The sequence below is a fragment of the Silene latifolia genome, chromosome 10 (assembly GCF_048544455.1).
Source record: "Silene latifolia isolate original U9 population chromosome 10, ASM4854445v1, whole genome shotgun sequence".
Lineage (NCBI taxonomy): Eukaryota > Viridiplantae > Streptophyta > Magnoliopsida > Caryophyllales > Caryophyllaceae > Silene > Silene latifolia.
Window position 1 is genome coordinate 48,831,558 of NC_133535.1, and position 72,089 is coordinate 48,903,646.

General features: G+C 38.4%; 1 protein-coding gene and 1 long non-coding RNA gene across 2 annotated transcripts; both read right to left on the reverse strand.

Annotated features, from left to right (window-relative positions):
• Window positions 1-11,799: 11,799 nt before the first annotated feature.
• Window positions 11,800-15,864, reverse strand: LOC141608977 (uncharacterized). The gene is made up of 4 exons (XR_012527105.1): window positions 15,622-15,864; window positions 15,016-15,101; window positions 13,447-13,526; window positions 11,800-12,203 (listed from the first exon to the last, which is right to left on the reverse strand). It is a non-coding gene; the product is annotated as an uncharacterized LOC141608977 (long non-coding RNA).
• A 30,087-nt stretch (window positions 15,865-45,951) lies between these two features.
• Window positions 45,952-47,258, reverse strand: LOC141608979 (uncharacterized). The gene has a single exon (XM_074428268.1). It carries the CDS (start codon window positions 46,985-46,987, stop codon window positions 46,385-46,387), a length of 603 nt encoding a protein of 200 aa, XP_074284369.1. The 5' UTR covers window positions 46,988-47,258; the 3' UTR covers window positions 45,952-46,384.
• Window positions 47,259-72,089: the final 24,831 nt, after the last annotated feature.

Genomic DNA, 72,089 nt, shown 5'->3' on the forward strand with positions numbered 1-72,089 from the left:
CGAGACCGTGGTGTAGGAATTAGGAAGTCGAATTTATCAAAAGCCTTTTTAGTTACTTCAAATTGCTGATATAAGAATATATGAGGATGTAGAGGATTTTCATTCTCACGGCCGAAAACAATATTATTGCGCCACCGCCATATCCACCAACACGTAACTGTAAAATAAACGGGCCAATCAGGGGCACTAACCTCTACGTCATTGCTTGCATTTCTTAGGAGCCAATCATTGAAAGATGAATTGTAGATGAGGACCCTATTTTATTTGTCGAGAAGGGGCCCACAACAATTACGAAAAACTTATTAGGTGAGATCATGGAGTTTTGTCCTACGTTGATGAGGACCCTATTTTATTTGTCGAGAAGGGGCCCACAACAATTACGAAAAACTTATTAGGTGAGATCATGGAGTTTTGGGTTTTGGGTTTTATGGTGGCGCTGGTGGTGGTACCGTGCGTAGTGGTGGTGTTGAATAGGGCAATGTTAAGTGGGTGGGTTGATAGGTTGAGTGTGGAAGGGTATAGTCTATAAAATTATGGTTATTGAAAATAGGAAATAAAGGGGATAATTGGCTGACATTAGTGTTTCATAAGTAGTTAATGTGTTAGTATTTGACGGCGTTATGACAGAGGTTAGAAAAAGTCAAATTTTGGGCATTTTCGGGAAACAATTAAAACTTTAGGGGTATTACGTGCATAAACTTAAAAATTTGGATACCATGGGAAAAGTGATAAAGTTGAAGGGCACCATGTGAATTTTCCGAAAAAAAAGTGCCCCCTCTGCCTCAAACATTGCCTTTATCTGGTTTCTGGTTGGTTTTTTTATGCTTGAATATTCAAGTAGTCAAAAAGTTGTACAATATAATTTACTCGATAATATGTAAACTACTAGATTTCATGTAAAAAATGTTGTTTGTTTGAAGTGAGTTAGCAACTATGTATCAAAAAATATTATAATGTACTCTGTAATATGTAAAGGCATAGTGAATATAATGATTCTCAAAGGCAATTAGGAGAGCAAACCTCCAACTTCAAAACTAAATTTTACATAATCACTTTTGAAATAAGGAGAAAAAAAATAAGTTAAGGCTAATCTTTGGAGTTAGAACACATGTATGTGTGTATATATGTACATACAGCAAGTCTCAAATCCGTCACAAGCTTGTGATGGGTCAAGTAATACCCATGTGGGTAGATAAGACAAAATAGATTGTTAATCCCTAGTCATTCTCTTTTTGTCTTATTTATCTCACCTGAATAATACTTGACCCATCGCAAGCTTGCGACGGATATGTAAGAATTATCATATTAATTCTCTATTATGTGGACCTAATTACTGACGTCAGTCACTCTAATAGATAATAGCTAAATATGATGTTTCGGGTTTTTAGTCGGAGTAATAGACTAAGTGGATTACGGTTAATGTTTACAGGCCATTAACATATTAGACCCGCTTATCTAATTATGCCCCTCCTGCCACCTATATAATAAAAGCTACACCTGTTTGTGGTTTTAACCTAATTCATATTCATTAAGAGAAACACACAAGAAGAGAATTAGAGAATAAGGGAGGCAGGAGAAGGCAAAAGATTGGAGTTTATCTTCTTGTTGATTTCAAGAAATCTCCTTATCAGATCTAATGACTACAACACGTAAGTACTCATCTGTAATTATCACTGCAATCAAGATCCTCTAAATTTATGTTTACATGTGGTATCAGAGCAGGATTGTGATTGCAGTTATAGTTCTGATTAATGTTTCAATTATGTCTTTTGAATGAAATTAATGTTTAATTATGATTGTTTCCGCTGCCCTAATTGAATTATTTCAATTCTTATGATGCCCTAATTGAATTATTTCAATTCTTATGATGCCCTAATTGAATTATTTCAATTTTTATGATGTCCTAATCGAATTATTTCAATTCGTATGATGTTTGTATTTTATTGTTTATGGTTCTTAATCGCACATCTACACTGTTCACCGACAGCACTATTCACGCAGAAAGTTACCGTTCATCAGTGTTGAGTGTCGGATTTTGATGTTATAATAATGTTTTTCGAGTGTAAATGGCGTTCTAAACCAGACTGCATAGCAGCGTTAGCGTTTTTAAGCCTAATTCTGACGTCTTCATTGAGTTTCAGGACGTTTTTGGTTAAAAATTATGTTTTTTTTGTTTTATTCATAATAGTTCTCGATCGAGCTAATGTTTCACTCGATCGAAGCTCTTAAGCATGAATAAGTACCTTCTCGCATTATAGTTTACGATACCTTATGTTTGATTATGTATGCTCGTGTGATATTTATATTATTAAGTACATAAGTTAATATAATTATCATATTATTGTTGTAAGCCTACATATTATTTGTGTAAATATATCATTTGATATAGAATGTAAGAGACTTTCGCATTATGACAAGTTGAAATTCACCACAGTGATTTCATCTCGTACGCGATCAAATCTCATAATGGAATCATATTGAACATTCACATTAGGTTGAGGTTCGCCACAGTGGACTCAAATTATGTAGTGAATTTCCGACTAAGCATCTGATAGGGTAAAGTAACTTGTATTAAGGTTTTACCCACAGGTAACCTGACATTAAAGTAAAACACCCATTAAGGAGAGTAAAGTAACTTGTATTAAGGTTTTACCCACAGGTAACCTGACATTAAAGTGAAACACTCATTAAGGAGAGTAAACTCTATTATGTAATTAAGCATGTGTAGGTTGTCCACAGATACTATACTTGCCTGATGAATGTTTATGAGTTACTCATTTAAGTTTCAAGTCTTAGTCATAATTGCTATTGTGTGTTAAACTCAAAGCCTAATGTTTTGAGCATTGTTCATAATGCGATGCGTTGCAAAGCTCTCTTAATAATCGTGTCCAAGCTTTGTTCCACAACTTGATGGTACTAATTACTCAGAATGGAAAGAGCATCTCGAGTTCTATTTAGGGATCCTTGAACTCGATCAAGTGCTTACTGGGCCAGCTCCAGCTGAACCAGCTTCTGATGCGAGTAAAGAAGTACTTGAAGAGTATAACTGGTGGAAGAAATCTGATAATCTTTGCCTAAAGTTTTTGCGTCTTACCACCGCACCAAACATTAAGTCCTCCATTTCGGAGACAGTGTAACACGACCCGGTAAGTACATGGAAATCATTAAGGAATGCTTTCGGACTACCGATAAAGCGGTAGGCTGGAAGGCTTATGTCCGAACTTACCACTTTGCTAAGTATAATGAGAGTGTAACCACCATGCGGCACATGTGTTACACATGACGAATCTGGCAGCTAAGTTGGGAAACTGGGCATGAAAGTTGAGGATCCGTTCCTCGCCCAGTTTATCATCAACTCTTTGCCTGATAAGTTTGATGCTTTCCATCTTCATTACAACACTGTTAAGGAAATTTGGAGTGTTAATGAATTGACCAATAAACTGGTTCGAGAAGCGTGAAGAATCAAATGAAAGATGAGGCTGATACCTCAAGTAAGAGTACTGGCTTATCCCAGGCACACCATGTGCATCATGTAAGCGGGAAATCTAAGGGTAAGTTTGGAAATAGAAAGGGCATGAAGTCTGGCCCTTCTGATAAGCTGTCTGGATCTGGCATAAAGAAGGATATTAAGAAGCGGGAAAGTTGTTTTTTCTGTAAGAAAACTGGGCACTTTCAGAATGACTGCATAAAGCGTAAGAATTGGTTCGAAAAAAAGGCTAAGCCTTTGGCTTTAGTATGTTTCGAATCAAATTATGTTGAAGTTCCTTCTAATACATGGTGGCTAGATTCAGGCTCTAATGTACATGTTTCGAATTCCTTGCAGGGATTCCTTACGACAAGAACCATAAATCCAAATGAGGCCTCCTTATACAGGGGGAATAAAGATAAAGCCTCCGTAGAAGCCATTGGAAGGTTTAGCTTGGAATTAAGCACTGGATTTAAGTTGAAGTTGGAGGATACCCTTTATGTTCCCTCCTTCAGACGTAATTTAATTTCAGTTTCTAAGTTAGATAATGATGGTTTTAAATTAAGTTTTGGACAAGGTTGTTTCAGTATGTTTCGAGACAATATTTTTGTTGGTTCTGGAATTTTGGAAAACGGATTGTATCGTATTTATTTAGATAAATTGTTTTCAGAATCTCTTTGTGTTTCTCATAATATTTCCCTGCATAATAATGTTAGTTCGAAACGTGGAAGGTCTAATGAAAGTTCCTCTTTCTTGTGGCATAAACGTTTGGCCCGTATTTCAAGAGAAAGAATGAGCATATTGGTTAAATACAATATACTACCTTCTCTTGATTTTACGGATTTTGGGACGTGTGTGGAATGCATTAAGGGTAAGCAAACCAAACACACCAAGAAAGGGTCCACAAGAAGCACTGCTCTTTTAGAAATTATACATACAGACATATGTGGTCCATTTGATGTTCCCTCCATGAGCGGAGAGAAATATTTCATCACCTTTATTGATGATTATTCACGTTATTGTTATCTTTATCTTTTGCATGAAAAATCTCAATCAGTAAACGCTTTAGAGGTTTACATTAAGGAGGTGGAAAGGCAATTGGGAAAGAAAGTGAAAATCGTAAGGTCAGATAGGGGTGGTGAATATTATGGCAAATATGATGAATCAGGACAACATCCTGGTCCTTTTGCAAAACTCCTTGAAAGTTTGGGTATTGTCCCTCAGTACACAACTCCTGGTTCTCCATGGATGAATGGTGTTGTTCTTTGAGAGGCGTAATCGAACCCTATTAGAGGCTGTGAGGACAATGATGAGTAATACCAATCTACCCATGAAGTTGTGGATGCATGCCCTTATGACTGCTGTGTATGTTGGAAATCGGGTTCCCAGTAAAGCAGTTTCAAAGATACCATTTGAACTGTGGAAAGGATGGAAACCGAGTCTTCAACACTTACATGTATGGGGATGCCCAGCAGAGGCACGCATTTATAATCCACATGAAAGGAAGCTTGATCCTAGAACCATTAGTGGTTTCTTTATCGGCTATCCAGAAAAGTCCAAAGGGTATAGGTTTTACTGTCCTACACATAAGACAAGAATTGTTGAAACCGGAAATGCCAAATTCCTTGAGAATGGCGAAGTTAGTGGGAGTGATCAGGTAAGGGATGTTGTCGTCAATGAGGTTAGGGTGGCAATTCCAGTTCCTTTGCCCCCAATTTCTATTGATGAAGTTCCACATAATGATAATGTTGACTCAGTCAATATTGTGGAAGCTAATGTTGATGATCCTCCACTCCCGAATGATAACATCGCCACTGAGGTTGTTGATATAGCACTTGAAATAACATTAAGAAGGTCCACAAGACCTAGAAGGCCAGCTATTTCAGATGACTATGAAGTATATCAATGTGAATTTGACATTAGTGTGGATAATGATCCGGTTACGTTTTCACAAGCTATGAATAGTGATGATTCCGATAAATGGATTAATGTCATGAAAGAAGAGATGGAGTCTATGGCTAAGAATGAGGTCCGGAGTTGGTCAATTTACCGATGAGGTCATAAGGTCTGTCGGCTGCAAGTGGGTCTTTAAGACCAAGCGCGACTCCTTAGGTAATATTGAACGACATAAAGCCAGACCCGGTAGCTAAAGGCTTTAATCGAAAAGAAGGCATTGATTATAATGAAACCTTATCTCCAGTTTCTAAGAAGGATTCTTTACGGATCATTTTAGCTTTAGTAGCTCATTTTGACTTAGAGCTACATCAAATGGATGTGAAAACGGCATTCTTGAATGGGAGTTTGGAAGAAGAAGTCTATATGGCTCAGCCTGAAGGCTTCATTATTGATGACAAAGAGGACAAAGTCTGTATATTAAAGAAGTCCATTTATGGGCTTAAGCAAGCTTCTCGGCAATGGTATATTAAGTTCCATAATACCATCACCTCCTTTGGGTTTCAAGAAAACACTGTTGATCAGTGTATATACCTGAAGATCAGTGGGAGTAAGTTTGCATTTTTGGTCTTATATGTCGATGATATACTCATCGCAAGCAGTGATTTGGGACTATTACATCAAACTAAAGATTTCCTATCAAGCAACTTTGAGATGAAAGATATGGGAGAGGCGTCCTATGTGATCGGGGTGGAAATATCTCGAGACAGATCACAAAGGACATTAGGGTTGTCTCAGAAAGCCTATATCATGAAGGTCTTAGAAATATTTAACATGGTAAAATGTAATCCCAATGATGTTCCTATTCATAAAGGGGATAAGTTCAGCTTAAGTATGTGTCCTAAGACTGAACTAGAACGAAATGTCATGAAAAACTTTCCTTATGCATCTCTAGTTGGAAGCTTAATGTATGCGCAGGTCTGTACAAGACCTGACATAAGTTTTGCAGTGGGTATGTTGGGTCGATATCAGTCCAATCCTGGAATGGGTCATTGGAGTGCGGCTAAGAAAGTTTTAAGGTACTTAAAGGGAACAAGGGACAAAATGCTCACTTATAGACATACTGATCAGCTTGAGGTTATTGGATATGCTGACTCAGATTTTGGAGGATGTATGGACTCAAGGAAAAGCACCTTTGGTTATGTGTTTGCTTTAGCTGGGGGGGCAATCTCCTGGAAGAGTGCTAAACAGACAATTATTGCCTCATCCACTATGGAAGCTGAATTTGTAGCGTGCTTTGAGGCTACTATTCAAGCTTTATGGTTGCGGAACTTTCTTTCAGGGATTAGCATTATGAATTCTGTTGCAAGGCCGCTGAAAATTTACTGTGATAATGCCGCAACTGTCTTCTTTTCGAAGAATGATAGGTATTCTAAAGGTATAAAACACATGGAAATGAAATACCTATCAGTTAAGGAGGAAGTTCGGAAAAACACTGTGTCAATTGAGCACATCACGACTAGTGCCAATATAGCAGATCCTTTAACTAAGGGGTTACCTCCAAAGACATTTTTAAAGCATGCTACTGATATGGGTCTGGAGGATAATCATTAAGGCTTTTCGTTTGTGTTTGGATCATGCTAGTGTTTTGTAATGATGACACTTATGTTTTGATTAATCAACTTATGTTTTCTTATGATGATGGTTTCCGAACGATTTTCTGTATCGTATTATTGTTATTGTATACATTATTATTGCACGATTAACAGAACCAGTCCTTTTCCTCAAGGATATTATCGGGGATTATGTTTGCTCCTTGTACAGACTGATTATTCTAAATGATTGGTCCGTAGTACATGGAAGGACCACTTCTCTTGTATAGTAGTGTTTCCGCCATGACTCAACCAGTTATTCGGAATGATCAGGGTAATTAAGATAAACCCATTATGTATTCATTTAGTTTTCTGCGCGACTTATGACTTTGTTTACACGTGACATTATGTTTAGGTCAGTAATATGGTCCAAGTGGGAGAATGTAAGAATTATCATATTAATTCTCTATTATGTGGACCTAATTACTGACGTCAGTCACTCTAATAGATAATAGCTAAATATGATGTTTCGGGTTTTTAGTCAGAGTAATAGACTAAGTGGATTACGGTTAATGTTTACAGGCCATTAACATATTAGGCCCACTTATCTAATTATGCCCTTCCTGCCACCTATATAATAAAAGCTACACCTGTTTGTGGTTTTAACCTAATTCATATTCATTAAGAGAAACACACAAGAAGAGAATTAGAGAATAAGGGAGGCAGGAAAAGGCAAAAGATTGGAGTTTATCTTCTTGTTGATTTCAAGAAATCTCCTTATCAGATCTAATGACTACTCCACGTAAGTACTCATCTGTAATTATCACTGCAATCAAGATCCTCTAAATTTATGTTTACAGGATATGCCCGTCCAAATGAGAATTTATGATTTAAATATCACAAATTCTCATTTGTAACATGCAATATCCGTCACTTTGGAGTGACGGATACCATTTTAGCTCACAAAGTACCCACTTTTTCTCTCTCTGCAACACTGTTCATGTGGTCCTCTTTCTCCACTAACCCATTTTGATACCATTTTTACTCACAAATTATCCGCCACAAATGGTAACCCGTCACAAGGGAGACCAATTGTTTAAATATAGAGTGTGCTATATTTTATTTGTAAGCAAACTCTGATCTCAACTATTGTATATGGACTATCTTGATAAGTTTAACATCTATTCAAATATTTATCCAATAGAGGAACGTATTAGAGTTTTAGTCTGTGAAACTTTGACCATAACTACTCTGTTTTATATTGAATTTTTAATACATAAAATTACGTGTAGAGGAAACTATTTTTTTTTTTTAAAAAAAAAACAACAATAAAAACACTCATTTTAACTAATCTTTACCAAATTCTATCTTAAATGGAGTAGTGTTTATCTTTTCTCCGTCTTTCTATAGCATGAACATTCAGCAATTCAATATAATTACAAAAAGTGTAGCATCATTTTAGCTCTTGCTTTATGAGAAGAGATAGAATTGTTTTGGAAGCCATGATCAATTCATTTTTCAATACACCTCGACTTTATTATTATTATTATTATTATTATTATTATTATTATTATTATTATTATTATTATTATTATTATTATTATTATTATTATTATTATTATTATTATTATTATTATTATTATTATTATTATTATTATTATTATTATTATTATTATTATTATTATTATTATTATTATTATTATTATTATTATTATTATTATTATTATTATTATTATTATTATTATTATTATTATTATTATTATTATTATTATTATTATTATTATTATTATTATTATTATTATTATTATTATTATTATTATTATTATTATTATTATTATTATTATTATTATTATTATTATTATTATTATTATTATTATTATTATTATTATTATTATTATTATTATTATTATTATTATTATTATTCAATAGGTAATCTTTTTTTTTTGTTCCACCCAAGATAAAAACTAATATTTATCAACAAATATCAAATTTGTGATCGCTTACTTCGTAAATCAGGAGCATGAGAATCCTCCCCACATACAACGTACTATATGATCACCTAGGTTGCACGAAAACGGACACGGACACAGACACGACACGGACACGCGACACGGCACTTCAAAATTTTTAGGACACGGACACGGCAAAAAAAAATCAATATACATATTAAAATAAAGGGAATTTAAGAACATTATAACCAATATCTAAACCTTGGTCATTTAAAGGCCACAAAATCATAAAATGACAACCAATATTAATGTCTTATATGTTAAAATCTACATGACTTAAAAACTACTGTACAAATTTCCAAATTACAAACCCAAATTTAAATAAGCATTCAAGTCTTACAAAATTAAATAAAAAGTATCAAAGATTCCAAATTACAAACCCAAATTCGAGTTACAATACTATTCGCCATAGTTATCAAACCGAATATTTTTCGCAAAATTAAATATATTAACATTAAAAGGCACCAGAAATAAGTTGGACAAACAATGCACACCAAAAGCTAAAAAAAAGGGAGTTTACGGATCATCCTTTGCACCATTGTAATTATTCATTAAACTTCTTTCGGTAAGTAGGGATAACAACTCAGTTATTCGCTTCCGAAAATTACCCCTAAATCAAACAAACCCTATCTTCCGAAAAATCAACAATCTCCAAATTTAAAACCCCAAAATTTAATAACAACAACAATAATAATCATTTTAACGATTGATTTTGATTATTTAGAAACTTATTATTATGTATAATATATATAGAGATTAATATAGAAATAAAAGATGGATTGAGAAATTAGGGTAAAATGAAAAAGCAAGATACGTGGCGAGCAGAGGTTGTCGGCGGCAAAGGGGAGGCTGACGGCGGCCGGACTAAGGCGAGGGGAGGCTGGAAGGCATCGCAATGCAAGAGAAAAAAGGGGAGAAGTGAGATGTAAGGGGAAAATAGAAAAGTGAGATGTCGTGATAACTGATAAAGTGAGATTTTGATTTCAAAACTGCTTATTTGGTGTGTCCAGCGGACACGGGCCGTGTCCAACCATGTTGGACCGTGCCCGACACGTTTTCTTTTAACATAAAAATCGGGGACACGGTTCAAGGCGTGTCCAGAACGTTTTTAGGCGTGTCCTACGAGTGTCGGTGTCCGACACGATGTCCGACACGGGAACGCTCAAAACTAGGCGTGTCCGTGCAACCTAGATGATCACTCGTGCATTAAAGAAAAAAACTAGTGTGTAACCCGTGCATAAATGCACGGGTATAATATGAGTTTATGTATAATAGGTGACATTAACAACAAAAATATAAATATTTTATAGAAATGTGTAGATATTTAAATAAGTGAATAATTAAATTGGAAAATTTTATACTTCCTCCATTTTTATATGATGTACACATTTGTTGAATATATGAATGGAATATTTTAATCCAATGGGAACATTATATGAAAATGGAGGAAGTAATATTTTAGCAAATACAATCATTTTACATCTCTCTTTTGTGAAATCCAATAAATTCACATACTGAGATACGTAATTCATTGATTTTTTTTTGTTTCAAACCAATATTCGGATTATAAAAAGTGCCATTGAAATCTAAACTACGGAGTAACAAAGTTAATATACAAATAGCATAAAATATATAGATAAATGTCGTGTATTATTTAAAACAATTACTCCCTCTTTTTTTTTTTTTATATATGACTTTGTCATATTTTGAGACACTCCCTTCTCTCTTCAATATCTCTTAAAATATAAGACTAAATATTATGATATGTATACTCATATGAAAGAGTTTTTCGTAAGAAATTTAATGGTACCATTTTTATATTTTTTGAAAAATATATTTTTGTAAATATTAAAGTCAAGGGCTTACCTCGTAAATGTAAAACGTCATATATAAAAAAAAATGGAGGGAGTACAATGTATAACCTATAGTCCAATATACCACGACATTCAAAAAATCGGAAAACAATTTCAAACTTTTATGACTGTAGTTGAATTCCGTAACCATTATCCTTATCCCATAATAAGAATTTTCAAACAATATGAAATACATAAGAATTAGACATTTGATATACTTTTACCTGTGTATATAAGCTTTTATTTTTATGATAAATTTCATCCAACTTTGTTAAAAAAACTTTACCTTCGGAAAACTAACAAAGCATTTTTATATTTTTTATGATTTAGTTAACGTCAAATAAATGCATTGCTTGTGTAATTCCACATCAACACAATTAAAGTGAACTATCAACCTACTTAAGTTGCGAAGAAATGTATTGATAAAATTTAAAAGTGCGGAGTATAAAATTGGTACCCTTCACAATTAACATAAAATATTTTAAATCCATCATAACTCACAAAATTGTATTTGAAATTACGGTTAATCACTCACAACTTTAAATAATACTCATTAGAATCAATCTTTAAACAACAAACTAAAATTAAACAATAAGGACAAATAATATATAGGGAAAGCATAATGCCACTCCAAAATTACTAATGTCACTCATGTTTGTGAGAGATTATATAGTACTGTAACATGCCTTTGACGTAGCTTGTATTGTTGTGGCATTAACAAAAAGTATAACGACATTATCGTTTCCCTAAATATATGAACCCTACGTTAGGAAACTATTTGAGAGGTCAATTCTTATACGAAGTATATCGAATCAATAGTTATCCGAAATCATATTTTTTGTTTGGTATGTATTGATTAAAAATTAATCGGAAGTTGTTTAACATGAGCACTAAGTTAAAAGAAATCTAAAACAAAGAGAATTCTAGCTATAAATCTGGTTATTGGTAGGCAATTAGGCATATCACATACGGAGTATATACCTATTAGCCTAGTATTTTTTTTCACTATGGTGGGATAATTTGTTCTTTAATGATGAGTTGTTTGACTTGTTTCCTAAAGCAACACGAATACATAATTCTTTTACACTTTGATTTTGATAAATGAGCTAAAAGAAAGACTAAAATAATACGTATAATTTTCTAACGTAACAATGCAAGAGGTAAAACTAAGAGTGATTATTGGACCTCGTGACCCTGAGTGTGTCGATGAATCTCTGCCTAGTCTTCATGTCAACCATTAGTCGTACTTATCTGCCAAGTTGTCGTCATATCGTATTTGGGATTACGGCTTGGTTTAGCACTTAGCAGACATAGTGACTTCAGTAGACGATGGCAAAATGGTTCTCAAGAGGGCGTAATGATCGTTCAATAATCATTATCCATCCCAATCCTAAACAGAAAGAGAATTAGTAAGGAGGTTAAAAAAATATGTGTTAAATTCAACAACGGGCTTGGGCCGCACCCAAACGGAGGAGAAAGAGTCCACAACGTAGGCCCAAGAGGGTTCCACTCTAAAACCAATTGACAATAGAGGGAGTAGCCCCTTGCCTTATAAAGTGATAATTCTTCTCCTCTTTTATCAATGTGGAACAACCCTCACATGTGGAACTTTGGGTTTCTTTAATATGCATTGAATATGGAAGCACGACAAACAAAACGCATAGTGTAGCTTTGACTTCATTATATGATAATTACGCCATAAATCATTTTCTTATCACATAGGCAAGAAAGTAGTGTAACAAATGGTCCGTACAAATTAGAATATAGGGAGCATCTCAAATGAACAACACATTTTCCACGCTCCTATAGTGACGGATTTTATACTGAATTATCGGATAACAAAATCTCATAAAGCATTGTCAAACTACATGAGTAAATAATAAATTGTCAACAACGCAACATATAAATGCAGTGTCACCACTCAAAGGATCAAGTCATCAAACACATTATTACTCATAAATTATTAAGCTAAAACCCTGCATAAATCTTCTATAGATAATACATAAATCAATAAAATTAAGTTAACTTAATGTTGAAATTATATAAAAATAACCAAGCTAGAATACTTGTTATGTTGAATAAATAATTGATAATTTTTTCAGAAAAAGGTGCATACAAAAAAAAAATCTAGATAAAAATAGTTTCGCTTAATAAAATAGGAAAGTTGTAGCTGTGGTGTCCATATCCTAATTCGTGGCGAGCCCAAATTGAGCCCATTTCCTTTCAACGGTCACGGTCGCATTTTGGCAACAACTAACAGTTCGAAACTTGCACATAAAAATAAAGGGAAAATGAACGCTAGAAGAAAAAATATTGTTAAATGAGTTTGGGAGAGGAAATGGACTCTCCCAAAAATGAAGAGGATCCTAATTCGTAGTTGTGAGTAGCAAAATTCACACGACTATAGTAAACTTCTTGGTTCCGGCACGTTCTTTGAAATTACTTTCCTCATCATTTGGTGGCTCGTATCAACCTGTAATCCTCCCTAATCCTTCCATTGGAGAAAGCTACGTTTGAGAAATATAATAGCAAAAAAGTGGTAACATATACCCTTTTTACTGGTTCCAAAAAAATGATTGGAGAAAACCACAATCATGTAGAGTCCAATTTACTGACACTTTAAGAAGTTATACCTTTGTACCATAATTTCCAAGCCGAAACAAACCGTGGTATTTGTGTGACGCTCTTCCGGGTATGACAGGCTCACAAATATCTGTCAAGCGAAAATTGATATACTCGTATGAATTAATGAAACAAAAGAGAGATAAAGAGTACCTTAACAACATTTGTATTAATTTGAGGATGATGAAGATTCATAAATAATAATGTCCACAGATAGTAAAGGTTCTCATAATTAATACACAGCTTCCAAACTTCGGATCTCAACACCGTGAAGTCTAAAATTCATAAATATGCCCATATGCCGACTAAATCAATCAATCACTGTGAAAAATAAGAAAATAACAATTGAAAGTGTGGATGTCAGGCCTATGGTGGCTATGGCTAGCCATCACAGAATTAACATCTCATTCACCCCCAATTGGATAATTTTCATAATCTATACCGAGAAGTGAGACAACAACAACAACAAAGCCTTAGTCCCAACATAGGCTGGGATCGGCTAACATAAATCGTCAAATTTTGATAAAAAGAGAGTATCAAGTTTGACCAAAAGTCATATACTCATATCCCTTGAAATTCTTAAAAATAACAAAAAGAAACTATCAAATATCAAGTATAACCATGTAAGTCATATACTCATATTCCTTGGGATATTACTCCCCGATTAATTGAGTGTGTAATAGAAAGAACATAAATATATATGCACAAAAAACTTATGACAAAAGTGCTCATAGTAATAATGCATATGTTGAAACGATTAGAAGTTGATCGTCAAACATAAGAACATAGCTATAAAAGCGGTCATCGAATGCTAGAACGGTCGAGCATGTTAGGAACACCAAGAAAGAACTGTGCCAAGATACGACATCAAATGGATCAAATTTGACAGCTTTTTTATTCGGTCTTAAAAAAAAACATTAGCAATACTGCGTCAGAATCAAGTTTCAGTTTAATCATAAAATAAAAAAGGACGGAATTTCGGAGTAGTTAATTACCCAAATTAGATACTAACTTCAAATATAGTTTCTTATTAACTTGTAACTTATAGAATTGTTTGTACTAAAATCAAAATCAAAATTGATAAGAAAGATAAAAGTACCATTTCTCAAACAATGAAATTGGGAGGGAGTAGGAACAAAGAGATTGGCTGATAGTGTCCCCTCTAGAATTTGATAAGACCTTAGAATTGAGAAACGATGGAGAGGTTGAGGTGGACTACCGACTCTATGATGACAATTTAAAAATGACACGTGGACAGGTAGTATGCGGTGATGATACAATGAATTAACCATAGGGCAACACTTCAAAAGCTTCCTACTGGGTAGTTGGCAAATTATACAGTGAATTAATCGTTTGGGTAGTCTAGAGGTCGAAGAGAATATATAACTAAATCAGAAAAATAATTATGGTGGAGAGAGCTAATGATGAGAGTAGGTAATGAGACTATAAATGTGAGATAACCAAAACTGCCAGAGAGTATAAATAAGTTAAAAGGTTTTCCCTGATTCTGAAAGAGTTGCGTAATTGATAGTATCAACAAATATACAAACAATATGTACAGTAACATAAAAATTACGTACTTATTTATCATTGGAGAACAACGTTGTTCACGGCTATGTAACTTCTTATAAAACACTTGCTCGTCTATTACAGTAGATAGGTATTTCTGCAAGGTGAAACAAAATGTAAAAAATTACCACTATAGGATTGTGAAAATGTCATTTTCTTTGAATTAGAAATGGAGTATAAAAGAAGAACACGGACGGAGCAAAGAAGAACTATCACACAAAACCTTAATCAGACTATTAATTTGAGCATTGATAGTTCCATAATGCTACGACTATCACCAGCATTAATTTGGGTTCAATCAGACTATTAATTTGAGGATTACAAATCAATCAAGATCCCCTATTATTTCCGGCCAATAATTCCATAATCAGCTAAATTAAGGGTCCTTAAATTACCCTAAAACCACACTATCACGCAAAATCTTATAGTAGCAAGACTTAAGACAATCGAAAACAATACCAAGCAATGTTGACACCATCCTAAAGTTTGAAAAATCACCATTCTAGGGTTTCAATATCACCAAGAAATATATTGACTTTAAAATTAATACCCAATTTATGTCACATCTAGCAAACGTAACAAACTAAAATGAATTAAGAAAAAAATAAGGGAATTACCGGATAAGTAACCCACGGTGACCAATTCGCCGTTAATTGTAATCTAAAGGTATCAACGACTTTAAATAAACCGGGTTTTACCGCTGCTGTTAAGTAATCTGGCCGGAGATAAATGTTGCTAATAATCTTATTTTTGATTAAAAAAAATGGGGGCGGGACTCAGGAGATTGGGTTGGTTAAAGGTTGAAGACGGGATACAACCAAAGAGGAGAATGAGGTGTTGAGGTAGTGGGTAATTCCCCGCAAAAAAAAAAAAGGTAGTGCGTAGTTTTTTAATGTTGTCAGTTCTGTTATACTCCATTCTGTACGTATTCATATATGCGTATAAATACGGTAAAACGACCACAGCTTGACACGTAATCATTTGATTGTATAGTGGCTTTTGCTTTAATATATTAAATGATGATGATGATGATACGAAGTAATTGGCGATCCCAACAATTTCATAGACAAAATGTTAGATTTGCTATCACTCTCGAGTAAAATAAAAAGGTAAACAAAAGACGGTTAGATTCACTATCACTCTTGCGTAATATAAAAATGATAAATAAATAGTTGAGACGGAGGACTATTTTACAGAAACATAAAATTAGTAGCTATTACTCCAACGTGTATGTTATTCACGCAAATCCCGTAGTTTACACCAATTTTGAACATCTGCAATAGAAAAATAGAAACTTGTAAGATTTTTCATTAAGAAAAGTGAAATCAGATTTCACCTATTACATTATTGAAATCAGACGAAAATTAATGTTAGATCAAAACAATATAACGCCTAGAATGAATACCTAAAATTAACTGACATATCCAAATTTAGAGACCCAAGATATATTAACGTAGAAAACAATCAAACTCATCGTTTATGCTAATCAAAGTAGACAAGAATTAAATGTTACAAATATACAATCTACCTACGTACAGCCACTCTGTGTTACACATATTTGGCTATTATAAAACAAATTATACAAAAAAACAGTATACGACACCGACATAGAAATTCATAAAGGGCTTGGTGGAGGTTTAGACCTTTTATACACATAGATGATAGACTCATAGCCAACGTCCAATTCTTTTGCTTAGAGCTAGTCTAGCTGTCAAACCGGCATAATCAATAAAAAAAAATATTATATTGAATATATTTCTTTATCTTCTAATGGACGCAATTTTGTATTATCTTATGATAAATTTATCTTATTTTATTTTTAGTGTTTGAAAAAATTTGGAGACTACCACGTGTTCTGAAAAAAGCCATTTCTTTATCTTCTAATGGACGCAATTTTGTATTATCTTATGATAAATTTATCTTATTTTGGACGCAATTTTGTATTATCTTATGATAAATTTATCTTATTTTATTTTTAGTGTTTGAAAAAATTTGGAGACTGGCCGTTTGGTGGAGTCTTTTTTAATAATTTTAATTATATATATTTCTTAATATACCACTTACATTATCATGAAATATGTAGTCATATAAAAACTCTTTCCGCGAGAGATTTACCGCTATAGTGTGATTTTATGCACCTGCAATGCACGAGATATGTAGTGTTCTATTGTCTATAATATACTCCCTCCGTACCATACAAATCGTAACGTGGTAAGAAATGAGGTTTTTAAGAAAAGAGGGTAAAAGAAGGGGTAAAGAGGGAGGAAAATAGGTGGGGTATGTAATTGTGAGTTTAATTGTAAGTTGGTAGGTGGGTATGTGTAGACACCTCGTTTCTGCACCTCTCGCAAACCACCCGGTGATGATTGGGCCGCATGTTTGGTACGAGGAACGATTTGTGACAGTTCGTAAGTTTATCGTCAAGTGATCGCTCAAATATTAATGTCTACCTCATAATTGTCATCTATGTACCGTTACGGTCGTATTGGTAGTAATTAGAGTACATTTGGAGTCCGGGTCAAAAACCGTCTTCATTTCCTAAAACCGTCAAATCCCGAGTCAAAGCAATGTGCTTGTCTACCTAAGGTTAGGATGTCATAAATATTAAGATTATATCTCATTTTGAGTCTCATGTCACTTCTTTGGGCTAAACTTAAGGTTTACATTACAAAATGTGCATTTCATTTAGTTAAAATGACAACCCGACCTTTAGGCCCGTTTTACGAGGTCATGACGACTTTTTTGGGTCAGGACTATTTAACATAAAGTTCTAGATCTCTTTCTTAGCTTTCCAACGCCACCGAAATCACCTTAATCCGAGTCTTGTAGAGAAAGTTATGCCTAAAATACGACAGGCTGTCAAACGCGTTTTCTACGCGCAGAGGAACCTACCCGGGAAAGGACGCAGCAAGTGCTGCGCCTCTTCCAAGAGACGCAGCACCTGCTGCGCCTTTTCCCATGGCTTTCTTTTTGTCCAAGTTTCCGTGTTTTAACCTAAGTCGGTTATTTCCGAATCTTTCCTTCCGTATCCTAGTCTTACCATAATTCCTTCACGTGATTAGTATAAATAGGAGCCTTCGTTCCTCATATTTCTCACGCGAGTGTCCGCCCTTCTCTTCTCCCTTTGCATTCTAGACCTTTGTTCTTACTTTTTGGCGTCTACGTGCTTGAACTTTCGACCACGTAAGCTCGGATCCTTATGAGTACCAGCCTCGTTTGCATGACCGACCAATTTGACCAACTCCACATCAATCAACTTAATTAACTTATCGTTTTCCTCTTACGAGGGCACTTTCATATTTGCATTATAGTTCGAGTCGAGCATCGCTAATCGATATCTTAGTTCATCTCGTTTCGTCAAACATGTAAGTCTGAGGGTGTAAATCTCTCTTTTATTTATTGTTATTTATCTTTTTGTATCATCTATTGTAAGGTTTACGTCGAAAATACCTCTTAAAACCGATTTATAAAACCGTGCTTTAAAACCTCTTTTTACGGATTTCCAGAAGAGAGACCGTCGAGAAAGGACGCAGCAACTGCTGCGCCTCTTCGAAGGAGCGCAGTTCCTGCTGCGCCTCTTCGTGAGGCTGCCGCAGTTCCTGCTTCCTTTCTTCTTTCTTCGTCCTCTGTAATTCGTTCAATTTTTGTTTGTTCCGTTTGTTTCTTGTTAATTCTTTGACATAATAGTATAATAATCTCACATGTATATTAATCATCATCTTTAACACGTTAAATCCGACTTAAATCCCTTATAGTCTCATATTTGCGGGTTTTTGTCATTAAATTCAATCCGGGTTGTAGAAATTCGATTTGTCCATATCGGGTTTCTGTAATTCGATTCTTTGATATATTTTCATCTGTCTATTGTCATATGCATCGCATATTCGTCGCATGTTCATCATTAATTCGTCATGTTTAATCTATTTCATTCACCCATGTCACTAATTAATCATTCGTTCATGTAAATAATTCGTTTAACCCCGTCTCGTCCATGTTTATCGCTTTTATGACCATTTATCACATGTAAATAACCTGATAATCACTTCCATCCGAGTAAATATCGTAATCAACCATTAAATTCACCAATTAACATTAACGATTTGCAGTTCCGGCTTCACAGCCAGAACTCGCCCTTGGAACAGACGCAGCAACTGCTGCGCCTCTTCCAAAGGGCGCAGTCCTGCTGCGCCTTTTCCAGGTTGGGTTCTGTCTCTGAACTCCGTTGTTGCTTGACCTAGTTTAATTAGCTTACGTATAATTGACTATTATTCGTATTATCACCTTCTGTTTTGTTCGTTGATTCTTTCTTTTATTCGTTTTCTCAAATTATCCGTTTTAAAGGTATTTTCGACATAAATCGCCTAATCCATTGTAATTATTGTAATTTTCTTTATTATTGCAATTTTCTTCATTGTATTTGTCATATTTATTGTATCATTTGTATGTTTTCACATGTAATTGAACATTAAATCCTACTTCGACCCAATTGCATGCTAAATTAATTGTCTACCGACTTAGTTAATTCTCACATGTTAGGATTAAAACTTGGATGTTGCATTGCATGCATATAGTCGACGATATATCAAGTACGAATAACTTCCCTAATCATTAGTAGAGGCCGCTATCGAGGCGGGCGGGATTAGGTGTTCGATCAAAAGAGCTTCCTAATACGTACCCTCACCCCTTACTCCAGATCTCCGTGAACACCCGTGTTCATTGGCATCCACGAGAGTCATTCTAGACATAGAATGCTAAGGGTAACGATTGCTTAGTGTTCATGTCTTTACTTTGTGTCTTGACATGGCACGAGGTATTCGAACGGTTCCAATTTCCCATAAAAATTGGTGGCGACTCCAACAAAAATGCAAACGCTTGTTTCTCTTTCCTCCCAAGCGCCCCCGTGGGCGCCCGCTGTCCACAGTTTGGCGACTCCGCTGGGGTTAATACACTTACGTGTAGCCAAGGGTGAAACTTGAACAAGGTTAGGGAATAGTTTGTACAAGACAATTGTCGGCTTTCATAACTCGGTCTTCCTAGATCGTTTTACTCGGCCTTCCTAGGCCCAACCCAACCGATTCGACCAATCGTCCCGTCTAAACGGTCCTAATTCTTATTTGGGCCTAAGGATGGATAGCGATTGACGTCATCCAAACCATGGTGCTTACTCTTGTTTGTATCAAGGACTTTCACTACTTGAGGAAATGGACTAGGAATCGGCCTTACTCTTGTTTGGTACGAGCCTCTCCACAGACCCCGGGTTTGATTGTTCGGTATGACAACCCCCCTTTAAACCAAAACCCTTTTAAATGCACTCAGCATCCCGTTATAATGCATGTATATATGTTTGTATCATATGTGATCACCATTTTATAAACAAAACCATTTTGTAAAATAAAATCCTTTTCAAAATATAAATATTTTCAAAATAGCGCAAAATAAGCCTAAACTCTGTCCATATGTCGAGTCAAACTTCAGGCCTAAAACCCATTTCGAAACAAAAAAAAAAACGAAAAAAACAAAAACGTAAAAACAAAAAAGAAACCAAAAAAAAAAAAATCCAAAAAAAAAACAAAATATTTTCCGACATATAAATGTAAATGTGTAAATTCAATTGGGCCAAGTTAGAGTCAAAATTCAAAACGACTATGTCCTAGTCGGAACTCTGTCGAGTCATAAACTCGTCTTCCTTTACATTTTGGGTCTTTTCAAAATTCAAGTCAAGTCCTAAGGCGTCACGACGTCATTTTGGACCCCCTACCCCAATTCAGTTAGGATCTAAACACTCGAGTCACAGGTTCCGAGGCTCAACACACGAGTCTCAATGGGCCTCATATTTCAGTCTAAACTACAACAGTCTTCTTAACACCTATAAGCAAACCTCGAGTCCAGAATCAACACGTGTCTTCAATCCCGTCAATAAGGTCAACTGTATAAATGTCACTCCGTCAAAGTTAACACTCGAGTCTAAAATTAAAGTCAAGCACCATGAATTCGAACACGAGATGTTGCTCACGACATTTCATGAATTCACAAGTCAAGTCTAGATTTGTCATCCTATCCCTTCCTTTGTTTGTTGCCTTAGTATGCGTGATCCCATGTCAAATCAAGTTGTAATGCGCGTCATTTCTGTCGAGTAGGAATCCGGCAAGTTCCGTCAGTCAGCAAGGTCACGAAGGAGTTCAAGCCACAATCACCGTGTCTCTTCAAGACGTTTATGCCATGGTCCTACGAGTTCAAGCTACAATGGAAAATTTGAGCATTCGCGTCCTCACCCTTGAAAATGGAATGGTGGAAAAGAACATACCACCTAGGGAAACCTCTAGTCTAGGTCATCCAAAGCTTACCTCTTGTAATAACAATCATCCTAGAAAGCCGAAAATAGCTGAAAGGAAACCGGGGAGGCATCAAAGGGTGCTTACCGATTTAGGCATGTCTTATGCCGATGCTTTGAAGAGACTTTCTGCCCAAGGCAAGCTACATCCAATAGGACCGACTCCGGATCCACCTTTAGAGAAACAGGTGAACCTCTGGAAGGGCAACAAATATTGCTTATATCACCAAGGTAGAGGCCATGATATTGAAGAGTGTTTTCTCTTGAAACACACTATCCAAGATATGATCGAAGAGGGCAAGCTTCCTAAGCCACCTTCTGTCGGGAAATCCAAGAAGATCGACCCTCTTGGGTCTAATATTATTAATCATGACGAAGAATCATTCCTAGACTGTTCTCACCTCCTCGATCCTCGTGACGATGGAGAGATCAACGTGCTTGAAGACGACAATATCCAAAATGGAATGCTCATGCTTTCCATTGCCTTCAACAACAAATTCTCCAAGATAGAAGGAGCTATTGATAGTCTAAAATCTCGGCTTTCCAACGTAGAGAACCAGTTTGCTGAAATGGGTAAGAAGCTTGATGCCCAACATCTCAAGATGAAAAGTGTCCAGACAAACCCTCAATTTGACAGTCTTAAGGAGAAAGTAACTAGTGAACGATCTATTCCTAACAACTCTCCAAGGTCATTTACAAAGACTACCGAAAAGAAGGGCACGCCTCCAAGGAAATTTACCAACATTGGTATTAGATACGCCGATGCCCTTCAGAGACTCATGGAACAACGAATGTTGAAGCCTATAGGACCTACGCCTAACCCAGAGAGGAAATCCAAGTTTTGGGATGAGAATGCCTACTGCAAATATCATAGGGGCAAAGGGCATGATACAGATAAATGCTACAAATTAAAAAATGTCATTCAGGATATGATCGAAGACGGGAAGTTGTCCCTCTCAACTTTTAACCCACAAGGCAACTTCGGCAATCCTCATGGATATACCACTTATCAAGAAACTTTTCTTGACTATTATCCTTTCAATGTTCCCAATGATGAGGACGAGGTGCTCAAATGGGTGAATGCTCAAAGTCAGATGCCGAAGCCAGTTGCTGGAAGAGTAAACGTTCAAGCGTGGGCCGATGATTACGAGTCTAGATCTAAAATCGCGTCAAAGTCCGAGTCCGAGTCCGAGTCTTAGGCTTTCTATCTCATATTTATTCTAGTATCTTTCTTTGTGTCCATTTTTATTCCTAGTGACAACCTGGGGGCTGTCCCACAAGTCACATGTCTTCTCAAGTCTATGTTAAATACATTCATTAATCATTTCAATAAAAGTACAATTTTCAATCCACATATTCTATCATATCTCTTCTTTTATCCATTTCATGTGACAACAAGAATTGGTTTGAGACATTTTAAATGAATAACGACAACGCATGACAGTCAATGTGAGTGCACTTATATGATGTTCCGTTCAAAGTTGTAGAGGACCTGAAACTCCGTGTTCTTTTCTTACCTATTCCATGTCTGGCAATAGAAACCTCAATATACCCCAGTTTAGGACGAGCCTATCTCAAGAGATTCTAGGACGAATCCAGACCATCTCCCTTGTTAGCGATTCATGACGGAAGGCAAGCCCATTCCCCACAATAAACAACCCGTGTTACTAAAGACCAACCCTATTTCACACCAAAGGCTCTAGTCTAACCCAAATCCATGGTACCAATCAAATCCAAGATGATACGAGCCATGATTAAAGACAAAGGCTCAATCAAGAGAAACTGAGGCCAATATCCAAGGCCACAATTATGACCATAATCCAAGGTAAAAAAGTCAAAATAAGAATAAGGCTCAATCAAGCAAGTCAATACCCAAAGTTAAAGTCATCCTCAAAAACCTGAATCAAGAATCTGAGCAAAAATCTGAGATATATTCTAGACCAGGAATCTGAGTCCAGATCAAGATCAAGCCTCAAATACTGAACGGAATGTTATTGAAGTCTGTATAGAATCAGGACACCAATGAAGATGGTCAGCTAGCACCCTCACTAAGCCTTTCACACATCACACACCCTAAGTCCTTCTTGAGACCGTTACCGGAAGATAGTTAAGAATTTTGAGAATCCTCTCAAGCTCGTCAAGTATACCCATCCTTTAGGGCCAAAACATGGAAACTTGAACCCACGTCATTTTAACCTACCCTTTATGTGCTCGGGCTACATCAAACCAAGAGACCCCATTTCCAAGCCACATTACAAGCCTTAATCCCATTAAGCCTTAACTCTACAAAATCAAGCTCCAGAGATTTGTTCATCAAAGCCTCTTATTACCAAGCTCCACATTCCAAATATCCAATCCAGTTTCACCTTGACCCAGACACGGAGTCTTCAAATACTTTGCTACCAGAACGGGACATACCCATATTCATCCTTAGGGTCCACTAAGTGTGCTCACATGACAAGGAATTTTTTACCTAATTAGTTACACCTCTTTGGTCTATGATCAGAGGGAGTTATCTCAAATCGATTCTTCGAGTCACCAAAGGAATATTGCCCTTGTGACCCCTGCACTTTAAGGCCCTAACAACATAGCTTAGGCACACACTTGAACTACGAGCATGGTTTGATTTCACCTTTTCACGTGAATACGTAGGCAGTCCTTTCTTACACAAGAAGGATACAACCGCAACACCCAAATAAAATTAACCAAGCCTCAGAACTACGATCTGGTTTGATTTCACTTCACGTGAATACGTAGGCAGTCCTCAAGGACACAACCATTCCCACTTCCAACTTTCAATCTCAATTATCAACCATCTCAACCATCACAATTTTCAACCTTCTAACCTCAATTAACTTCCATTCCACAAACAACACCTCTATACTGGGGGCTCCTTATTGTCGCCCAGTCTCTTTTTTACCAAATTCCAGAGTCATATTCTCATCCTGGGGGCTTCTCTTCCAAGATGCCACCCTTCCTTTATTCCTTTAAGTCTAGCCAGTACTCGGTCTGGACAACGACAAGGATCTTAGATCAATTATCCAAGTCATCGTGCCTCAAGAGGGGTCTCTTTTACAGCAAACGGTGGTCAAAAGATGTCTAAGTAGACAGCTGATCCATGGCTCATGCCTTGCCTTTATATGCCTTCATCTTTCTTGTAATTCTTATACCTTTGGAACTGATACACATTGTCACCCACACTTGGCTAGGGGTTGCGCATACTTAAGCGAAGTCTGTCAAAGTCATCTCTGTGTCGCGTCAAATCTAAGTTAGTGTCGCGTCAGTCAAACCTAAGTCTATATTTCGCGTCCATGTAAGGTCTGTGTCATGTCAAGTCCTATGTCTAAAGCCCATTGAATATGCATAATGCATTACAAACGACAAAATTTTTTTGAGTAAGTTTTAAACGACTTTTAAAAAGAAACAACTTTTGTGTTTCCTCATTCGAGGTCCATGTGATAATTGCTTACGTGCATATATTAGATTGCATTCTTGTGTGGCTACTAACCATGCAGGTAAGTATTAGAAGCAGTACTTTACCAAGACCTCGCTTGTCACGACGAGCGAGTACTTCCCGACAGGTGTTTCGACACGCCTTCATTATATTTCCCCAAGCGAGAGTAAGCAGATAGACAATCTCTCTCAAGACATGGAAATAAATTCCCGATTACGAGAGTTCACGACCGACAGTCACTTCCTCTCGAGACATGGAGATCACCATCGCCCCAACATTCTTCTGAAGTTTGTTTGAAGACTACCCAAGCAGTTTTCTCTCAGCAGTTCCCGCCTGTGTCCTGCTACTTACAATATTTCTTGTTTACCCCAACATTCTTCTGAAGTTTGTTTGAAGACTACCCAAGCAGTTTTCTCTCAGCAGTTCCCGCCTGTGTCCTGCTACTCGCAATATTTCTTGTTTACCCCAACATTCTTCTGAAGTTTGTTTGAAGACTACCCAAGCAGTTTTCTCTCAGCAGTTCCCGCCTGTGTCCTGCTACTCGCAATATTTCTTGTTTACCCCAACATTCTTCTGAAGTTTGTTTGAAGACTACCTGCAGCGATTTTCTCTCGCGCCGCCACTTTTTGTGTCCTGCTACTCGCAATATTTCTTGTTTCCCTACATTCTTATCGAAGTTTGTTTGAAGACGACCCAAGCAGCTTCCCCAGCAGTTCCCGCCTGTGTCCTGCTACCCTTGACATTCTTGTTTCCTCACAGAGCGGCAAAGGTGTCGTTCTCCAGAAGTTCCCAAACTAGACCCTCCTTCCTTAGGTTCGTAAACCCAAAGTAAGGATTCTTATCCCTAGATTCTTAGATCTCAAAGTGGCTTCCTTTAGGTTCATAAACCTTTAAGCTCCCACACCAACGATCTTAGGTTCATAAACTCATAAATCCTTTTGGAGTTCTCATACCTCAGAAAGCTTAAGCGCACGCGTTTAAAACAAGAATTAGTAACCCAGTAGTTCCTAAACTTAACCCTAGGATCCCATTCCTCTTAGGTTCATAAGCCTTTAAGTTCCCATAAAGTCGTCCTTTTAGGTTCATATACCCAGGTTCATACACCTAGATCTTTAAGTTCCCAAACTCCCTAGAGTTCATACACTTTTCCTCTTAGGATCACATTCCTTTGAGATCACCTTTACCCCTTAGGATCATATTCCTTTAGGATCACCTTTTCCTTTTAGGATCATCACTTCCTTAGAATTCCTACACTCAAACCTTGATTACCCCTTAAGTTGAACTTATATTTGACCTCCTTCCCGACGATGCTTTCCTTTAGGGTCCCACACCCTAGCACAATCCTTATATATCTTTTAGGTCTTACCCTTAGCTCCTACGCAACTCCCGGAAATATCTCGAGAAGAAGTCTCAGGTATGGTCTCTTCTTATGGCTGGCGAGCCTCCTTACGTAGTCTAATGGACTTTAAACGACCCTCCTCGATAGTCGACAGACTCTAAAATGTTCCCGACGACAGGTCCTTGGCTCAGACCCCTTGAGCCGCCTCGCGTCGCCATAGTCGTCAGGTTGTGTGGACAAGGCCCTCGGGAACTGCGTCCGCGGGATCCACACCAGGCATAATCGACTCGAGGTTCTTTCGAATCGAATTAAGACAAATTAGAGTCGCCACCAAGTTTTTTGGGAACTTGGAACCGTTCAAGTCAACTTTACACCTTTCATCGAAAAGCATAAAGCCAATCGACTACGAGTGATTAAAGATAAAGACTTGTACCCTATATCACTCGATTTGAATGACTCTCGTAATCCAATGGTATTTAGACGGATCCACAAACCATAGATCTTGAGTAAGGGGTGAGGGTACGTGTTGGGAAGCCCATAAGGACACCCAACCCCGCCCGTCAATAACGGCCTCTACTAAGTCAAGTGTCGGATTTCAAACAAGGTCATAGCTACTACGATGTATGATATGCAAACGTTGTTTTAACCCTATCATGTGACAACAATTTCTATGTCGTTTTAGATGCAACTAAACTAACTTTGTCAAAGTTGTAATTTAGCATGTGGGTTGATTGATCTAACAACATACAAACGAAAGCAAACAAGGCTTAGGGGGAATGGGGGAGCCGTTGGGATCTACCTATTACAAACCAGGCATTTCATGCCGACACAACAACAAATTAAAGATACAACTCGATCTAAATACAAAGCTATACACACGACGCAATACATGGCCGTTTGGCCTAGAAAACCGTGCACAAGGGGGGGGGGGAGTGACTCACGGCCTACATGACACACGGCCTTGGGTCACTCCTCGTAATGCGTGCTTTCACTTAATCTCATCGAATTAGACATAGGGCTACGCACCAAAGCATGCATTAGCATAAACCGGGCCATGTTGCTTTAAACAACACGCGGTTTACTACGCTCCTACAAGCATTGGGGAACAACCGTCTAACCAAACAAGACTAAGGTTTTTAGAAAAGGTTTTGACTCAATAAAAGTAAAACAAACTTGAAAGATTACAACTCGATAAACAAACTGTAAATTACAAGCTACAAAACAACAAAGAACAAATGATAAACAAAGAAAGAGAAACGAAATAAGAAAGCCAAAACCCACGACCCACTCACGGCCCAAACCGACGGCCACCCTCACGGCCAAGACAAGGCCAACCTAGTTCCTAAGTTAGGTTCATTAGTTAGATCGAATGATTGCAAAACGGATTAGAAAACGATGATAAAAAAGGGTCAGAAAGCTTCGCTTAAGATCGAGTGTTCCACACGGCCCAAAGGGGTTGAATTAGGTCAAGTTTGCAAATTAGATTAACTCATCGAGTGTTGATAAGAAGGTGCTAATCACGCACTCTTATGCTAGCGAGAGATTAGGTGAAAGAGAAAGATGCGTTCAATTATTTACAGAATTGTTAGTTGATTTTTAAAACTATGTCGATGTACCCTAAAGTGTCTAATTAGGTTATTAAATTAATTTAATGTCATCTAAATACGTCATAGGTTAACAATCAGAGGTTAAACTAACATGCAACGGGTCCTAGGGTATGTCGAATTGGCCGAGAAAACAAAAGAGTCAAAAGCGAAGAGCGAAGTTAGACAATTGTTTTATTTATGCCCTACCTTGAACACGAGGATATGTAAGTGAGACGGGGGTGTACGACCGACTGATGTAGCGGTTTCTTTTCCCATCTCAAGTCAACGCGGGTGTTCATGGTGGTACTTTAACTCATACTCGGACTAACTAGTTTCATAGTTAATTTAAAACAATCGATAAACAAACGAAAAAACAAACAAAAACAAGACAATAAAAACGAGCATAAAACAAACGAAATAAAAGGGAGAAGAGGAGGATTTGATGCACCCTCAACCTACATGTATCGTTGACACCGTCTTGGGTCGTAATCGATGGAAGATTTTATCTCGAGAGGCCGTCGTCGACGAAGAATAAAGCAAACGCGCGTTTTGGAAACTTTCTGGACAGCGATTTTCAAACGATGATATCTCCCTCGTTTCACGACGAAAATTCGATTTAAAAGATGTTTTGAAAACTAGAAAGAGAGAAGAACAGGGATCTTAAAGCAACCCCTGCTCGTTTTGGGTTATTGGGCACGAAAAACGAGCACAAACAGAACTGGACAGACAAGAAGAAACCGCGAAAACAGAGTGTTATTTCACTCTGTTTTTCGAGGGATTTCGTGTACTCTCAAGGGCAATTTGGCTCGTAATTCTTTGTCTAATGTGTAGATGGATGTTATGTGGTTAATTAGGAACAAGAAACTCGAGTTTTTATGGAGGTTTGACGGAGGAACGAGTGGGTTTTCGAAGAGGACACACAAACAGTTTCAGTTTGTGTGTCGGTTTTGTTTAGGGTTTTTGGGAGGCAATTAGGGTTTGTTTCTGAGGTGTAAAGCTTATGGGTGATGGTAGGATGTATGGAGAACTTAGAGGAATGAATGTATGGTGAAGGGGTGGTATTTATAAGGAGTTAAAGTAGGGTAAAAGGGAGGGAGAGGCAATCGGGCCTGTTGAGCATAGCTGCTGTCCAGCAGCTTTTGGGGGGCTTTCTAGGGTTCGTTTGGGGGGTTTTCTTGGTGGTTAAGGTAAGGTAATATGGGTAGGATATTAGGGTATGGGTTAGGGTTAATGGGCACGGGTTTTGGTGGTATTTGGAGCGGGTTTTGGGCTCGGGATTCATCGCGCAAAACAGGGGGGCTGTTTTCTTGCGGGCTGTTTGGGGGGTGTGTTTGGGATGGAATTTGGGCCGTGGATAGGGGGTTCGAACTGGAATGGATGGGTAGAGGCTTAGGTTGGTTAGTGTACTCGAGATTCGTGCCAATTCGTAAAGGAAACGGGCTCAAAAACCGAGCTATAATCGAGCTCAAAAACGCATGTTCAAAACGAGTTTTTCTCGATTTTTAAATCGATTTTTCAAATCAATTAACACATTAAAATAAATGATTTTTCAAATCAAATATACTCATAAAATGATTTTTCAAATCAAATATTTATTTTATTTTCAATAAAATAAACTTAAGAAAATAAATTCAAAATAAAATAAAATAAATTGAAATCACCTTAAAAAGGCTTTAATTTAAATATCATTTAAATTAAAATACTCCGTCGACAATGCTCATTCTACATCGTAAAACGAACCCAAATAATGACAATGACAACTAAATAAATACATGTGTCCTATCATCATCGGGTGTTTGTCGGGTTCTCTATAAATTCCAATATCGACGGATACGGGTATCTACAGAGCCCCCACTTTGACTGAGGCTTGGACAAGGCGAAAGTCAAAGTATACCCCAGGTCCCTCTTGACCCGAGGATTCTCGGGTCGTTTATAGTCCAGTAGACTTGCGTATATAAGCTCGCCACCATAAGAAGAGATCATACCCAAACTTCGTTGGGGATTGACTCTTTCTTCATTGTGTCAAATTATCATCGTTGGTCGTCGACCCATAAAATTGCATATATGGTGGATTGAGCCTTATCCTTAGGGGCCTACGTATCCGTTTCGACGGAATCAAACCCGCGTCGTAGTTCGGCAAATAGCCGACACATGCCCAAAGTTTATCATCTGCGGCATTTGTCCGAAATTCATCAACCGCTGACACTTGCCCAAAGTTTATCATCTGTGGCAGGTGCCAAAATGGGACGGGACTTTCCGAGGAAGTTGCCGCCACTTTCATCATTTGCTTTCAGCTACGGAATTCTTCCATTTCATACTCTTGTATTGAATTGAATTCTCGAGGGATGTCATCCTTTTCATCTTGATAATGGTCTCTCGAAGCCAACGACTTGAGCCCCGATTCTGCAATGGCTCTAAAGTCGAAGGCTTTAGAGCCCCCAGTTGAAGCATATCCTGCTATATTTGAAACATAGAAAACGTACTAGCAATAATCATCACATAAGCACATTTGGATCATCGATCCTAAAATTAGATCATTTGAAAGATTGGGTCATCGACCCGAAAATTGAATTTGAAAATTTTGAATAATTGGGTCATCGACCCGAATTTTGAATTTGACATCACTTGGAATGTTGGGTCATCGACCCGAATTTTGAGTTTGAAAGACTGGGTCATCGACCCGAAATTTGAACATGTTGAAAATTTTAAATAATTGGGCTATCGACCCAAATTTTGAATTTGAAATGAATCACTTGGATGTTGGGTCGTCGACCCAAAATTTGATTTTGAACTTTGAGATTTGAACCTTGACTTGAAATGTACCACTACTTGGATCATCTATCCCATAATTTGCAAAAAGTTTTTGAAATTTCAGAATTCTGAAAAATTTGGCATTTTGAAATCGAACCTTGACGGGTGAGCACGAAATACGACTCAGACACTCTGTATGACCCGTAAATAACGTGGGCGTAGCCCGCTACCGTAAAACAAAAAAAGGAAAATAAAACCGTAAGTGTGCACGAGTTTAAATTCAATTATTGACTTGTTGGGGGTAGAAATGTAAATTGGCCATTCTGGCGCCAAAAGATGGCAAACGGGAATCACAAGGCCATCGGACTTGGGATGAAGATTTCGTAAGGCATGGGCGTGCTCCCGAGGGCACATGGAAATCAAGATCACTTGGCATTGACAAGGTGGATTAAACTCACGGAGCAACAACGTTGGCTTCGCCCAGACACTAAACACAGACTGATTTTATGAGAACAGTTGGACATCACACATCACTCTTGTTGGGAACATTCTGTCACTCTTCATCTCGCCTCCTTTCTTTTCAGCGAGTTTTCATCATTTTTTGCCACCGCCTTCTTTCTTTTCAGCGGGCTTTTATTATTTTTCTTCCACGCCTTCTTTCTTTTCAGCGGGTTTTTCATATTTTCTGTTCCCAACACAAACCCACATCTATGTGACTCAGCATCTTTGCCTAAACCATTAGATAAAGCTCATTCTGAGACTCGATATTATTCATCCGAACCTATATCCTCATCCTAGCCTACATCGAGTGCTAAGACCGACTCAAACAAAGGTGGCTTCATTTGGACTTGGTTAAGACCCGTAAGAAACCGACAAGACGACAACTTGGTTGATGAGTGGATTGAATCCCTTATTCTGAAGGACTGCCTACGTATTCGCGTGGAGCGAAATCAAATCCGACGTAGTTCGATCATGGTGCATAAACATGGCATTTTGATTGTGTGTACACACTCGAAGGTTTCACCTAAGGTATCATGTCGTATCCCATTCTAGCCTGTAAGGTACCGTTAAATCCCGTGTTTGGGGTTAGGTGTAAAAGGCTTGGATCTTTTGGGATGTGGAGCTTGGTAATAAGAAGTTGGAATGGTTAACCATCATTCTGAAGGTTTGTTTTGTGGTGCTAAGGCCAAGGGCTATGGCTGCTGATGTGGTTGGAATGAGGTGTCTCGGGTTTGATGAAACCCGAGTGCAAATGGGTTGAAAAACAATGTGGGTTCAAATTTCCATGTCTGGACCCTAAAGGCTGGGTGTAACAACACAAGCGGAATGATTCTCAAAATTCTCGACTATCCCCTTGTAACTGTCTCAGGAAGGACTTAGGGGTAAAGAGGTTACTACTTAAGCTTTTGGGCTTCGCCCATTGAACTTCAACTATGGGTACTTGACTTGACTTCTGGCTTCCGTAACTTCGACATTCAACCAAAAGCGTTCCGCAATGACTTCAACATCTTTTTTCCTTTTTTCTTTTTCTTTCATCTTTTTTTTCATTTTTCTTTTCTTTTTCATTTTTTTTTCATTTTTCCAATTTTTCTCTTTTTCTCAATTTTCATTCTTTTTCATCTTTTTTCTCTCTTTGAAAATGATCTTCTATTCATTCTCTTAGTCATAAATGGATACACCTTGAAAACTGGGCTTCGCCAACTAATTTGGGTAGGAACTAACAATTCCTTGTTAGAACGGGTTGATTTCCTCTCTCTTCGAGATGGGATGATTTTGTGGGAAAAAGGCTTGCCTTCCGTCATCGATATGGAAAACAAGGAGCTAGTCCGGGTTCGTCCTAGAATCATCTAAAAGCTTGTCAAAAGCACTGGTTCTGATGGAGGTTTTCTACCGCCAGACATGGGATAGGTAAAGGAATCAAACACGGGATCCTAGTGTACCTTGCATTTTGAAACAGGACATATTTCTACCCCAGGGATTCCTTTGAGTGTGTTGTGCATTTTATCATACTTTCAGAATGATTGAGGATTGGAAACAAGATATATTTGGAAACGAAACTGCAACTTTTTTATTGGAAAGGCAATGCTTAACAGACTCGAAGGAACGATTCCTAGGACACACCCTAGGTCATCGTGGAACAAACGACTCAACTTCAAGAAAAGAAAGTCCTAGACTCGACTCGACTAAGATAAGAAAACAGATCCCGACTCATAATTTTCAAATCTGGTCTTGAGCTTTCCCTTGTTCAGTTGTCAACTTAGATGCTCGGCCCTTGTCCTTGATCCCTTTGATGGTCTTCCCGAGGTAGTCCTCTGAGGATCTACGTCAATGATGAAGGTTGGTGAATCGAATTGTCCTTTATTAACTTCGTTAACGAGAGGAGTACATTCTAGAGCAAGACTCCCGACTTGAATTTCATTCTTCGGGTTTGGCAAGAATTCAAAGCAATCCAAAAATATTTTCCCGATAAACACCCCTTTCAAGTGACATGGGCGGATAAGATGGGAATAATCGACATTGTCTTCGACAGAAACAAAGTTGGCGTGATCGCCAAATGGATTGGTGATGTTATTGGGTTTAACAGTTGGGATCGGGAGTGTTCCATTCTCGATCATGTCTTGTATTTCGTGCTTCAGTCGATAGCACCTTTCAGTATCATGGCCTTTCCCTTGATGAAAGGCGCAGTAGGCATTTGGTTTATACCATTTACCTTGTTGATCAGCGGGAGGGTCCGGAGTTGGACCAATAGGCTTCAGCTTTCCTTGGGCTATGAGCCTTTGGAGAGCGTATGTATAAGTGCATCCGATATCGGTGAATGCCCTAGGTGTTTGGCGCTGCAACTTCTTCGATTGCCCTTCTAAGAGATTGATGGCTTCATCAATATGGGCCGTTGCCGGGGCTTTGCCCTTAGACGATGAGGCCCCTTGGTACCCTTTCGACTTTTCAGCCTCAGCAATTCGGACATCGTCCTCTACCTTTATCCCGATCCTTATCAATTCTTTGAAAGAACCAAAATTTTGGTATTTTAGAGCATTACGGTAAACAGGTCGTAAATTCTTCACGAACTTATCTACCATTTCAACTTCATCAGGCTTCTTAGCTAACTTCACGCTTTCAAATAGCCATCTTGCGAGGAATTCAATAAAGCCCTCTTTCTCCTTTTGTGTCATAACCTCCAAAGTTCTTATGTTGGTTTGAATCTCAACATTGTCGATAGTGCTTGCGAACTCCACCGTAATATCTTCGAAAGTGGGGAAGTTCTTAAGGTCAAGATTGTAGAACCACGCCTTCGGTGTTCTCCCGGAGATTGGGCGAAAATTTCGAGAGCATATCGGCGGTACTCCCTTCGATGCTAAGTACCCTTTATAGGCCTTAACATGGTGGATCGGATCTTGGTGCCCTTGAACTTTGGGATGTCAGTGAGTACCATGTTCGTGGGCAACTTATCCTGAATCGGGGCATAGGCCCTAGCATTCTCATAGTGAATGTTCTTCCCCTGGGAGAGCTTCAAACGGTCTTCGATGAACTTGAACCGTTTTTCCAGATCAGTCAGTGGTGGAGGGGAATCTTCACACAGCTTGGATTCGATTGCATCCATTCGGGTCATCATGAGGTTCACGGCCTTAGTAAGCTTGTTAACAGCATCTTCCATTGCTTGACGTCGGGTTTTTGGCGGCCTTTCTACAAGAAAACCCCGTACTGAGTCAATATTTAAAGTAAGAGCCCCTGCACACTTAAGGACTCGACCCCAACCTGACTCAAACAAAGACTCGACTTGAGATTGATTAAACAAGGGTTCGACTCACGGTTTGATTTAGACATTGGTTCATTTTAGACTCGACAAAACGACATGACTCAAACTGTCACAACTCGATTCTAAACTGGACTTGGTGTGACTAAACCCGTGATTGGGCTAACACAGCCCATGGGTTCGAGTGAAAACGTCCTAAAGGGCCTAGCTTGGACGTTTTTTGTGGACTTTCCTGGACCAAAAGGTCGACCAACATGACTCGAAGCCCAAGAGGTGAGCTTGGGTGACCCAACAAGGTCGTGTTCTAGACTCTTAGCACGAAACACACCCGGCCTAACACGGCCATGACCCGGACACGACTCGACGCATTTCATGCTTGGTTGAGGTTCGAGAAACATTTTGGATTGATTTTGAAAAGATGAAGGATTGATTTGAAAATGAGATTTGAAATGGGCGAAGATGCCGGCTATAAAAGCTCATTTTGGGCCGAAAATTCTAGTCCTATTTGGGAAGCATTCCGCGTTTTTAAAACCATGCTATTTTGAAAGTAAGTTGTTCAAAAGTTCGGTTTTGAAAAGGACATGGGAATTTTCGAAAAACAAGACTCGGGAAAACACATTGCACATTGTCATTCTCATGTTATAAGGATGTATGCTCCTAGACATCTCTAAGTCTCGGCAAGTCTTCTATAAGAAGGTCTATGCCCTCCATCCTTTTGCGGTCTTATAGAGCAAGGTGTCTTAAGGTAAAGTACCTAGAAGATCGTCCCCACCCTCAAGAACCACGCGAGGCGAAGTGGAAGCGAGCAATGTGCGGCTTCCGGCATAGTGGGACGTCGCCCCCACGCATCACGAAGAAACGCCGGGGACGGCCCGGCAAGTCCTTAGGGGTTTATGCATGAATCGTAGCACTATGAGTAATGTTTTACTTTCCAACACTTTCTTTTCAAGTTTCACCTCGGAGGAAAAGACCCTAGAAACACAATGTAACTAGTCCTCTTTTCCCAGTGAGTCGCCAAAATCAGGACAAGGCCCTCGGGAACTGCGTCCGCGGGATCCACACCTGGCATAATCGACTCGAGGTTCTTTCGAATCGAATTAAGACAAATTAGAGTCGCCACCAAGTTTTTGGGAACTTGGAACCGTTCAAGTCAACTTTACACCTTTCATCGAAAAGCATAAAGCCAATCGACTACGAGTGATTAAAGATAAAGACTTGTACCCTATATCACTCGATTTGAATGACTCTCGTAATCCAATGGTATTTAGACGGATCCACAAACCATAGATCTTGAGTAAGGGGTGAGGGTACGTGTTGGGAAGCCCATAAGGACACCCAACCCCGCCCGTCAATAACGGCCTCTACTAAGTCAAGTGTCGGATTTCAAACAAGGTCATAGCTACTACGATGTATGATATGCAAACGTTGTTTTAACCCTATCATGTGACAACAATTTCTATGTCGTTTTAGATGCAACTAAACTAACTTTGTCAAAGTTGTAATTTAGCATGTGGGTTGATTGATCTAACAACATACAAACGAAAGCAAACAAGGCTTAGGGGGAATGGGGAGCCGTTGGGATCTACCTATTACAAACCAGGCATTTCATGCCGACACAACAACAAATTAAAGATACAACTCGATCTAAATACAAAGCTATACACACGACGCAATACATGGCCGTTTGGCCTAGAAAACCGTGCACAAGGGGGGGGGGGAGTGACTCACGGCCTACATGACACACGGCCTTGGGTCACTCCTCGTAATGCGTGCTTTCACTTAATCTCATCGAATTAGACATAGGGCTACGCACCAAAGCATGCATTAGCATAAACCGGGCCATGTTGCTTTAAACAACACGCGGTTTACTACGCTCCTACAAGCATTGGGGAACAACCGTCTAACCAAACAAGACTAAGGTTTTTAGAAAAGGTTTTGACTCAATAAAAGTAAAACAAACTTGAAAGATTACAACTCGATAAACAAACTGTAAATTACAAGCTACAAAACAACAAAGAACAAATGATAAACAAAGAAAGAGAAACGAAATAAGAAAGCCAAAACCCACGACCCACTCACGGCCCAAACCGACGGCCACCCTCACGGCCAAGACAAGGCCAACCTAGTTCCTAAGTTAGGTTCATTAGTTAGATCGAATGATTGCAAAACGGATTAGAAAACGATGATAAAAAGGGTCGAAAAGCTTCGCTTAAGATCGAGTGTTCCACACGGCCCAAAGGGGTTGAATTAGGTCAAGTTTTCAAATTAGATTAACTCATCGAGTGTTGATAAGAAGGTGCTAATCACGCACTCTTATGCTAGCGAGAGATTAGGTGAAAGAGAAAGATGCGTTCAATTATTTACAAAATTGTTAGTTGATTTTTAAAACTATGTCGATGTACCCTAAAGTGTCTAATTAGGTTATTAAATTAATTTAATGTCATCTAAATACGTCATAGGTTAACAATCAGAGGTTAAACTAACATGCAACGGGTCCTAGGGTATGTCGAATTGGCCGAGAAAACAAAAGAGTCAAAAGCGAAGAGCGAAGTTAGACAATTGTTTTATTTATGCCCTACCTTGAACACGAGGATATGTAAGTGAGACGGGGGTGTACGACCGACTGATGTAGCGGTTTCTTTTCCCATCTCAAGTCAACGCGGGTGTTCATGGTGGTACTTTAACTCATACTCGGACTAACTAGTTTCATAGTTAATTTAAAACAATCGATAAACAAACGAAAAAACAAACAAAAACAAGACAATAAAAACGAGCATAAAACAAACGAAATAAAAGGGAGAAGAGGAGGATTTGATGCACCCTCAACCTACATGTATCGTTGAAACCGTCTTGGGTCGTAATCGATGGTAGATTTTATCTCGAGAGGCCGTCGTCGACGAAGAATAAAGCAAACGCGCGTTTTGGAAACTTTCTGGACAGCGATTTTCAAACGATGATATCTCCCTCGTTTCACGACGAAAATTCGATTTAAAAGATGTTTTGAAAACTAGAAAGAGAGAAGAACAGGGATCTTAAAGCAACCCCTGCTCGTTTTGGGTTATTGGGCACGAAAAACGAGCACAAACAGAACTGGACAGACAAGAAGAAACCGCGAAAACAGAGTGTTATTTCACTCTGTTTTTCGAGGGATTTCGTGTACTCTCAAGGGCAATTTGGCTCGTAATTCTTTGTCTAATGTGTAGATGGATGTTATGTGGTTAATTAGGAACAAGAAACTAGAGTTTTTATGGAGGTTTGACGGAGGAACGAGTGGGTTTTCGAAGAGGACACACAAACAGTTTCAGTTTGTGTGTCGGTTTTGTTTAGGGTTTTTGGGAGGCAATTAGGGTTTGTTTCTGAGGTGTAAAGCTTATGGGTGATGGTAGGATGTATGGAGAACTTAGAGGAATGAATGTATGGTGAAGGGGTGGTATTTATAAGGAGTTAAAGTAGGGTAAAAGGGAGGGAGAGGCAATCGGGCCTGTTGAGCATAGCTGCTGTCCAGCAGCTTTTGGGGGGCTTTCTAGGGTTCGTTTGGGGGGTTTTCTTGGTGGTTAAGGTAAGGTAATATGGGTAGGATATTAGGGTATGGGTTAGGGTTAATGGGCACGGGTTTTGGTGGTATTTGGAGCGGGTTTTGGGCTCGGGATTCATCGCGCAAAACAGGGGGGCTGTTTTCTTGCGGGCTGTTTGGGGGGTGTGTTTGGGATGGAATTTGGGCCGTGGATAGGGGGTTCGAACTGGAATGGATGGGTAGAGGCTTAGGTTGGTTAGTGTACTCGAGATTCGTGCCAATTCGTAAAGGAAACGGGCTCAAAAACCGAGCTATAATCGAGCTCAAAAACGCATGTTCAAAACGAGTTTTTCTCGATTTTTAAATCGATTTTTCAAATCAATTAACACATTAAAATAAATGATTTTTCAAATCAAATATACTCATAAAATGATTTTTCAAATCAAATATTTATTTTATTTTCAATAAAATAAACTTAAGAAAATAAATTCAAAATAAAATAAAATAAATTGAAATTACCTTAAAAAAGGCTTTAATTTAAATATCATTTAAATTAAAATACTCCGTCGACAATGCTCATTCTACATCGTAAAACGAACCCAAATAATGACAATGACAACTAAATAAATACATGTGTCCTATCATCATCGGGTGTTTGTCGGGTTCTCTATAAATTCCAATATCGACGGATAAGGGTATCTACAGGTTGTAATCTTCGATTGACCTGATGGCTATACTTTGACTTTCGCCTTGTCCAAGCCTCAGTCAAAGTGGGGGCTCTGTAGACACCTCGTTTCTGCACCTCTCGCAAACCACCCGGTGATGATTGGGCCGCATGTTTGGTACGAGGAACGATTTGTGACAGTTCGTAAGTTTATCGTCAAGTGATCGCTCAAACATTAATGTCTACCTCATAATTGTCATCTATGTACCGTTACGGTCGTTTTGGTAGTAATTAGAGTACATTTGGAGTCCGGGTCAAAAACCGTCTTCATTTCCTAAAACCGTCAAATCCCGAGTCAAAGCAATGTGCTTGTCTACCTAAGGTTAGGATGTCATAAATATTAAGATTATATCTCATTTTGAGTCTCATGTCACTTCTTTGGGCTAAACTTAAGGTTTACATTACAAAATGTGCATTTCATTTAGTTAAAATGACAACCCGACCTTTAGGCCCGTTTTACGAGGTCATGACGACTTTTTTGGGTCAGGCCTATTTCACATAAAGTTCTAGATCTCTTTCTTAGCTTTCCAACGCCACCGAAATCACCTTAATCCGAGTCTTGTAGAGAAAGTTATGCCTAAAATACGACAGGCTGTCAAACGCGTTTTCTACGCGCGAGAGAACCTACCCGGAAAGGACGCGAGCAAGTCTTTGCGCCTCTTCCAAGAGACGCAGCACCTGCTGCGCCTTTTCCCAGGGCTTTCTTTTTGTCCAAGTTTCCGTGTTTTAACCTAAGTCGGTTATTTCCGGATCTTTCCTTCCGTATCCTAGTCTTACCATAATTCCTTCACGTGATTAGTATAAATAGGAGCCTTCGTTCCTCATATTTCTCACGCGAGTGTCCGCCCTTCTCTTCTCCCTTTGCATTCTAGACCTTTGTTCTTACTTTTTGGCGTCTACGTGCTTGAACTTTCGACCACGTAAGCTCGGATCCTTATGAGTACCAGCCTCGTTTGCATGACCGACCAATTTGACCAACTCCACATCAATCAACTTAATTAACTTAATCGTTTTCCTCTTACGGGGGCACTTTCATATTTGCATTATAGTTCAAGTCGAGCATCGCTAATCGATATCTTAGTTCATTTCGTTTCGTCAAACATGTAAGTCTGAGGGTGTAAATCTCTCTTTTATTTATTGTTATTTATCTTTTTGTATCATCTATTGTAAGGTTTACGTCGAAAATACCTCTTAAAACCGATTTATAAAACCGTGCTTTAAAACCTCTTTTTACGGATTTCCAGAAGACAGACCGTCGAGAAAGGACGCAGCAACTGCCGCGCCTCTTCGAAGGAGCGCAGTTCCTGCTACGCCTCTTCGTGAGGCTGCCGCAGTTCCTGCTTCCTTTCTTCTTTCTTCGTCCTCTGTAATTCGTTCAATTTTTGTTTGTTCCGTTTGTTTCTTGTTAATTCTTTGACATAATAGTATAATAATCTCACATGTATATTAATCATCATCTTTAACACGTTAAATCCGACTTAAATCCCTTATAGTCTCATATTTGCGGGTTTTTGTCATTAAATTCAATTCGGGTTGTAGAAATTCGATTTGTCCATATCGGGTTTCCGTAATTCGATTCTTTGATATATTTTCATCTGTCTATTGTCATATGCATCGCATATTCGTCGCATGTTCATCATTAATTCGTCATGTTTAATCTATTTCATTCACCCATGTCACTAATTAATCATTCGTTCATGTAAATAATTCGTTTAACCCCGTCTCGTCCATGTTTATCGCTTTTATGACCATTTATCACATGTAAATAACCTGATAATCACTTCCATCCGAGTAAATATCGTAATCAACCATTAAATTCACCAATTAACATTAACGATTTGCAGTTCCGGCTTCACAGCCAGAACTCGCCCTTGAATGACGCGCAAGAATCGCTGCGCCTCTTCCAAAGGGCGCGATCTCTTCTTTGTTCCAGTTGGGTTACGTCTCAACTCCGTTGTTGCTTGACCTAGTTTAATTAGCTTACGTATAATTGACTATTATTCGTATTATCACCTTCTGTTTTGTTCGTTGATTCTTTCTTTTATTCGTTTTCTCAAATTATCCGTTTTAAAGGTATTTTCGACATAAATCGCCTAATCCATTGTAATTATTGTAATTATATTTATTATTGCAATTTTCTTCATTGTATTTGTCATATTTATTGTATCATTTGTATGTTTTCACATGTAATTGAACATTAAATCCTACTTCGACCCAATTGCATGCTAAATTAATTGTCTACCGACTTAGTTAATTCTCACATGTTAGGATTAAAACTTGGATGTTGCATTGCATGCATATAGTCGACGATATATCAAGTATGAATAACTTCCCTAATCATTAGTAGAGGCCGCTATCGAGGCGGGCGGGATTAGGTGTTCGATCAAAAGAGCTTTCTAATACGTACCCTCACCCCTTACTCCAGATCTCCGTGAACACCCGTGTTCATTGGCATCCACGAGAGTCATTCTAGACATAGAATGCTAAGGGTAACGATTGCTTAGTGTTCATGTCTTTACTTTGTGTCTTGACATGACACGAGGTATTCGAACGGTTCCAATTTCCCATAAAAATTGGTGGCGACTCCAACAAAAATGCAAACGCTTGTTTCTCTTTCCTCCCAAGCGCCCCCTTGGGCCCCCCACTGTCCACAGTATGTAGTGACATTTTATGTAAATATCAAATGGGTATAAGGATATCTTGGTAATGTTGTGGGCCAAATAAGGAATGTTACCATTGATATGATACGGCCGTATTAGGTAAGTGTTACCATTGGTCTGATACGGAGGGAGTAGTAACTGCAAAATATTAAACTGTATTATCTAAAATTCTTATAGGGTAAATAATATAATATTAATTTTTTTTTACTTAAACAACTTAAAATAAAATTTTGTGAGACCTTGTATAGTCTAATATTGCTTAAATTTCAATTTTTTATGTAAGACTTCTTACGATTTTTAGAAATTGGAACCTCTAATCTTGCTTGAAATATTAATTTTGTAGGTGGAAGTTTGATAAAATTTTGCTTGATTTTTCGATTGATTGGTTGATTCAAGTTGACTATATGAGTTATCAAAATCATTTTTTTTCCATATGTATCTTTCTTAGCTATTGTGATATTATTGACGATTTTAGATGATATGTAGTAATTCATTTCAACTAACGTAAAAATTGTTTTTGGAATTTAAATATGAAGTTTGTCCTCTAATAAAGAATTTGCTTAAGAATCCTTTTGGAACTAATGTTTCCCCCTCTTTACTTATGTAGTGACCGAGATCGATAGTGATTTCTCTTAATCCTTCTGGACCATACTCATTCTATAGTTTTTTTCTAACCCTCAGGTTAAGATAAAATATAGTGTTAAAAATACTTACCCCTTAGACAATTGGTGTTACCAAACCTCCTCGCCGTATACGTCAAATTCACTTTTAAGCTTTAATAAGTAATACCAATAGTTTTTTTTTTTTTTTTGGCAGCTATAAAGTTATAAGTTTTACAAACCCATTGCGGTTCTAGTCAGGTTGTGGGCAACCTTATTAAGATTACGAAGAATAAAACTAAAACTAAGACAATGAAAAGATGGTAGAAGGAGAGCAATAGTACTTGTATCCTTTCATGGAAATACGATTGGTGTTAAACTGTTTTTTGTATGGAGGAAGATATAAGGGCGATATTGATATTGATGGCGGGATTTAAAACCATGTAATGATGAGTACCACATATCGTAACTTTATATGGTAGAGAATGCGTTTTCCATTGAGCTGTTTTGCCATCGAATAACATTTCATCACAACCACTTCAACGCTTTTGTTCGTAAGCTGCAAATTAGCACGAACGTCAAACAATGAAACTAAAAAGAAAATAAATACTAAATCATTCACATAACATAAATTGACTAATAAATGGCATGGGGAAGATTATTGTAGCGAACTCCCGGTTTTTGATAGCATCTTCGACAAATAAGAATGCTGGTTTCGCCTTTGCTCATAGCCTCATATGCTTTGATCTAGATAAAAGCAGTTATAAATAAAGTGATCATGCATTCCTTTACGATAATATCATCCTGTGCTACCTCAAATATAGAGCTGAGACTCAAAATATCAAAAAACACAAATTTAAGTAGTATTAGTGATATTATCAAAATAAGAACACGTTAAATCCAATGCATAATAAAGTATAAAATCCAAAAATTCAGAAGGCAGATTATAAAGAGGTTTACCTTGTTATTTATGTCTTCTCAAATCCAATGCTTCCATATTCATCCTATACGTAAATCAATAAAATAAATTAGACGTCAAATTATGTACTACAACTTCTAGCTAGATCTTTAAACAACAAAAACTTCCGCAAGAAACTAAGATTGATGAAATCTGACATATATGCACAACATTCTAATCTAGACGAAAAAAATAGAAACCTCAATAAAAATTTACGGGAGGGAGTGCGTCTGGAGGAATGTATTTATATTTAGTAGAGGTAGCATTTGCATTAGTTTAGGATTTGTAAACAATAGTATATTACAATTCTATCCATTTAATTAAATATAGTTTTATTCTACGAAAATAGTGTATTGATGCACGGAAAAGTCCTATAATATATTAGTGTTTGTGTTCAAGTAGTGTATTAATGCATGGGAAGTCCTTTTAATATATTAGTGTTTGTGTTTATATAGAAAGTTTGTTTAAGAATCGTTGTAAGGTTGAATTTTTTTAACTTTTTTTATAGTTATAATTATATAGCATTATTTATTAGACCGAGGTATTTTGTTAATGTTGGAGACTCTAATATTGCTCGAAAAAAGCTTCCTTTATTAATATACTAGATTTAATGCCCGGGCGATGCCCGGGCCTAATTGTAATATCTTGTGATCTATGAAATGATAACAATCGCGGTACTTATAACATGCGAAAATGCAGATTTAGATAGATTATGGTTTCTTTAAGAGCTTAACCGAATCAAATCTTATTAAAGCTGAATTGAGTGAGTTAAAGTTAATTGGATTATTATAGATAAGAGTTTAAGTTCACCATGAGTTGAGTTGGGCTGAAAACTTAATCTAATGGACTTAAAACCGAATTGAATTAAATTTATTCGAAATTTTTTATTTACTCTTCATATCATGTATACGTAGAGCTGGCAAGTCTGACCCGACCCAACCTGACCTGACAGGACCCAAAATTTTTGCGACCCGAAATCGACCCGTAACCTGATGACCCATTAATTAGTGACCCGAACCAGGCCAGACACGGTACTGACCCGACCCGTGATTAACCCGATTAAATTGATGACCTGATAATTATTAAACTTAATATATTGATCAAATTAAAGTGATTTTTTGTTTAAATTGATACGTTTGACATAATAATGAATTAATTATACTAAATAATTGTTAAAAACAAAATTTAGCGGTCAAAAATTAAATTAATGCGATGAATTAACCAGACTTGATAATGACCTGACCCGATACATCGCTTGACCCGAAACTGACCCGGTCCGGCCCGAAGGGGGAGGCTGATCGATATGACTCGAACCATTATGACCTGACCCAAGTTAACCCGGCTCAACTAACCCGATTACCTATGTATATTGCTTGCTATGTAGTAGAACATCTATCTAAACAATTTGCAAATAATATAACTTCTTATCAACTAAACGGGATATTAAAAGTTCCGGTGTTGAACTACCTAAAAATAGCTCAAAAGGCTATATAACTATTTCTATTACCTTTACTCATGCTATTATTATTGCTGATTCATTATCTTTTATGTTTATTTTAATGCTAAAACTTTATATCTATACATAATGTTTTTTTATAGTGCAAACAAACGTGTTTCAAAGCATACATAAATGTCCCAAGAATGGAGATCTAAGTTCAAAACCATTTCAATTACTACTCATTTTTTTCCAAACTTATCAAATGCATCGTATGACTATTAAATTTTAGGTGGGTTTGTGTTAGTATAAATTATAGGGTTTGTGTTAGTATAAATTCTGTAAGAATAATATATCGCATCGGTATAACAAATAGACTTTATTTTCTTATCAGTAAGTGAGTGATTCTCCCACGCCTTCATTTGTTTACTTAGCAAACTCCGCATGAGCCCTAAGCTTGTTGTGTAAATACGATCAAAAGGACTTGTTTTGCTCAAACCCACAATCCCGCTATTTTATGGGGCTACAGTCACATATTTTGCTCCATAAAATCTTTCTCATAAGGAAGAAATACATCCCAAAAATACACGCAAACAATAGAAAAGAATGTAAGGATGGACTATAGTGCTGTATATGCAACTATTTGCTATGTGTAAGGTAATTTTGACGTACATATGGGAGAAATATACTTGAGAACGAATGAGAGAATAAGAATAAGAATCAAACATATAGGGATTAAGCTTGACATATATACTCCGTACTTTGATTGTTTGTTTTTGTTGGTTTACGTGATAGTTTGTGTTTTTTCTATCTCCACGGCATTATTATTTGAATTGCCACAAATGTTTCTCTTATACACTGCTTAAGAACGGTAGCACATATCTTCTTCTCATAGGGGATCCATTATTTATGACCTCTCAGAAATGACCATAAAAGTGAAACACCTACAAATAAATGAAAGGAAAAAATAAATGAATATGATGATTGTTGAATAAAAAGGAAGTAAGCACGTAGACCATAACAGTAGTATGGACAAAGTAATTAAAATATCGTAAAAGCATGATCGAAACGTAGAATAAGGTTGGTCTCATAAGAGAGTAGCCCTAAGCTTCTAACATGTGAGAAGGGAGGAAAACACGACAAAGAAGTAAAAAGAATGATACTGAGTAACATCAAAGCCAACGGTGAAGATCAAAAGATTTACCAATTAGGTAGCAATTATAAAACACTGGATGTATAAATTTACGTCCTCGTAAACATTAGTTCATTACATGGTATATCTGCAACAGAAAAAAAACAAAGAAACAAAGGGAAAATTAGTAAAGCAAACGTGAAAATAAAGCCGAAGTGCGCAGGGATGATTTATTGAATTAGAAGACGATATATATATACACATTAGTTTGTTAGTGTTTTAATTATACATGACATCTATTAGTATTAAGTTTATAATTTCTTATCAATTTATTTATTATATATTATATAAGAGCATTAGATTAGAAGTTGGAGTTTCAATTTAGTTGTATGTCTAAAATACTTATAAGACTATTTGAAACTATATCTTTTGTTAAATTTTTATATTTATTTTAAATTTTAGAAGCTCAAAAAAGTTGGAGACTCTATAATCGCTCGAAAAAAGCTTCCTTTAATAATATAGATAGATATATAGATAGATAGATAGATATTGATTGATTTACTAAGATCACCAAAACTTAGAGAGACCGTCTCTTAGTAAATTAGTGAGAGATGTCCTAATTAATGCTTATTGAATACAAATAATACCATTTACTAAGATATCCTAGTGGATAAATTTTCTCGATCTCATTTTTTTACTCTACTTTTCATTTGATTTCGAAAGACAAACTAGTTAAGATAAAACAAATGGAAACCAAGAGAATGCTATCTCGACTTCACTATTTTGTTACTTTTCTTCTCGTCTTAACCAGTTATCTAAAACAGTTGAATATACAGAAATGAGGATTCAAACTCCAACCTAGTATGTAGCTAACTCCCTCTTAAGTATTGAGAGGTTTAAGACTGATTTTTTTTGTAATTGGAATCTGACAATCTCATACGGAGTATAACACTTGTACAACATGATGCCTTTCTATTATAGGAGTAATTTATTACAAAACCTTCTTGACCAACACATCACCTGAACCGAGATCCTTGTTTGAATAAGCTTGAATCTTATTCAGTTGCTGTAAAAAAAAATCGATATTTGTTCTAGATGTTCTATGACTTATAATACTAATAAAATCGATCTTGTAGTAAAATATCGTCATCTAGGATGAAAGGCCAAGGGTACCAACTCGGACAAGGGAGTTCGGGCAGGGGTAACCGCTGGCGAGCTTCGACAAAGAGGACAAGTAGGGTTCATTTTGAGCCACTGATCAATGCACTTAACATGAAAACAATGGTTACATTCAGGCATGCACCTTACAATCTCTTTAGGCTTATACTCTGCTAAACATATGGAACACGGGCCGTTATTGGGTTTCGGCAGCCTCTTACTTTCTCCCAATACAACTTCAGGATAACTCACTTCTTTTTTAGGCTGCTTTTCCCAGCACACTTTTACCAGCATTGGGCCTGGAAGTCTGTTGACTACTGGCCGGTGTGGTCCACCCCCAATGCCGGCAGCAACTTCGTCTGTGTCGGTATCTTCATCATCATCATCATCATCATCATCATCATCATCATCATTGTTTGGGCCGCCTGCTTTGACACGTATGCAGGCGTAGGAGACAAGCATTATGGTTGAGATTAGGACTAGGATGCTAATTGCAATAGCAATGCCATAACCAAGTCCCACATTGTTAGTACTAGTACTAGTAGTAGAAAAGGTTGATGAGATTGGTGAGATTGGGCTTGTTGTGGACATGAACTAAGTCGAGTTAATGATTTAACCTGATCTGAACTCGAACTGAATGAGAAATTTGTCACATTTGAAATGGAAAGTAGTTAGTATAGTGGTGATGGTGAAAGAGAGGAAAAGAACATGTGAAAGGGGAAGATGCAATTTAAGGCGTAAGGGGGGCAGGCAGGTGGAGTTGGTGCTTAAGGAACGCCGGGCTCCACGCATGATTAATTAAGAGATACCCTTCCTTCCATGTTGTTAACATTGGAGTTGGTGTTCCATTTCATACAAACTTTAATGCTTCTTTCCTTGATCTACGTACCTTCTTATGTCATCCACATTCTTAATTTATGTAAAAATAACAACTTTCACTCTAGTTATCAGGTCTTGCCAATCCGGCAAAGACGGAGGATCTTTGGTCAATAGTTTACACTTTCTTTATTTTCCATTCATAAAATAAAATAATTGTAAATTATTCGCTGAAAAAGAGGGCTAGATTGTATCACCATCCATTAGTTTTTAAAACATGGCTTTTCAGCATTTTTAAGTTTAACTAGCATTCAAGTCTGGATCGATATAGGGTTTTGAGATTCAACAGAACTGATGGGGCATATTCTGCACCCGCTGACCGAGTCAACATATTGAGCAAGGTCAAAGCTAAAAAGACAGCAAATCAACATATTAATGACTTAAACCGACAAAGCCTGTCGACTGCTGTCACTGATCTCGGCTCGGCAAACTAGCCGGCCGAGAGGCATATCCGCGTACTCACATCCAGGTCCCCTCGGCATGGAGTCAACCAGGCTGCCCGACCGACTGCCATGGGTCCCTCGGCCGAGGGTAAAACAGTCTTTTCACCGCTTCCACTTGGCCACTTGGCCACTACGTGACAAAAGGTGAAAGTCTATAAATACTCATCATCTCTCATTGAGAAACTAACTGGAAATCTGGTATAAACTCCCTTATCTCTCTACAATATACTTTGCCAAGTTAACATACAACTTATCTCTCTAAGTTTACTGACTTGAGCGTCGGAGTGAGTACGTTCGGCCCCAAGCCGAGCCCTCAGTTTGTTCATCTTTACAGGAGAGAGTGAAAGGAAGAGACGAGCAACGACATCATTCTACAAGCTTAAGTGGTCATAATCCTGCTCCGAAATTACACCCGGAACAATTGGCGCCGTCTGTGGGGATGGATTTATTAGGACCATTTCCGACGGCCTCCGGAGGAAGGAAGTACCTGATCGTCGCCGTTGACTACTTCACCAAATGGGTCGAGGCTGTCGCGGTACCTGCCAAGACCACGGCGGCCGTAAGAAAAGTGATTTAGGAGAACATCATAACTCGTTTTGGGTTGCCCCAAGTCATTGTATTTGACCACGGCCGAGAGTTTTGGAGCGACATGGTGATGAATTGGTTGGAAGAGCTCGGTATCAAATTCGCATACTCCTCCGTCTGCCACCCTCAGAGCAACGGGCGGGCGAGGCGGCTAATAAAACAATATCGAACGGGTTGAAAAAGAAGGTTGAAGATCTAAAGGGAAGATGGGGTGATGAACTACCGGCGTCTGTGGTCCCTTCGAACCACGGAGAAAGAAGCAACAGTGCATCCATTCCACCTAGTCTATGGGTCTGAGGCCGTCCTGCCAATTGAAGCAGCGGTGCCAACATTCAGAACGCAAACCTTTAACCCAGCCGAAAATGAAGAAGGCCTGAGAGCCTCCCTAGACCTGGTCGAAGAAAGTCGAGATACGGCACGACTCAACTTGGCAGTATATCAAAACCGAATGAGAAGAGCATACAACCGTAGGGTCCACAAAAGGGACTTAAGAGTAGGAGATCTAGTCCTGAGAAAGTCGGCCGCGACCAACAAAGGAAACATCCATGGTAAAATGACGGCCAACTGGGAGCGACCCTACAGGGTGGTTGAAGAAATGAGGCCGAGGACATACCGGCTGACAGACATGGAGGGTGTGCCTCTAATGAACCACTGGAACACAAACAACCTTAGGAAGTATTTCGTATAGCGACGGAGGTGTCCGAGACCGTTGTGGGCACCCCAACGCGTGACTATATCTTATGAAGAGTGATCCAAGTTTTCCATCGAAATGCTTGTCCCCTCCGTAGTCGTACCAAAGTAGACGCCACGGCCAAAGCCGAGCAGTCACTAGTAGACGCCACGGCCGAAGCCGGGCAGTCACTACAAATGCAGTTGATACTCGCGAAAGCGACCAACATGCTTAAGAACGTATAAGTACAGTTGAGAACGCAAATCTGATCGCCCCGGCCAATCCGGGAGTGGCAGAGGAAGCGATCAATATGTCTATAGATACGAATGCAGTCGAGCCGTAACCTCGATTGCCTCGGCCAAAGCCGGGAGTGACGGGGGCACGACCGATATGCTAACATGTTTACAACAGCAGTTGGGAAGCGCAAATCTGACCGCCTCGGCCAAAGCCGGGAGTGGAGGAGGAAGCGACCGACATGCCAACATGTTGCTGAGCAAATTGGGGAACGTAAACCCTGCTGCCTCGGCCTGTTCAGGTGCAGCAGAGGGCACGACCAATATGCTAAAAACGTTTAAGTACAGTTGAGATACGCAATCTAACTGCCTCGGCCAAGCCGAAGGTAAAACGAAAAAAACGCTCAATATGTTTAAAAACGTAAGAAGACAACCGAGTGGAGGATGGGATCAAAGCCTCGGCCAAGCCGAAGGCAAATAAACAAACTTCATTAAAAATGTTTACAAGTGAGGCAAAACAAAGTCGACGGCCGTCCCTATAGGGATAGCCTAAGCACAACCTACCAAAGTTTAACAAAAAAAGAAGGAACAACAAAAATTACAACATTTCAGACATGAAGCGCCAAAAGGATGGCAGGAAGGAAAGGCTCAAATAGTTGGCCCCCGAACAGCTGAAGCTGTCCGAAGGGCCGGGTGAATCTGGTGACGACCGCCCGTCTCCCTATGCTTGTTGCTGCTCGCCATCGGCAGCAGTAGCAGCATCACCAACGGTGGGCGGCCCAGAGGACGACTTGGCAGCTTCACTTGCCTTTGCCCTCTCAGCCTCCTCTCTAGCCTCCTTCACCTTAGCATCATGGGCCGCCTTGGCCGCAGCTTCCTGAGCAGCCTTCGCCGCCTTCGCCTCGGCTGCGGCCTTGGCCTCCGCAGCAGCCGCCTTCTCATCCAGAAGCCTGTCAAAATCTTGCCACGGGAAGGTGCCTTCAGGAAGGAGCTCCTTAATCGCATCCCTGGTAGCATCTTCAGCTTGGTCTCGGTACCGGGCACACATGTCAGGGATGATGACGGTTTTCAGCATCTCAATATCCTTCTCCCTCTGAGCAAGGATAGCCTTTGTGCCCTTATGCTCCTTCGCCTCGGCCAAATGCAGGGACTTCCATCTTTCCCTCTGCTCAACCATGGCCTTATAACCACCCTCAAGCTTGTTTCTCTCCTCCCGCAGCTTAGCGGCATCAGCCAACGCAGACTCAACCTTAGCTTTCTCGGCCAGGACCACCTTCTCAGCGTCCTCCTTAAGCTTTCGCTCAGCGAGGAAGTCCTTCATGGTGGCCAGGAAGTCCTTCTTCGTCTTCTCGGCCTCCGACTTAGAAGCGGCAAGCTCAAGCCTAAGCCGTTCGAGGGCAGGGGCAGATTGAGCCACGAGCTTTTCTTGCTCGAGAAGATGAGTGCCGGTAACTTCAGCCCACTTCACTAGCCTTTTGGCCAACCTTATGCCATCCGCCCTGAGCTGAACGAAGGAAACCTTCTCGGATGAGGAGTCGGCGGCGACATTTTTGTCGCCCGTCTGCACAGGCTGCTTCTCCAATTGCCGTTCGGTGAGAACAACAGCTGGCGACGGCTGATCTATAAAAAACCCAGACAAAGCGTCCATGTCAACATTCATCGACATATCGAAAGCTTTGTCATCGGGAATGCATAAGGAACCGCTAAATCCGAGCCATGGGTTAGATCCGTACCCGATCCTGGCCTTCTTGGATTGAGGACCGGTGACCCCTCCTCTTTCCCTCGCCTCGAATAAAGCAGCGAGCGAGCGTTTGTCTCTTTCCTCTTGTTTGAAGGAGGAGGACCCTCCAGAACGGTGACGTCCTCGTCAACATTGACGACCACCTTATCCTTTTGGACTGCGGGGATTGGAGATCGAGTTGGAGTTGACGTCGTAGCCGCCGTAAACGTTGTTTTTGGTCTCCGGCGCGGCACATTACCGCCAATCTCTGCTTGAGTCGCCCCCACATCCGTTGCCTTCAACGCCTGCTCCATGAGTTCGTGCGGGGCCAGTCTGCGATCACGCGGCGCGGCCTTAGGGGGCAGCTCAACAACTCTCCCGTCCTGGTCAAGTCCCAACTTGTTTAGGATGGAGACAGAGAGATCCCGGCCAAATCGATCTGCAAGAAACAAAGCCAACAGTTAAGCAAAAGAAGCAAACCAAGGCTCAAATACAGAAGCATAAAAGCAAAGGAGGGCCTCATACCGACCCCACTCACCCTGGCTGAGGGCCGATATGAGGCCGACGTGGCAAAGCGGGTCGTCTTGAAGGACGATCTGCGTTGGAGGCATCCATCCCTTCGGCGTGCCATTCTTCTCAGCCTCAAACATGCCCATTGCCCGCACTTCGTCGTCTTTAAGATAGACCTTCTTGGCGTCCATCTTAATCTTATTACGGGAGACATATCTTTCATGCTCCCCCTGACTCTCACACTGCAAATTGACGCGGCGCTGGAAGGACCGGGGCAGTGGGTAGTCCTCCGGAACCTCGACATATACCCACCGCCCCTTCCAGTCTTTGCAGGATGTCAGCTTGGAAACGGTAACATAACCTGGCTCGGTCTGCACGTTGTACCACCCCGTGCCGCCTAGGGTAGACTGCCGAAGATGGTGGAGCCGGCGGAAAAGGTTCACCGTTGGGGCCTCCCCTTTAAAAAGACAAAACCATACGAAGCCAATAATCGTCCTAATGGCCAACGGATGCAGTTGTGCCACGGCGACATTCATGGCTTTGATTATGGCCGCGACGTGTTCATTAAGAGGAAATCGGAGCCCATACTCCAGATGCCTAATATACACGCCGATCTGACCTTCGGGAGGGCAACAGATCGCCTGATCACCCTCGGGGACAATAATTCTATACCCCCTGCCGAAGGAGTAATGGTCTTCAAAAAGTTCAGGCCCGGAGACACTAGCGAACTTGTTCGTCCAAACACGATCGGGTTTAATCGACCGAGCGAGCTTCGCCGTGCCACAAGAAATGCGGCCTCTCGCATCGAATGGGTCTTTTCCTCCTCCTCATCATCAAAATCCTCCAAAAATTTCTCATCAATTTCAGGAGAAGGCGACAAGCGACCGGAACCCTACCGGGGTGACAACCGATGGCTCTGTTCATCGGGGATGCGGGTTCGCCCCCGGAGTTGAGGTACTAGGCAGAGCATCAGCAGCAGACATGGTGGCAACAATTAATTAACAAATAAAAGTTGGGGGAAGAATTTGTTTGTTTACCTTGAAAGAAAGTGTTACGCCGAGTAACGCTTCGAAAATTAGAAAGAGTAACTCTTCGAAAACTAGAGAGATGAATTTTTTTTTTGAAGAAAAAGAAGTTTGCAGGTCAAAATGAGGGGCATACTGCTCTATTTATAGAGCAAAGCCCATTCAGTGGACCAATCAGAGCAAAGCCCATGAAGCATCCATGAATCAGCACCAGGCCACGTGTCAAGCATGCAGCCACGAAATGTCAATCGACATACAGTGACAAATCTTCTTCGACACGCTCCTTGGTATCTACTTGCTAACGGCCAGCTGATCAACCAAGCTTGGCAGCACCGGCCGGGGGCAATCAAAAGCACACGGCACTCCCAACCTTGGTCTCGGCCAGCGCCATTTCCTTTTTTCCACATTCGATGTCCATTACACAACAATGTGGAGGGGGGATATGGTACGGCCTGAACAGGACCAAGCCGAGGAAGAAGTTCGACATACGCAGAATACGCTCAACACGCATCGAAGGTCCATACCACGGCATAGACTACGCTGGGGGCAAATTGATGGGGCATATTCTGCACCCGCTGACCGAGTCAACATATTGAGCAAGGTCAAAGCTAAAAAGACAGCAAGTCAACATATTAACGACCCTAAAGATAAAGCCTGTCGGCCTGTCACTTGGGTCTCGGCTCGGCAACTAGCCGGCCGAGAGGCATATCCGCGTACTCACATCCAGTCCCCTCGGCATGGAGTCAACCAGGCCTGCCGGCCTGCCATGGGTCCCTCGGCCGAGGGTAAAACAGTCTTTTCACCTGCTACGCCACTTGGCCACTTGGCCACTACGTGACAAAAGGTGAAAGTCTATAAATACTCATCATCTCTCATTGAGAAACTAACTGGAAATCTGGTATAAACTCCCTTATCTCTCTACAATATTCTTTGCCAAGTTAACATACAACTTATCTCTATAAGTTTACTGACTTGAGCGTCGGAGTGAGTACGTTCGGCCCCAAGCCGAGCCCTCAGTTTGTTCATCTTTACAGGAGAGAGTGAAAGGAAGAGACGAGCAACGACATCATTCTACAAGCTTAAGTTGTAACACCCCCTCATACCAAGGTACCTTACCAAGACTACCCCAGCATGAAAGGTTGTTACCATCTCGGTTGCCCGAGGTTAGTATATATCAAAAACAACAGTCCAAACACATTTATTAATGTACGGTAGTTATAAAAGTTACATAGTCTCCAAAATCTAATAAACGAATTATCCAAAAAGGCAACAACTACCAAAACAATAACTAAGGCTCGTGATGGTGTCATCTAATCCAGCGTGGTGACTCTCCCATGACTGCCCCAAGCTCAATAAATGTATCACTTGTTACAATCTGCTCACCATCCCCGAATGGATCACCGCAGGTTTTACAAAACAACAACATGGGGTCAGTACTACTCAATCAATATAAGACAACAAACATTACCACCAGCTGATTATCGATCTCACACAGTAACCGACTACACACCGAAGTGTGTAGCCCTGCCAGATTACCCATCGCAACAGGTAATCCTTGCCGCCAGTGGGTGACCGCAGCCCATCCCCACCTAGTCCAGCTCATCAACGAGCGACTAACAATCCCTGTCCCTTAATGTGCACATCCCCTCCCGTGGCGGGTTCCACGGAGGGCGAACTAGGGTGTGAAGCCACTCCCGCAAGTGACTCCACCACAATCACAATCACATGGCATCACAACCATCTCAATCCCCTCACACTAACATCGTCACAACAATCTCCATATTCCGATGATCAACAGATAACAGTAATTACAACAAACATGTCTTACAAAGAACAGTAAACTGAGTAGGGAAACCCTACCTTTTCGCAATCCGATATGCTCTAATCAATCATACAATATGCATAGCAATTACCACATCGTCACCTACAACAATTATAATCAACAATCAACACACATATAATGACCAAACCCTAAACCCCCAAATTAACCCAAAACAATAATTAGGGCAAAACCCTAAAAGACAACTTAATGAGACTCATGAAATCAGAGACTTACCGACATAATCGACGCAAGGCAAGATTCGTTAAACTCACGAACAATCCACGCAAATGAGAGGGAGATTTGGAGAGGATTAGAGTTACGTTGTGTAGTTTAGGTTTTGTAAAATGTTTTAGAAACTGTAAAATGCGTCTCAATATAACTCTAACCCTTTCTAAATCAACCGCGGAAAATATTACCCGTCAGACTGGATACTCGGTCGAGTATAGAGTATACTCGGCCGAGTATCCTCTACTCGGTCGACTATTACCCATACTCGGCCGAGTATTCCTGGGCAGCAGCCAAACAGAATACCCAACACACTCTACTCGACCGAGTAGGCCATACTCGGTCGAGTACCAGCCTATAAAATCCGTAGTGTTACAATCTTCCCCCCTTAAAAAGAACTTCGTCCCCGAAGTTCCAACCCAACCTATAAAACATGAACACCTAACACCAGCTCCACTAACCACGCTTACTAGATAACATATCCTCTCGATATTGACTCCATAATATTATCAAATAAACACAATATAACGTTGTCAACCTTGTCTCACTTCCATAACACTCACTAGCAACTCAATACCAAGACAATCAACAAACAAGATCAACCATCGAAACGGAATGTTACATTCTACCACCTTTAAAAGGAACTTCGTCCTCGAAGTTTACTCACACTCATCAACATCATCATCAAGCTGCCAAAACTCTCGAACTCATAAATATCATCATCCACTTTTATCAACACTATCGAAAAAAAATTCTCACACTCCTAAACATCGAACTACTACAAGCACAGCCATAGCCTTTTAACACTATCAACCACTATATGTACCCATCCATTCCTTATGCTACACCAACACTCTACGTCCAATAATATTACAACATGCACAACCCTCAAACGCTCTTTGCCGCATCCTACTCCTCTTAATGTTACGTCCTCGTAACTCACTAATACTAGATCCTTAGCTATACCTCTCATTATCTTCATCACCACCACATGTGAAAGATACCCGCCTATATCCAAGGCTCTCTTACTTAAACAGTTCTCATACCTCAACTCATTCTGCACTCCATCTAACCAAAACCACACAATCCTGATCATAACAAACACTCTAACTCTTCCACATTACCGCGACATGACATATCTCTCTATATAAACTATATAAAACTGTTATCGCCAAAAGCATAACTCACGATCCACACTTGTTACGTACACTCACACTCGATCCTCAAGTTCCTTTCTTTCATTACCGCAAGACTTATACATAACTTAACACGACACTAATTACCCAACACCCTACACTCACTGTCTCAACAAAGGATTATGAACCACCTGCATATATCAGATCATTACCACACATGTTCTACAAATCACTTGCCATTAACATGTCTACCAAAGCCTCATCTAGAACAAGATCAAAATTACTGTAACAACATATCCCAACTGTGTCCCATCAACAAAATATCACTATACCATGACAACAACGAAACATATACAACTCTCTTTCATATCATACTCTACCCTCATTCCCAAACTGAAACTGGTAAGAAACATCAACAAACAAACAACAGTCTACATGTCTAACGAAAACTCACAAGAAACAACAAAGAACAAAAAACAACAATCATGCATAATCGGTCCGTGCAGACTTTCGAAACTCAAATCGTAACCACCCCGTATACTCCACCACAACCGGTGACGGCATCGTAACACCGCCACCAACAACAACGCACCGCAGCCGCGAAAATGCCCGCATCACAACACGAAGTACCGTGCCCGGATCACCACCCGAGGCACAACAACCACATCGATAAACATCACGCCCACATATAATTCCCACAAACACTGACTCAGTATAACTCTCCGGACAAGAAAACTTACTCAAAACTGCTTTACTCGACCATATCACAACATTTTATGCGGAATAAACATACAAGAATCTCATGCCTATCATCCATACCTTTTTACGGAATAAACATGTATCATCAATACACATACGATTTTAACTATCCATGCCAGATCAATCAAATTATTACCTTTTGAACCTTATTCCAATAGATTGTCGTACCCAACATATATCACAAACATTCATATAACAACTTTATGACTATCACACCCTACCGCTTCTCGTGAGGTCAGAACCTCACACAAACATTTATACACATCATAGACCCATAATCACATCTAACTAGTCAATCCTGATCACGTAACTTACCACCTGTTAAAAGTTACCTCTCACCCGAGCTTAACTCGTACACCCCTCATAACATATTCTCCCATTCGCATAATCACCACCCACTGCCAAATGTAACCATACCGTTAATACTCAACTACTAACAACCGCCTCATATAACCACATCTTATACTCTCTCACAACCATACATATCTATCTGGTCTCTACAAAATCAACCTCATTAGAACAACTAGTTTCCCTAAAGTAACATCATCCTCAACCACTAGTGACAATACTATGGCACCAACATCCTTCATGTGACCACTCTCTTACTATCACTTCGTAATATCACAATCAGTTTTCTCTCTTTGGTTATCATCCCAAATAACGAACATCCAATCCATCAACAAGATTTACCTCAACATTATTCCCAATTCTATCCTTTATCATATCGTTACCTAACTCTCCACCAAAATCTCAGATCGTGCAAACACTCTACAAGCTCCTTATTCCCTTAATACCTCGAAACTCACGGCTAACACGTCGTCCTGCTCTCCTATATAACCATTAACTCACACCCTCTAGTGGGGATATCGTACATTTCATAATTTCCTACCTTCATGCTCCTTAACTCCGATTAACATTCTCTCAACTTACTTCCATCCCTCTTTCCCTCCTTTTACTCAATAATGCCAATTAATAAGTCATCTCCTTTCTCTTTCCACCTAACTCTTTAGTCATTTGTTTATTTTCCATAGCTCCACAACTCTAATTCCATTAATTCATCTCAATATCTTATCATTCTTCTTATCATTTATCATCTCTCATCTTGCTTCACACTCACCCTTGTCACCATCAAGTCCGCACACTAACAGTTACTCTTCAATTAGTCTTATCTCCCTTTCGCATCTCTAGAAACCAAAATTCACTTCATACCGTTTGTCCAAAGAATTACACACTAGGCTCACCCCTTTGATATTCCAACTTCCCAAACTTAGCCACTATCTACAAATCCACATCGCGACATAACTTCCTTTAATTTCACTATATACCTCTCTTTCCTATCTTCTTACAACAACCTTCCATTACATATATCCTTAAGCAACTCGATCCTAGCTGTCTTCCTCCATAAATCCTTACACATCCAAATATGCCACTATTCGTGTCCCTTAACTCAATCTTTCATTCTCATGCTTCTTTACACTTACATCACCCTTGTCCATATACACTTACTTTTATACTACTCAACACACGACTATATCACTCATCATATCTCACAAAACATGCTCTTTGCCTCAATTATCCCACATTCTTCCTTTTTCTTTTTCCACTATCTCTCACATGTCTTCCTTATCTAACACATGTCCCTCATCAGCCGACATTCTCCCTATCATAGTATTTGGTAACTTACGTATCAAGACCGTCTCACATATAAAAGAATGCGTTAAGACTCAAAACATACATGTGTATATACCCTACGACTCAAAATAATGTAAAAAAACATAGCCACCGGCTCAAAACAAAAGTAAGAACATAGCCACCGACTCAAAGTGGCCATCCAATGAGGTACTCGGTCGAGTACATAACATACTAGGTCGAGTACAAGGTACTCGGTCGAGTAACTATATTACTCGGTCGAGTTTTCGACTCCAGAAGCAAACTCAATTGTCGCAGAAGGATTACTCGGTCGAGTATTGGGAATACTCGGTCGAGTAGACCTTACTCGGTCGAGTATGAGACTACTCGGCCGAGTTCACGACTCCGCACGCTAAACAAGGTATTATCACGGAGAGATTACTCGGCCGAATATGGAATACTCGGTCGAGTATAAAAGATACTCGGCCGAGTAGGGACTACTCGGTCGAGTATCGGCGCAGTTCTTAGCACCGACCAGTTTTCGTAAAACAGTCATATCTCCCTCGTTACTAGGTCGGTTTGGGCGTGTGACCTATCGTTAGAATCGTAAGAAGACAAGCTATCACCTCAACTTGGAATCACAGAAATATCATTTTTAGAACTAGACTTATGACAGTTTTAAAACAACCCTTCCGTAATCGTTCTTTCTACAAATCAAGTTTCCTAAGCCAAAACAACTTGAACATACATAAGGCAACAATAAGAATTCAATACTTCAAGAAACCAGTACATAGAAGCACTTTTATCATACTCACATTAAAATTAAACACGACATTCACATATATAGACGCATGACCTTAATCACATGCTTCTACCAACAATCAAGCATTAAAATCATCATGTTCACATGCACATGTACCACTACCATACTTCATGTTCAACATTGTATTAAACAGGTAACATGATCACATTCTTCATGCTCAATATCAATCAGATACAATTTCACAATTCACCTTTCATATTTTACCATGTTCCAACACTTAACATGCCAACATATTCATGCTCAAAGTTTAACATCAACAATCCTCGATGCATCTTTCAACAACTATCACATTCCACTTCTTTTATCATTTCATCCAACCATGCACAAGATTCAAACTATAGATATCAAACTCACATGACTCAAACATACAACAGTTTCCCCCCATGTGACCGGCTTGAGATCGTAAGGGCCTTAATGCGACTTCGGGACGTCTCCCAAGTCTTTGCGGCAGCTCCAAACAACTCTCCCCGGGTTTATTTTATTTGGACTCCCTAAGTTCATTGGGTTCATTTGTTTTAGGTGTCGGAATCGTCGGCTCGGATACCACTTTGTAACACCCCCTCATACCAAGGTACCTTACCAGGACTACCCCAGCATGAAAGGTTGTTACCATCTCGGTTGCCCGAGGTTAGTATATATCAAAAGCAACAGTCCAAACACATTTATTAATGTACGGTAGTTATAAAAGTTACATAGTCTCCAAAATCTAATAAACGAATTATCCAAAAAGGCAACAACTACCAAAACAATAACTAAGGCTCGTGATGGTGTCATCTAATCCAGCGTGGTGACTCTCCCATGACTGCCCCAAGCTCAATAAATGTATCACCTGTTACAATCTGCTCACCATCCCCGAATGGATCACCGCAGGTTTTACAAAACAACAACACGGGGTCAGTACTACTCAATCAGTATAAGACAACAAACATTACCACCAGCTGATCATCGATCTCACACAGTAACCGACTACACACCGAAGTGTGTAGCCCTGCCAGATTACCCATCGTAACAGGTAATCCTCGCCGCCAGTGGGTGACCGTAGCCTATCCCCACCTAGTCCAGCTCATCAACGAGCGACTAACAATCCCTGTCCCTTAATGTGCACATCCCCTCCCGTGGCGGGTTCCACGGAGGGCGAACTAGGGTGTGAAGCCACTCCCGCAAGTGACTCCACCACAATCACAATCACATGGCATCACAGCCATCTCAATCCCCTCACACTAACATCGTCACAACAATCTCCATATTCCGATGATCAACAGATAACAATAATCACAACAAACATGTCTTACAAAGAACAGTAAACTGAGTAGGGAAGCCCTACCTTTTCGCAATCCGATATGCTCTAATCAATCATACAATATGCATAGCAATTACCACATCGTCACCTACAACAATTATAATCAACAATCAACACACATATAATGACCAAACCCTAAACCCCCAAATTAACCTAAAACAATAATTAGGGCAAAACCCTAAAAGACAACTTAATGAGACTCATGAAATCAGAGACTTACCGACATAATCGACGCAAGGCAAGATTCGTTAGACTCACGAACAATCCACGCAAATGAGAGGGAGATTTGGAGAGGATTAGAGTTACGTTGTGTAGTTTAGGTTTTGTAAAATGTTTTAGAAACTGTAAAATGCGTCTCAATATAACTCTAACCCTTTCTAAATCAACCGCGGAAAATATTACCCGTCAGACCGGATACTCGGTCGAGTATAGAGTATACTCGGCCAAGTATCCTCTACTCGGTCGACTATTACCTATACTCGGCCGAGTATTCCTGGGCAGCAGCCAAACAGAATACCCAACACACTCTACTCGACCGAGTAGGCCATACTCGGTCGAGTACCAGCCTATAAAATCCGTAGTGTTACATAAGTGGTCATAATCCTGCTCCGGAATTACACCCGGAACAAGAACGTTTTTAAAAGAATTCCAATATTGATTTGTGAGGTTGAACACCATAGTTGTTGATTATGTAAAGTTTGCCATTTTTAAATTTTGAGCAATATTTATCGTCATGCTCACCCTTCGGAGTACAATAGCATGTACGTAATTCCCCTGCTAAACAATAAAATAATTTATACGGCAATTCAATGTGTATGAGATAAGGAAATAAAGTTATTAACAATAACCGGTTAATTCATATTTCTTCATCGATTAAAACCATCTCCGAAACGAGAACTTTGATTTTCCCGTTTTTCGTAGTCTCGTTAAGTTCATTAATCAACGTATAAGAACTGATGATACATAACAATAAATAATTAAAACATATTTAAATTTATGATATGTGTTGTGGGGGTTTCAAACTCGAGTCCAACAAGGAAATCAAATAGAAAGATATTCACTTGTTGAAACTAAGTTGTCTCATTTAACCGATGCGTCAATTCAAGTCGAAAGACATTAAATCCTAAGTATTCAATCTTTTGTTATCCAAAAATTTATTATTTAGCTTTTCCTCGCCATCAGTGGGGGATAGTTGGAAATGACGGACATACAAAATCATTTTGTTATGAAATATTATTATTATTATTATTATATGGATGTCCATATCTTATAGGATTATAGAATATATTATCTTATGGAAACTCTACCATTGTATGTGTATATATACCCCTCATAATGAAATAAGAATATAGTTTTGTCTCTCTTCTATTATCTTGTCTTTATTTCACAACACGTTATCAGCACGAAAACCTACCTAATTGAGCTTTATGACAACTGTTATACAACTTAGGCTTTGTATTTTTGTTCAAAGGAGATCTTTATATCAACTGCTTCAAATTTCTATTATATTCATATGTGTCAAGATTTCTTCTAATCTTATGTTTGCTTGATCCATTAGGTATAGTTGATGCCAAAGTCTGTGTGTTCCACGTGGGGGGTGTTTAATTATTATGCGTGTTCTTAAGTCTCGAGATCGATCTATTCATCGCATATCCAAACGTTTATTTATTTGATCCATTAGGAGATTCATATCAAATCTTCTTATTATATTATCTTTTGCTGATTCAGGTACGTTTTTATCATCCAACTTATTAATTTTTGCCGTGAGTGGTTTGTAGTTTATATGAGTGTGTATCAGAAATTTAAGAGTCCTATAGACTTTACATATTTTGGACCAGAAGTTCCACATGTGGTAAACAAATTTTAAAAGAGAACATATTATATAATTTTGGACTTGAAGTTCCAAGGGATTTACTTTACAAAAATGAGAGATATGTCCATATTATGATTTGGCCTGAAGTTCAAAGTTTTAAAGTTGTGTAATATTTTAACACCGTCTCATCAGTACAATATATTCATATGTATAAGTGTAAGTGGCCAGAAGTCCACGTCTATGAGTAATTGAACCGCTGTTCAATTTAAAGCGGTCTTTATGAAAGACAAATTTATTTGCGAATTGATTCTTGTTCACCTGAAGTTGAACAGTAAGATATGAAATTTAATCCATTCCTTGAAGTGAATGTGACATCTCATAAAGACTCTGTCTGTAGCAGAGATCGAGAATATGACGTTATGATAAGCCTAATATTGCGGTCTTAATTGAGCCTAATAATGTGGCATTTGATGAGTCAAGTAAAGATGCCTTAATTGAGCTTAATGATGTGACCTTATTGAGCCAAATTCGTAATAAAAATCGGAATTACTTTTTCACATACGAGTTTTACTTTTTCACATACACTTTTTCATTAATTTTCCAACTAATACCCTTCTTACCTCCTTGGCAAATTAACTCTTGTTTTAACTTTTTTTTCCCCTCTAAACCTATCTAATTGCTCGAATGACTTCAATATTAGATCCTAATTCATTAATTAACGAAGTGATTTTCTTGTTTATCAATTATTACCAAATCATTTGCTGAATTTTTATTAATTTATCAATGTTTATTTGTTTGTTAACTGATTAAAATTAAATTAGGGTTTATACAATTAACATCTTCAATTTAAAACTTTTTCACATAGTCCGTGCTTCATTCTGGACAAGTCACGAAATCACGGTAGTCTAAGAAATTGAGTTTTTGATGCCATGCAATGAAATACATTAGCGTCATCAAGCATTCCAATTTGTAATTTGAACAATTGGTGGTTGTGCCGACATGTGGATACCAGTTGTTACCCTTGCAAGCAATTGATTTGGTCAACCGGAGCAAGGTCAGTACTCTGTCGGAGGGATGACCGTCGGTGGTGAAAGGTGAAGGGAAAGGGTGGGTAAAATCAATTGAATGAGGGAGATAAAAAAAAAACAAGGGTAAATACGTAAAAAATGTATGTGAAAGAGCACAACCTATAAAAATATCTCATGAAAGTGAATATCTCATGAAAAGTCATGTGAGAATATGAGACTCACATATGCAAGAATTTGATATGAGAAAAGAAAAGTGATATACGAGATGAAATTTTGATATTCATATTATGGCCTGAAGTTCATAAGTGTTACAAATACTGAAATTATGACCGGAAATTCACAATATTTACAAATTATGACCATAATCCTCTTTACTGGATCAATATTCATGATAATTCAACTCAACTCCGCTAATATCTTGACGTAAGTTGTTATAATGTGGTAATCTAGTATGAATGTTGATTCCTAACTCGGTTTAGTATAATACTTTGGGAACTATGCTGAGTATAAGAGACTCCATGTTTAATTTTTGTAACATTAAAAATAGTTGATTCATGATTAATGTACTTATATTTTAACATGACGCTTTAGAGTTTTTATTTGGTGTCATTAGTCTCATCATTGATTTGGTCCTATAATTTAGTTTTTATTGTAACTGGCTGATAATAAAGGTATACGTAACCAATTAAGGATGTTAGTGGCTGCATAATAAAGTATACATAACCAATTATTTGTGTTGCCGACCTTATTCCCTATTAGTCATATCGTTGCGCAAACCATAATTATACCATATAGTATGGTCTTACCATGAGATATAGTGATATTTATCCGAAGCATAAACAATGATGATGCATATCTTGATTTGGACGATGTTGATTTACTAATAGCTAAATAGTGTTGTTACTTGCCACATATCTTAACACAATTTACATACTAATCACATATAAAGTTAGACTTGTAATAACAGGTAAAAAGTTATATATCAATTACGGTTAATAGTGTAATTATGTAAGGATAATGGTATTATAAATTTGATTGTGTTATATTATAATCATTGTTTATAATTGGTTTAAAGATACACCCTCTGTCAGCTATAATGTTTGGTTTATTAGGTTTCTATATTGATGAGTTTGTAGGCAATAATTTATTTGAAAGTTAAATTATGTTCAATATCATTGTATACGTTGACAAAAATATTTGTTGAGCGTGTGACATAATAATTATATTTTTTTGATGACAATACTCAAAGAGTAATAAGTTATGTTCCTTGAAGGAACATTGATGAGCCTTGCCTACATATACGAGACACCTGTTATGTCTTATGTCACATCATTTATCTGGCCGGATAGACTATAAAAGATTGTCATGGGTTGTTGACAACTAAGAAACTTGACATGAAATGATCTAGATGTGACAGTTCGGGTCATCCGGGTTCTTATTACATACACCCGTTTTGATAAACCTGAAGTTTATCCTAAGGAAAATATAATTGCTGAAACTCTTTCATGTAAATTTATTAAAGGTAAGACATTACACGAAGACTGAGTATATTTAATATTGGAGATCATAGTTTGATTATTATATGGAATCGTTAGTCTTCGAAAAGGGCATTGCAATTCAGCACATTTAAAATCCAACTGGATTATATGTTACTCCCCAAAAGATTTTGTTAATGTACAAAAATGCCTATAAAAATTCTTATCGGTGATATAAGAAATTAAGGTCTAAGGTGGTTATGGTTTTTACCACCTTAGGGGAGAATGATAAGGAAAAGCTGGTAAAGACAAAAAAGTAAATTATCCCCAACTGAACCTGAAGTTCAGTGGTTTGTTTTCAATATGAAATACATCAAGTAGAGGTTCATGGAATTAGAAATAATGGTATTCATTTGGTTATGAAGATGTATCATGATACCACTTTTATCATCTTATCAAAATGTGATGTGTTACATTAAAATCTATGATTTAATTATAGACAGTTTAGCCCTATATGTGGTATAGCGAGCTATCCATTGGTCATAGAAAATATATGTAATGAAAATTAGATTCTTGCCAAATTGAACAATAAAGCACACGTGAAATAGAGTGTGAGAGTGTAATACCCGTCCTTTTAGGGACCCGTTGACCAACGTTGACCGACCTTAGGGGCATGTGATAGCCTTTGGGAGTGCGTGCAAGAGGTGTCTAGTGTTGTGATAGACTTTGGGATAAGTGGTACTCGATCTAGTAGGGGCTACTCGATCAAGTAGCTTGAGTACTCGATCGAGTAGGGGCCACTCGATCGAGTAGGTTTGTTACTCGATCGAGTAACGTCTTTACAGCGGGGATTTATAATCGTGTTTTGGTGGAATCGCAAATCATTTTCGCCTCCTTCCTTCAGACCTAGATGTCGCCTTACCTCACTTCCCTCACCCTAATTCCTTCCATGGGAGCCTTTGAGGATGCTTGTGCCTTGGGGATAGGTTGCTTGAGTCGGGTAGCGACGCCGATATACGATGCGTAGGTATGTCATCATCATCATCTTTGTCTTTGTTGTTCCTTGTAGGATTGTGGTGGTAGTAATAGGCTTTTATGCTTTTGGTATAGGGGTTTTGCTTGCTTGGTTGATGTCATGTGATTGAACAAGGAGTCGCTGCGATTGGCTACAGGTAGGTTCGCCTACTCAGTTTCTGTTGGTTGTTTAGTGTGTCGGTTGTTGTGTTGATTATAGTGTCAGTGTGATTGATTGATTACGGTAATCGGAATTGGTTGGTTGTAATGGATGGTTGGTGTGGTGTGATTGTATTGTCATGGTTGTGGTTCAGCTGTCTGTGATTGGTTATCTCTAGTTCTCGAGGTGCGTCCTCGGCTGAGTGGAGTCATTTGCGAGAGTGGCTTCACGCCCTAGTTTCGCCCTCCGTGGAACCCGCCACGGGAGGGGATGTGCACATTAATGGGACAGGGTTATTGCTCAGTATGATGAGCGGGGCTTAGGTGGGTACGGCTGCGGTCCCCCACTAGTAGGGCTGGTCCAGTGGACAGTCGGTGATGGTGATAGGCTGGAGTGGTTGTAATTTGTGTGTGTGCTTGGTTATGTTTGCATTAAGTAGGTAGTTGTTATTGTGTCTTGCCTCAGTTACTGACCTTGTGTGGCTGTTTCTTGTTTGTCTCTATTGTGTCTGCTGTGATCCCTTATGGTGAGCAGTCGGTCTTAGCAGGTGATGTCTTATGGTAGCTGGAGTCTTGGCGGGATGAGTCTTCACGAGTTGTGACAAGAGTAGTTTACATAGTATTGACGAGGTGTATTGTTTGTATTAGTAGTTTTGGTTTAAATCACTTGTAAAGTATTTATAAATGTTCTTTTATCGACTTTTGATGATTAGTTTTCTCGGGCAACCGAGATGGTGACATCCTTATATGCTAGGGAAGGTCTTGTTAAGGCTCCTTTGTATATGGGGGTGTCACAGAGAGTCATATCGGTTCACATATTTCAAGTAATAAGAAAATGGCAAGTTTGGGCAGTTGGTACTCCTATGGAGTAAAGAAATTCGGATGTCCTGAAAGTGACATAAATATCTGAATGATAATAGATGGCCTATATAGAAAAGGAATGGTACCAAATATATTCAGATATCATTATCACGAGATATTGAAATTATATCGATATGTTTAAGGAACCGATATGCATTTGCGCGCGGAAATTAATGGACTAGCACTACTACAAATCCAGGCAACCACAACGACCCTTTAACAACGCTTATTCACGAAAATCACCATAAGACATTGTAGAATGGATGGCGCGAATTTTACTAAACTTAATTACAACGGTTATGTGTTATTAACCGTTGTTATTGGTTTTAACAACGGGTCAAACTTGCACAACCGTTGTTAATATAAAAACTAATAACAACAGTTTACTCTGTAATACATTATAACCGTTGTTAATAATTTGGCGCAAAATTAGTGAAAAGTAATTACAACGGTTATATTAAAACACGTTGTTAATACTTTTTAACAACGGTTTTCTAAGGAACCGTTGTTAATATATTATCTAATGACAACAGGTTTATGCGTAATAACCGTTGTCAATACTTTCAAGCAAATAACACAATATATACCACACAAACACAGATCATCTATAGCCACAAACACAAACACAAACACAAACACACAACCACACTCTTTGTCATCGTCTCTTTCTCATCGTCGCTTTATCATCTCCGTCACTGTTGTCGTCATCGTCTTCTTTCTCTAATTATCAGGTAAATATCTATCGCTTTAGGGTTTTAGGTTTTGTCATCTCCGTCATTATTGTTCTTTCTCTAATTATTTTATTTGCATGTGTTTTTCTCCGTTATTGTTCTTTCTCTAATTATTATTCGCTTAATTAGTTTTTCTGCGTTTATTAGTAAAACAAATTAAATAAAATAAAACAAAGAAGATGATGGAGAGGAATGCATAAACTTAATTAATTGATATATATACATAAACTTATTTCATTGCTAAAAATACAATTCTTAGATGTTCATATAGGGATGCATTATCTTTTATGATATTCATCCTCTCCTCCTTTGCTATTTGGAGGTTTCATTCCGCAGATGCAATATCGTCATATAGCTGCATTATCTGCGGCTCTAACAAGCCATTTTTTTTTGGCGTCTTTGAGTGCGATCCGAGCTTCCTCAAGGAAGAGCCTGTACTTCCTCTCGATTTCCAGCAAGCGGCGTATGAAACTCTTGTTGTACTCGGTCATAATGCATGTAAAACGAATGGTATCATTCATTGTTGAAGGAAGTTTGGAGTTTATTAGGTTTTAAAGATTTAGGGTTTGGAGTTTAGGGTGGAGATAGTGATATAATGGATTGGTTATTGAGATAGTGGAATGAATTTATACTTAGTAATGTGTCGTTTGAGTTGTTTTTTAATTAATATGTTTAGGAAGTTGTGCCATATCCTGCTTCAAATCTTACAACCCTTTGCATTCCATATATCGTGTCCTTTCATATGCAGGGATTTGGCAGTAATAATGCATGAATCGGAAGCATAATTAAGAGGCAGTAATAATGCATGCATCTAGTAATATATAATTTTTTTTTATTTTTTTTTAAAATCAACAACGGTTATTTAAAAAAAAACCGTTGTCTTTAGTTATAACAACGGTTTTTTCTATTGTAACCGTTGTTATAACTTTCCCACCAAAAATTAGTCACACTTTCCACAACGAATGTCTCGTAACGACAACGGTTTTTAACCGTTGTTAATAGTTTTCACAACGGGTTTCTTAGAAAAATCAAACGTTGTTAAAACGTTTAACAACGGACGCTTATATAACAACGGTTTTTAACCGTTGTTATAGCCTGTATCTGTAGTAGTGTAGAAAATGAGGATCTTATAACTAAGTCCAATTTTGATTGTCGACATATAATCTATGATTATAAATGAGCTCATGGACTAAATGTCCAACTATTGACCTAAAGTCAATTGAAGTTATGAATATCGGAAAATGAAACTGTACAGTTTGCATTATCGAGTCATAATCTTGTGCATTTAGAGATTAAGTTCATCCTTTGCATGTTAACTAGTTTTTATTTGATAACTTATACCTTGAATAAGTCACTTTTTCAAATCTTATACCTAAGATAATTTTCTTTAAAATCTTATACCTAAAATAACATTTTCTTCCAAACTTGATACCAAATCTTAAAAAATCCTTAACTTAACGATTTTTCTGTTACTAATTTGATGGTTTTTAGTGGTGGAAATGGTGGATGGGTGTGTGAATAGGTGAGGCAAAGGATGACAGTGTTTAATTAGTAAGGGTAAGATTGTCAATTCAAGGTTTTTTTTCAGATTTAGTATCAAGTTTGGAAGAAAATGTTAATTTAGGTATAAGATTTTAAAGAAAGTTATCTTAGGTATAAGATTTGAATTAGAATTAGTTTTATATCATATGTATGAACATGTTTTATAATATTGTTTTAAATGGATAAATGTTTAAAAAAAGGAGAAATGTTATCTTACGAGATACTCCAACGAGGATAACTCCCTGTAGGAGCCTCTTGAGTTTTGGGAATTCATGATTATATATGAACCTCTACGACACGATTGAAATGTTATCGTGATTATTTCCAAAATGGAATATTTAAATTCATGTAGAGTTTACTTGAAGGAAATTATTATTGTCTCAACCTGAAGTTTGAGCATATGAGAATAATGATTTAAATGAGCTTCATGCTAAACATGTGAAATTAGTTTATGGTCCAGAAGTATCATAACAATTAGAAAATAATGTAGTCAAAGTCTACAATGAGAATGCCAATTCATACATATGTACGTGGTTTAGCAAAGAAAAGCGCTCAAAATTATTGGATGATGTATTCAATAATTATCGGATTGATTCTACTTAAGATAAGGAATTAAGGAATGATGGCTATACTCTTTTTCCCTTCGGCTAGGTTTTTTGTCCCAATGAGTTTTTCCTACCAAGGTTTTTAACGAGGTAGCACAATAAGCGCATTGATACGCTATGATTATTAAGATGAGTTATTCTTAACATATAATGTTATGTCATCTATCAAGAAGTTCCCTATCACTATTGTGGAAATATTATTTAAAATAATGATCCAAGAGTCATCACAAATGACTACACCCAGATTGTGAGAATTAAAGAAATATGAAGATTGAAATTATCAAGGATTTGAAGATATCAAGTTTATCAACTACGATGCATTTTATTCAACGATCGAGAAGTTACATCAAAGCATGGTTCATTTCAAGATTTATCAAGTTATGTAACCATCAGCGGGAGTTGACACGCGTTGTACTCTTTTTCCTTATCCATGGTTTTGTCCCACTGGGTTTTCCATGGAAAGGTTTTAACGAGGCAGCTATTATCACGTATGTTTGAAGATTATTGTACTCTTTTCCTTTCTAGCATTTTTTCCATAGGGGCTTTCTAGTAAGGTTTTTAACGAGGCATGTTCTTCAGTAATGGACATCCAAGGGGGAGCGTTATGAAATATTATTATTATATTGATGTTCATATCTTATAGGATTATAGAATACATTATCTTATGGAAACTCTACCATTGTATGTAGACCTGTCAAACGGGTCGGGCAGGTCGGGTCAGAATACGGGTCGGGTCAGATACGGGTCGGGTCATACGGGTCACGGGTCGGGTTAGGGTCAGAATACGGGTCAAGAAATAATTTTTAACGATTTTTTTAATTTAAAAAATATAAAAAAGTAAAACATATTTAAAACTATTATTTTAATCATATTCAACATTTACATTAATTATATTGACATAATTATTAAAATAAAGGTTTTTTAATAATTATTTTATTATTAAATATTATAAAAGTTATATAAAATTGACTTTTTAGCTGAATTTGCAATTTTAAGTAATAAAAAAACAATTTTTAACTATAATTTCAAATATAATATATAAATATTAATATTTTTAACAAAATTCATGATTTTCACTTGACCCAACGGGTCGACCCGTTCGGGTCGGGTCTGGACCCTAAAATAACGAGTCATCTCGGGTTCGGGTCAAACAGGTCGCAGGTTGAAAAAACCAGGTTTGTAACCCTAAGAAAAACGGGTCGGGCGGGTCGGGTTATCGAGTCGGGTCGAGTTTTGACAGGTCTAATTATATGTGTATATATACCCCTCATAATGGAATAAGAATATAGTTTTGTCTCTCTTCTATTCTCTCTACAATTCTTTTGTCTTTATTTCACAACACATTTTCTACTTTTCCATGCTCCCACAGCGGTGGGTAGAGTGAAGTTTTGTTTGACTTTCATATCTTTCCCCTCATACTCTTGTTCAACTGTGATATATGAGCGTGGGTATATGTGGTTGTGGGGTTGGGTAGAGCACCTGTGGACCTATGGTGCAGGCGGAGACTACCTTTTTGGGCCGCACGCATATGTGTATGTCTAACCCATCGTGATTATGGCTTCTAATTATTTTATTGATTTTGTCATTTAGGAGAAGCGATTTTTTTCTCCTATACCACTACGCCAAATAATCGGTGCAACAACGGTTAGATAAGGTGATATACCGTTGTAATACAAAATACGGAACCGTTATTACATCGACCATTGTTATTTCGTGTCTACGGTTGTTAAAAAGGCGGAACCGTTATGAAATGTAAATAACGAGTTCAAATAACCGTAATACAATATTAAGATTGGTTCAAAAACCGTTGTCTATAATATTGAAACCGTGGTAGTATTAGTCTGAATGCTCTACGGAAACCTATGACAACGGTTTATCAAAACACAGTTGTAAAATAGTAAATATGACAACGGTTTATGCTTATTAAACCGTTTTAAATGTCATGAATTCGACAACGGTTTGTGATTATTAAACTGTTATATCATGGATGAATATGTCAACGGGTTTCTATTTAAATGCGACCGTTTTCAATAGATTTATTGACCACAGTTTTATTTTTAACCGTGATCAAATTTATAAATTTTTTTTTTTAAAAATTGTTTTAGCAGTTCCAAAGAAATTTCTTTGAAATGCTAATTTTTGCGATGAGAGTTCCATTGAAATGCTACGCAAAATAGCATTTCAAAGAAATACAATTGCAAAATTTCAATCCTGCAACATCCGAATATTACACAGATTGATCTATTCAACCCAGCATCAAAATATCATAAAAAGGGTGACCAAAACTAAATACACATGGCTCTATATACACACATACATAATGAGCGAACTATTGACACTCCGGTAATGAAAGAAAATAAGTGGCCCACTTATTTCTCATGTCGGCGATGTCTTCCTTCGAATAGGTTGGGTCTTTGTTGTTTAATGAAGATGGGAACTACAAATCAAAATATACTTAATCAAAATAGATAGAATAAGTGAAATATTACACAGAATTAAACCCAAGTTACGTTTGAAATAATTATTAAAACACACTAATCGATGAGGGTATGTCGATATACTTTCGGGTGATAATCTCCCACATGTACTGACAACAGAAAAAGGCGCAGTCGTTGCTGCCTGCTTGTTGTACATGAGACTATTATATAAATCACATACAAATAAGCTAAATTAGATCAACCTCTGACATAAACATAAATTAAATGATAG

Excerpts from the sequence above, each read along its gene's own strand:
- LOC141608979 (XM_074428268.1), bottom strand. The coding sequence starts at position 46,987 with ATGTCCACAACAAGCCCAATCTCACCAATCTCATCAACCTTTTCTACT.